The 72,089-nt window shown below is 46.1% G+C and overlaps 1 protein-coding gene across 1 annotated transcript; it reads left to right on the top strand.

Moving 5' to 3' along the window:
* Positions 1–13,380: 13,380 nt before the first annotated feature.
* LOC138303626 (C-type lectin domain family 2 member L-like) lies at positions 13,381–70,675 on the top strand. Its single transcript, XM_069242923.1, has 5 exons — positions 13,381–13,874; positions 20,297–20,389; positions 24,886–25,040; positions 61,962–62,080; positions 66,288–70,675. The coding sequence occupies exons 1-5, from the start codon at positions 13,517–13,519 to the stop codon at positions 66,403–66,405; spliced, it is 843 nt and encodes a 280-aa protein (XP_069099024.1). The 5' UTR covers positions 13,381–13,516; the 3' UTR covers positions 66,406–70,675.
* The last annotated feature ends 1,414 nt before the right edge of the window (positions 70,676–72,089 follow it).

The following is a 72,089-nucleotide window of genomic DNA, read 5'->3' as shown; positions in this document are numbered from 1 at the left end:
ACTCAGGTCGCCTGGATCTGGATGACCAGCCTGGCCCATCAGGGACCTCTTGATAGTCGGTTACCCAAGCTCAGTCACAGACACCCACACAGCCTCCCTCATCTGGAAACACCACCACAACACTCACGCAGCGTACCCATACTTCTGTCCCCAGGACATGTCAATCAGCAGTGTGTCCACCTCTACAGGGACCCCAGGGCACACTTCATACCCAAGACAATCAAGGACGTGCGGTCAGTGTGAGTGGGCACATGGTTCAGGGGACAGAGGCACAGGAACAGGGAAACCGGGAGGAGTGCTGTGCACCATGGGGAGGACAGGCCCAGGGAACCGCCTCTCCAGGAGGCACTCACCGAGATTCAAGGAACCTACCAACATTCCCAGGTCATGTTGGGCCAGATCGTGAACAATGTGCAGGAGAACAGGTGGCTACAGGAGGGACAGTACCTGGGGATCAGGGAGGACTTGCAGGCCATCAACACCACCCTGGTCTCCATTGCAGGGTTGCTGGCAGACATTGCCAACATAATGAGTGAGGCAGTCTTACAACAGCTGGCCTGTGCCATTAGCCAGACATCTGAACTGCCTTCCACCTCCACTGCCGCAGTGGACAGGTGGCCCCGCCACAGGATCAACAGGCCACCAGCAGCCCTCCCCTGCAGAAGGTGAACCACCCCACAAATGTTCCCTGCGATCCAAGCAGAAGCCAGAGACAATTGCCAAGACCCCCTCTAGGAAATGAGACTCTCCTGATTGTCACCCTTGTGTCCCACTATGTCACACTGTACACCTTGAACTGCCATTGCCCTCCTTCCTATGTCCCCTTGGACAATGCATCTGTGCTACAAATAGACTGGAATAATACCCTGAACTTTCCTCCATCATCACCCCGTTCCAATGCACTTGCTCCTCATCTTCTTAGCACTTCAATAAACACCCTTGGAAATAATACAAGTATGGAGTATGTAACATTTTTTAAGTATGTATTTGTTTAACCAGGCTCAAACATTGCAATTCAACTGTACACTAATTGTTCACATAGAAAAGACCTGTAGTTTCATGCAGTGATCACATCAGGAGTGATAGTGGGGCACCAACGTCTGCAAAGTGAATTGCCAAAGGGTATAGTAAGTGGGCATAGAAGTAGGAAATAACAGCATGGCAGTGCCAAAGAAAATCTAAATAATGACAATGAAATGTGAAGTAACACTGTCTTACCTGTGTGTCATTGGAAGTATTGTCGTATCACTGCTGTTCTGTTGTCCTCATCCTCATCCTCTGCCTCCTCATCCTCACTGTCCACAGGGTCCACTGCTGCCACACGGGCATCTCCTGCCTCCTTCTCCTGCAGAAAAGGTACATGGCGTCTCAAGAAAGTTTGTGCAACATGCAGCATGCCACGATTATCTAGCAGACCTTCTTGGGTGAGTAGCACAGGGATCCACCTGTTAGATGGAGGCACCCGAACCTGGCCTTCAGGAGGCCAAAGGTTCTTTCGATTATCCTTCTTGTTCGACCATGTGCCTCATTGTAACGTTCTTCTGCCCTTGTCCTGACATTCCCACAGAGGTCAGTGGCCATGATAAGTTGGGGTAACCTGAGTCACCTACAAATATCGAGGGACAACATTTAGCCACACACTGTCCCATATGGCCCACACCATACCCATACACCAACATCTACTCGGAGGGAACCAGGGCTCACCTATTAGCCACACCATGTGCCTCTGTAGTTGGGCCATCACATTTGGGATGCTGCTATTCCTCAGGATAAAGGCCTAATGCACAGACCCAGGATACTTAGAATTGACATGGGAGATGTACTGGTCCGCCAAGCACACCAGCTGTACATTCATGGAGTGGAAACTCTTACGATTTCTGAACACCTGTTCATTCTGATGAGGGGACAAATGAAATATGAGTTCCATCGATCGCCCCAATTATGTTGGGGATATGTCCCATTGCATAGGCGTCAGCCTTCACTGAGGTCAAATCCTCCACTTGGGGGAAAACAAAGTAGCTGCACATGTATTTAATCAGGGCAGACAACACTCTGGTCAGCACAATTGAGAACATTGGCTGTAACATTCCGGCTGCCAAGCCCACTGTCACTTGGAAAGAACCAATTGCCATAAAATGGAGCACTGATAGAACTTGCACAAGAGGGGGGATCCCAGTGGGGTGACGGATAGCAGATATCAGGTCAGGCTCCAATTGGGCACACAGCTCTGTGATTGTGGCCCTGTCAAGTCTATAGGTGAGGATGATGTGCCTGTCCTCCATTGTTGCCAAGTCCACCTGGGGTCTGTACATGGGGGTATGTCTCCATCTCCTATTCATCCGCAGCGGTTGCAATCTATGGGGCAAAAGAGTGAGGAGCTGGTTACAAACAGAACATTGGAGCAACAACACTACAATGCATGATGTCAATTTGTAATGGGTAAGTGGGATTTATCCTGTATGTCCAAATTTCAACTGTGACACAGTTATTATCCAAGGCCTGCCCTCTCTCCCAAAATGGTGTCCACCTGTCCTGTGTGGAGGGACAGGTGGAAGTGAGGTAATTCAGCTGATTTTGTGTGCCGTGGCGGGAGGCGGTCGAGAACCGCTGTGCAACTCGTCATTGGTTAACATTGGCCCCTATGAGGTACAGTGGCCAATGGTGATCTAGGCCGGCGGTGACGGTATGCACCGCCGAGGACATGACTGCCATTTTCTATCTCATCCCTCACTTGATACCTGATGTTCAACAGGAGAGAACCTAAACTGTATGTGCTGCTGTGACCTGTGCCTGGAACCTACCATGGCCTGTGTGACTGGGGAAAGGGCCCCTGCCTTCGCCTCAGTGGAGTTGGAGCAACTGGTGGATGGGGTCCTACCCCAATACGGATTGCTGTATGGGCCTCCAGACCAACAGGTGAGTACACTGTGGGCACGATGCATGTGGCATGAATGCATGGAGTTGTGTGTGTGATGGCCTCATGTAAGGTGGGTGGGTGGATGTCCTCTTTGCGGTGTACCCGTTGTGTGCCAGGCTATGTGTGTGCCAATGGTGATGGAAACAGGTATGGTGGGCCATATGTGTAACCGGCTGGACTGTTTAATGGTGTTTTCCTGTCTGTATTGCCTCTGCAGGTCAGCACCCATCAAAATAAGGGTTCCATCGCCAAGGAGGTGCGGACCCTGGGAGTCTAAGGCAGGCGGAGTACCCACTGTTGGAAACGGTGGGAGGACCTGAGACGTTGTACATGGAAGACGGCGGAGGCCCAGCTGGGGATGGCCTCCCAATGAGAAAGGGGTACCCATCGAACCCTGACCACCCTAATAGCCCGCATACTGCCGGTGGCCTTTCCTGAGCTGGATGGGCACATGAGGGCATCACAGAAGCCACAAGGGGGTGAGTACAGTTCCCATCATTACAAGTTACGCATGGTAGGGTGGTATCCGGGTGAGGGATGTGTGTCACTGGGTGCCCCTAGCCCAGGCCTGACATTGCAGAGTAGGTTCCCTGGTGGACAGGGTTCTGAAGTGCTAATCTTGCAATCTAGCTCGTAGGCATTCACTACTGATCAGGGCTGCGTGGATCCCAGGTGTTCTGCATTTGGCAGTGTGTGTCCCTCCCCATGCCTTGGTGGCTATTAATATGACTGGCAATGCAATGCATAGTGCATAGGGCTGGTCCCTGGGTATGAGAGTGGTGTGTACGCCAAAAGAGATGTTGGTGCAGCCATAGACCAAGTGTATCCTTTGTCTCTTCCACCCCCCATTTTGTTTTGTCACCCTGTCCTTATGTGCATTAGCATCATCTAGTGGAGGAGCAGAGGCACCAGTAACGGAGGGAGCTGCATCCCACAGGACCCAGGAAGGCAGAGCCCACCGAGGATGAGGGCACCAGTGGGACAGAGGGCGGGGGGAGCACCACAGCAGAGACTGGAGGGGACAGTTCTGATACAGAAACCTCCTCCCATGGAAGCTCCCTGGTGGTGGAGGACACCTCTGTGACTGCCCCAGCTACAGGTACATCCGCCACCCTCGTACCAGCACCGCCCTCCCAGCTGCCCCTCATCAAGTTGCCCGTGCCCGCTCACCCAGGAGGGTGGGCATCTCCTTTGCCCCAGGCACCTCAGGCCCTGCCCCAGTGAGCCCTGCTGCCCTGAGTGAGGAGGCTATTGACCTCCTGAGATCCATCTCTGTAGGGCAGTCAACCATTGTGAATGCCATCCAGGGGCTGTCAGCCCAGATGCAACAGACTAATGCATTTCTGGAGAGCATTCACACTAGCTTGGCAGCCCAACAGAGATCAATCCAGGCTCTGGCCTCCTCTCTGATAGTAGCCATTGTCCCTGTTTCAACCCTCCCCCCTCCAACTACCTCTTCCCAATCCCATTTCCTTCAACCCCAACCTATCCCAAGCACACAGGCAGACAAGCATGCACACAAGACAACACACAAAAGTGGCACAGGCAAACACAAGCACCACACATCATCCCACAGGCACTCACACAAACACCATCCAGATGCAGACATACCAACATCCACAATTTCCACTGGGTCCCCCTCCTCCTCCTCCTTTACCTCCCTCCTAGTACCATCTACGATCACACCTGCATGCACTACATCCTCATCCACTACCAGCATCACCACCACACCTAGCAGAACACACACCTCACTGGCAGACACCTTAACAACAGCCATGAACACGTCCCCTGTGTCCTCTCCCACCGTGTCTGTCCCCCCTTCTAAAGTACACAAACACAAGCACTCAGACACCCAACAGCCATCCACCTCACACCAGCATCCAGCCCATGCACCTGCACCCAAACTCAGCAGACAGACACCTCCTACAACCAGTCCCTCTTCCACCACTCCCAAACCGTCTCCCTCTTCCTGCCCCAATGTCCCTAAGAAGCTTTTCCTCTCCACCATTGACCTCCCTACCCCTCCCACCCCCGTCCTTCACATCTGGCCAGGGTGTCAATGACCCATGCAAGAACCTCAGCCAACCAGTCCTCGGGCCCAGTAGTCTCCACACCCCCTCGTGTTGGGAAAAGAACCAGGGCACATGTCCAGAGGGTGAAGGAACCTGCACCAGGCAGCCTCAAGGAAAGGGTGCCTGCCCAAGCTGATGCCCGGAAGACCAGGGAGCCATCCCCAGCTGCTGCCAGGAAGGGCAAGGAGCTAGCCCCAGCTGCTGCCAGGAAGGGCAAGGAGCCAGTCCCAGCTGCTGCCAGGAAGGGCAAGGAGACGGCACCAGCTGCTGCCAGGAAGGGCAAGGAGCCAGCACCAGCAGGCGGGAAGGACAAGGGGCCTGGTGCAGGGACTCAGACGGAGACCCCACCACCAACCATGGTTGTGCAGCCGTCCGAGGCTGCAGGGGGTGGGCTGGAGCCTCCCCCCACAAGCAGCAGCAGCACAACCACCACCATTGAGCAGCTATCACCGCCGGCGGACGGTATGTAATCTTGCATCCATGGGCTGCTGTGCAGCCTGCCCCCTGCAAATCCATTGGGTATAACACCCACCTGAGAGACTGTGACCTTGCACTCCCCAGGATCAAGAGCACAGGGAACAATGCCCCCTCCAGAACCAGTGGGTAAGACACCCACTACCTCCAGCCTCCCCAGGATCGAGGGTGCAGGGCATGATGTCCCCTCCAGAAGCAGTGGCCAAGTCACCCACTTGAGAGACTGTGGCCTTGCACTCCCCAGGACCAAGCACAGGGCATGTTGCCCCCTCCTGAACCAGTGGTCTTGTTCCATCTGCCGGCTGAGGTACCCTGCCGTTCCCCGTCTCCCTGAGGTGCCTGCCTATTTTCAAAATAATGCCCCTGCAGTGTTCTCTCCGTGTTGATGCAGGTGAGAAGTGGGGCCTCGGACCTTGGCCTGTGGCCCTGTGGCCCATGCTCACTGAGGACTGGGCCGTGTCCCTTGAACTGTACACTTGTATATTCCAGTTACATTGCATTTTCTAATTTTTACTGTGTTGATCTTATTACACTCACTTTAGTAAATTAATGTTGTCCTTGCATTATTCATCCGGGATACAGGGTATATATGTTTTATTACAGCAGCTGATTGTGTGTATGGTGTTGGGGGTGAGGATGGGGGTGTTGCGTGTGTCACTCTCTTTTTCCTCCTCCCCTCCCCTGGGTGCTAGGCGGCTGTACTCACTGTCATCGTCTTCGCTGTTGTTGGTGTTCGTGGTGGAGCAGCATGTAGAAAATCATTGGGAAGACATGCAGCTCGGGCTCCATGGTGGCGTGGTTGTTCCCTGTGTCTCCAAAGGTGTTTCCGCCAAGCTTTTGAAGTCATTGGTACCGCCCCGGAAAAGGCGGTGGTTTCCTGTGTCTTTATACGGTGGGCGGAACATTGGCTTCTGCCTGGCTGTCCGCGGCTACCGCCGTGGTGGCTGTTGTTTCCGCCCTGATGGTCGGTGTGGTAAAGTGGCTGTCTATGGGAGATCTCACCGACATGGTCATAATTTGGCGGTCATTACTGCCGGTCTGTTGGCGATATTACCTCCACTTTATTACCGACTGCCAGGGTTGTGATGAGGGCCTTAATCTGTCTAGTGGCTAAAAGAAAATAAATGAATGAATCCTTGTTGTAATGTAACTGGTTCTCACGTAAAGCACTCCAATACAGTTGAGTCGAGCTCATGCCATATAAAACTGCAAAAAAATAAAAAATACAAAAGAACTTAGTATTTATAGAGACTAGCAGTAATTGGTTAAGTGAAGTGCCTTTTACCATACTCTCAGCAAACTGTATTTTGAGTGGCACTATATTTGTGAGATTATTTCCTGGGCCAGGTGACTACCTGCTTCCCACCAGTCCCTGATGAGGTCACTGGCAGATGGGAAAGAGAGCAGAGCTCCACTAAAAGCAAAAGAAGTTTTGAGCAGGAGGAGAGAGGACATAAATGTAGGAAGTGTGGGAGGTGCGGGGGATATATCCCCCCTTGATTTTGCAGTGGGAAGTACTACGAGGAGAAGGTGTGGGGGATGAAGGGGATATAAAAAGCTTCACAGTTTTTTTCAAATTGCTATCAATTCAGATTTTCATAATATTTTGTATTTTCCAATGCAACAAATACATATTCCATGAGGAGTTATGACATCAGTTTGCTGCCCAGTATACTTTCCTTCCCAATAAGGCACACCTTGCATTACTCCCACCCGCTGCTGTAGGGGTGGCATATAGGCATCTTCTACCACTCCACTGAGGATCCAAACAATGGGGGTGATTCTAACCCCGGCGGTCTTAGACCGCCGGGGCCAGGGTCGGCGGGAGCACCGCCGACAGACCGGCGGTGCCCCGCAGGGCATTCTGACCGCGGCGCTTTGGCCGCGGTCAGTGCAGGAAAACCGGCGGTCTCCCGCCGGTTTTCCGCTGCCCGTTGGAATCCTCCAAGGCGGCGCAGCTTGCTGCGCCGCCGAGGGGATTCCGACCCCCCCTACCGCCATCCAGTTCCCGGCGGTCCGCCCGCCGGGAACCGGATGGTGGTAGGGGGGGTCGCGGGGCCCCTGGGGGCCCCTGCAGTGCCCATGCCACTGGCATGGGCACTGCAGGGGCCCCCGTAAGAGGGCCCCTAAATGTATTTCACTGTCTGCTGCGCAGACAGTGAAATACGCGACGGGTGCAACTGCACCCGTCGCACAGCTTCCACTCCGCCGGCTCGATTCCGAGCCGGCTTCATCGTGGAAGCCTCTTTCCCGCTGGGCTGGCGGGCGGCCTGAAGGCGGCCGCCCGCCAGCCCAGCGGGAATGTCAGAATTACCGCCGCGGTCTTTCGACCGCGGAACGGTAACCTGACGGCGGGACTTTGGCGGGCGGCCTCCGCCGCCCGCCAAGGTCAGGATGAGGGCCAATATGCCTAATCATCTAAAAGCAAAACTAATTTGTTGACCATAACAAACATAACAAAACTGCCCCCTCTCCCTCTTCAGCAGTCATCACAGGTAACTACTGTGTAACACATTCCGTCTAATGTGTGGATAAAGCACATAAAAGGAAAATGACCTATGGTCTTGTACCGTCCTACCTAGTTTGCACTCCCATGTGTACCCTTTCCACCCCATTCAGTTCAGCCAACCTCCTGCATATGAGCATGGGCTGATCAAGATGTCCACATCACTAGTTGGCCATCGTCTCAAATCCCTCAATTACATTTGCACATTCAGGGGTGGTGAGGTGACTTCCATGACATGGCTATTCATCATTTCAGTCACCCCAGTGCCAGAACTATGAACTTCATTAGACATTTCGTGCTTGATTTATCATAGTTTTACAATGCCCTTGCAACACACAAGATGATGCAGAGTGATGCAAAACTTAGATTCAAATTTACCAAGCCATGTAAGGCCACTCTGCGTGGCCCTGTGTGACTTGATACATCTGGTGTAACACAAAGCAGCACAAGTCACTACCTTGTATTAAACTGCATGGTGGGGGTGTTGCAACGGTGAAGTGTGGATGTTTCTAAGCATCCACCCATGCATTCTGGCCCATCACTAGATTTACCAACACCAGTAGAATTCAGATTGTGTCAGAATTGTACACCTACCCAGCAGGGGTACAACAAGGAAAAATATCTTTACTTCTCCTTGTGTTTCCCTCTTTCTAGGTGAAAGGACACTTAGAGGGAGGAAATTGCCTCTGAGGATTGTTTTCATGCAGGAAGGTGGCCCTTGGCACAAGGATGCCTGCTTTGCGCAAGGCAGCATATTGTGCACCAGTGCAGGCAGGGAGCAGGAATGTGCTAAATATTGATAAATATGGAGCATTCCTGCCCTCTCCCTTTCATGCAGTGCAACAAGTTATCTTGCTGCGTTACAGGAAAGTATATTAAATCTGCCTCTTGAATTTTTTTAGACATGTATGTTGTACCTAAGAGTCATACCAAGGGATCTGGTTCCAGCATCTTTTCAATGATCTCTGCCAGATTATCTAGTGCTGCCTTCCAGAGGTGCTCAGTCATAAGGCATTGCCACACCATGTAGCAAAAACCTACATTCTCCACATGGCATTGCAGGCTCCTAGAGTTGGCACCTGCACACGTGTGCAATGCACCTTGGAGCCAAATAAGTTGGATGGAGATAACCGAATTGGGTGTATTTTAATCCGGCATTTCGAGGCCTGTTTTACCACATCCAAAGTAGGAGACCAGTGCTTATCTATAATTGTCTTGCCAACACAGCCTTCCCACTTTTCTGGAGTAGAACTGGGTTGGGGAATGTTGAGCTTCTCCCCAAACCATGAGTCAGTAGCAACCAAAAGGTGCCTTGTGTGTCTGGTTCCATTGATCCGGAGGCCCAACTGTCCCAATGAGAGTGCAAGAGCTGTCATGATTGCCTCGTGCCCTGAATATTGAGATCGCCCAGTGTCCGTATGCTGGCCTCCACTCACCGTTTCTGATCCTTCATTTCGCTAGCCACCTTAATCACAGTGGAGGGGCTGAGGCGTGTAGGAATGCACTTCCCTTCAGGTGGTCAAGGCATGCCCCACAGCATTTAGCTATTTTCCCCAACATGTGGCGGTGCTCATGTTCCTGCCCTTTCAGCTTCAATTATTGGAGTATTTCTGTCATCCCCAGCTTCCCAAACACCACCTTTCCTTCTAGGATTCTCGGGACCAGGAAGCCACCTCATCAGCCCTTGCAGCTGGACTGCCTCGTGGTATGATACACAGCTGGGGGCTCCCAGCCGACCACACTCAAGGGTGCTGTAAAGTGCAGGGCCACCCTTCGCCTCTCTCTGGATCCCATATCAGGATTGAGCGGATGCTGTTCAGATCCCTGAAGATACGATGAGGGGGTGCACCAGCAGTGCCTCATCCCTGCAACCACCTTCCCTAATTTGCGCTGTGTGTGTGTGTCAAGTTGTTTCAATTTGTGTGTGTGTCACCTTGTTCCAATTTCCCCGCCATCCAGCCTCCCAGTTACCCCACGGCCACGATGAGCAGGCGGCGTCCCTTACCATGCCGCCTTTGGCAGTGCTCTCTCCATCAGCCGGGCTCTGGGGAGGTCACTTTCCTTCTGCTCTGCTCCGCCGTCCACAAGCAGGTCCTCTTTTTGTCTCAGTCACTGCCGTCCCTCTGGGGACAGCTCTGTTGTACCACTGAATCCCCTCCTCTGCCCTGTGCGGGGGATCCACCAGGCCTTGCCGCTTAACTGTTCAAGCACCCGTCCTCCCAGCCCCCTCCCACTGATCAACCGGCAAGCCATGGACGTCAATTGGCAGTGATGCCAGGGGTAACGGAAGTGACATCACACGCCCTTTTACGTCCACTTTCACTCACCCACATATACTTACACATACACATAAATTCACACTTACATACACTCTCTCTAACATAAACACACTTTCATCCACAGGTACGCACACAACATACATTTAAAAGCATTTTTTACTCACCTCAGCAGACATGGAAGGGCATATTACAGCTAATTTGTATTACACTAATAGTGAATATTTTATTATTATTCACTATTAGTGTATTAAACAATTAACTGTAAACAAAGAGAGGGGAGCCTCAACTGACGTCCATTAGATGAGCTGCCACTGTGTTCCTGGCACTGAATGTGCCATCTATGAGACCAGGAGTCGCAGAGGCAGTGCCAGGGGTCGCAAAGGACACGCCAGGGGTCGCAGCTGACTTCCATGTGGATAGCTCGGTGTCGTTCTACTTGCGGCTCAGAAAGGGTTCATCAGCATGACGGCCCCTCCAGATTTGCTCTGCTGTGCAGTATTTACACTAATGAAACTTGAGGGGCGCCCAGCAAAGTACATGGAGGGGCTAAACGCCGGACTTACCCCAGTACTCTCAGGCCCGGGTGCTATGTTGAGGTCCCCACAAGAGCTCACCCTCCATGGGCTGCGGGGACCTTTGTTACACCACTGATTTACACTGGTTACTGTTGGGCATGGGGGATCACTGGGAGCTCAACTACAGTGTGATATACATAATCACCGCCTGGAACACACACCCCACTTCCGCGGTTAGCGCAGCCATTTCCTATGTCCCTCACCTCATACATCACCACAGGGACAGAAGGTAATTATTTTCCTGTTGTTTCGTAGACTCCCCTGCTCTGCTGCCATGTCTCATTGAAGCAGCGCAGCGGGATGTAAAGAGAGGCAAATCCACATCTGAGAAGACCCTGGACTGATGCCCACGCTGATGAGATTTCTCTATTGCTTCAGCATAAACTTTTAAAAAGGACAGGGGTTATTTAATGCAAACAAATTTGCAATATTTTCATTTGAATTATTACAGAATTTGGTAAAACTTTTACACTGTATCAACTTTCACAAAAATCCAGGTATTTTTTTTAGTTCCTTACTGTATAAAAGACTCTCTTTTATGGATCCTTGGGCCTCTCCCACCACCTTCACTTCTGTTTGTAGGCACATACATACACTTATCAATTCCTGGTTTTATAATTTGCTTTCAGGAAATTTCAGCACTGTTTTTACATCTCATAGATGCAAAACTACAAGTCCCAGAATGCAACCAGACTGAATGCAGAGGTGGGTGTGCCACTGAGACCGTAAGCCAGATGCCTGGCTCTAGCTGTGCTCCAGATGCTCTTGGAATCTCAAGCCCAAAACAAGCCCACCTTTCACAGAAGTGGCGTGGCCTCACAGCTCCAGCTGCCATCCATCTACATGAGGAACCGGGTTCAAATCTTGGCCTTGACTCTGCATCCTGTGAGTCTCACTCTGCTGAAAAATGACATGTTTTGCAGCCTGTGCCCTGTGAAGAGCTTGTATCACCATGGGCAAGGTTCACGCTATGAGTCTGATCTCAATCTCCAAGATTTCAGTGCATACCCACAGAGTGGTGAAAGGATTCGGGGGTACCCTCATGGCATAGCTTGGTCATTAATATTTTTTTGGGTTGTGGGTGAGCTTGGAATTTCCTAACAATCCTGCTGGCACATTATGGTAAAATCCATTATAAAGAAGCAGAGCATGAAGCGGTGTAAGGGGCCGTCGAAAGGGAGAGCCGTGCTGATTGTTAGTTTTAATTAAAAGACAATGGGCAAGATGTATCATTTATCTGAATAGCGATTACCTAATTGCAATTTTCTGTGACTCGCAATTGAGGAATCGCTATTTGACTGTATGAAACTCCAGGAATTTCATTTAGGGATTCCCAATGGCTCGCAAATCGACCTACCTAATTAATATTCATGTGGTAGGTCGCAATTTGTGACCTATTAGGAAACGCTAAAATCACAGGGATGGTGGCCTGCTGGGCTCTGCAGACCACCATGTTGTGATTGCTTTTAAATAAAGCAATCTTTTTTTCTAAAATGCAGCCCGTTTTCCTTAAAGCAAAATATGATGTGATTAAAATAGATAAATGAAAAGTCCGTGGGACCACTTCCTGCTCCTAAAAAATGTTTTTACATGCATTCAAAAGGGGGAAAGGTCCATTGGGACCCCGTCCCATTTGTGATTGGGAGACCACCTACTTGAAGTAGGTAAAATGCAAATGTTTTGCAGCCGTATTTCGGTCACAAAACATTCCTACATACCGCAGTGATCCGGTATTAGGGAGGGACGCCCTTGACGCGCCCCTTCCTAATACCGAATTAGCATGTAGTTGAAATTCCAATTTGTGATTCAGTAACAAGTTACCGAATCTCAGACTGGTATTCATACATACCAAAATGCTTTTTTGCAATCACAAATGGCCCAATCGGGCCGTTTATGACCGCAAAAATGCATGATACATCTGTCCAAATATGTTGTAAAATAATCAACACTTTTTAGAACTTCAAAACAGAGAGGGGAGAGAGAGTGCGTTGTGTGTGTTTTTGTTTGTGATTGCATGCAAAACTTCTAGGTGAATTCCAACAGCCACCTCACCATACCCAAATGAAAGCACCTGTACCTCAACCCGTGGCCGGGGTGGGGGAGGGTGATGTGCAGCACCACAAATTCCCTCCACCCTTAAAGCTAAGTTCCTCCACTCTAAAACTAATGCTAGAACATCACACGTCCACCCGTGCAGTATTGCAGAATGTAGGTACAAATGAGGCAGACTTGCCACTGTAACTACACGCATGCCTAGTTCTTTCACTGTCTCATCATTTCAGAACGGAAGGATTTTCAATATTATATACGACGCCGTTGCTGCTGCTAATTTATCTTATGCAACTAATTACCACTGACAAAGCCAATAGTTCTGGCTTGTTGTATGTGTAATGTTATTTGTTGTACTAAATATCTGGGCACAAGGACAGAAGCAGGAAATTACCAGTGGGGCGGCACATTGCGCTAAGCACAGATTTTTTATTTAGGAGTTTTTAAGCCACGCCCCAGTTTTTTCATCCCACTTAAACCCCTGCCTGGTTGCATCCAGGTGCCCTTTCTGGAGTTGTTCTTTTGGGCTGGGTTTGTTAGTTCGTTTTGGGCTACACAAGCGCTTCCTTCGGCAGAGTTGTCTAACAGGAGCCGCAGAGCGGGGCATCCGCCCTTTCCCCAAATAAATAATATTTCGCAAGGGAATGGGGAGCCCGGTGCGCGGAGACCAAGGTGCGCACACCCCTCCATGCGACCCCTTCCTCGGAGAGGACGGCTGTGGCCAGCAGGGCTTCCGGGGCAGAGCCAGGACGGCTCCTTCCTCCTGGTTCCGATCTAATGCCGGGGAGGCGGAGCGGCTTCTCTCGGAGCAGCCCGCGGGCGTCCGAGGGGCAGAGCAGCCCCACAGCCTCAGCCCCCCAAGGACCGGTGCTCCGGATCCATGGATGCCTCGGATCCCAGAGCGTGAAGAGCCCCCCGGCGGCGCTGTGCAGGATGCTGACACGGAGGGAGTTGGAGTCACAAAGGATGCGCAGCCTGGAGGCGGCGCGGAGCTCTGCACAGGTAGGAAGAAGGACGCCCGCTTTACAGGAGGTGACAATCAACCCTTTACCCATCTGTACAGGGGGCAGCAGCGGTCCAAGAGCGCTAAAATATGGAAGAAACTCTGATGCTGAGTACACTGGGGAGGGGGCGGCGGGACCAAAGGCACAGCAACAACCACAAATATATCCTGCAAGCAATTGTTGGGTCTTTCACCTCTAGGTAGACACGTAAAATAACACACACCAAATACATGTAAGTTAATCAGTAGGAAACGCACAGTGGCACAGTATGACTTCTCTGGTGATTAATGCAATCACTGCAGATGTCCGTGAATGGAACCAGAGGCCACAGGCTTGAATCCTGCTTGGTGCATTGGGGAATAGTGACTTGTATATTTTGTAGAGCTACGAGGTTCCAGCCTTTGACTGAAAGCGCTGTGAATAAGGAAGTCATGTTAACTTTGCATTACCTCTCAAAAGAACACGCTAGTGAGGAAAGTTCAATTAAAGCCAACGTGGACTTCCAAGCAGCTTTACGTTTGCAGAATAACAAACAGCACTCATTTACATTTCTTTAGGTAGGAAGCACTTTGGCAAGAAGGCTTGTTTCTTGTTGTGCTGTCTGTCCCTCCCTCAGCGTCACAGCGCAGGAAACTCCCTCCTTCACTGCAGCCGAGGCTTCTCAGCTTCTGTCCCGGAATGATTGTCTTTTAAGAAAATGTAAGGAACAGTTTTTCTTAAATTAAAAAAAGTATGGCACAGCACGTGCCACAGATTCACCCACATCAACCTCTGGGTGGGACACATAACTTGTCACGTGTAAGCAATGCTTAATCTGTAAACATAGAGTTGGGCACAAAGGGGTGTAAGTTAGTCGGTAAGATATGGGGTGGAGGGGTGAAATGACAAAGGTTTTGGGTGGACTGTGGACAGCCACTACTGATTTGCACTGAGTCAGCCTGTTCTATAGTGGCGCTTTGAGTAACGGATGGGCTGGCGTACTATATTGAGCCAATGGCAGTGGTTAGACTATTTACGAGCATCCGACCCATCACCTTTGGGTGCTTGATTGCCACAATTTGCCTGGAAACCTGAGACTGGCACAGCTGTTTAAGACTATAATAGCTACTGTGTGTAAGTTCCAAAAAGTAATACATTTGCACCAACTCTAGGAGTACTTCCGCAGTGCTCAATTTGTAAAAAAATAAAATAAATAATAAGTGCCGGGGCCCTCGTCGGGAGGACACTGCAGCTTGCACCATCCATTGCCCCCGCCAGCGCCGACGATGAAAGCTGCAACAGCACTACTAACAATCACACTCCAAAATGTAAGGCAATTCATACTATTCCAGGTCCCAAAGCTACAAGAGTGGCTTGGGTGGCAGTTATTAGTCATTGTTAATGTATATTAAATCAGTAAGTAGCTGTTGTTGTGCTCATCCCTAATTAAGCAGACGGCACCACCATGTGGCAAACTGTCATAAGTGACGGTGCTGTTGTTTAAGTGCAGAGCACCTGAAACCACAGCTCAAATTAAGCGCTGTCTATGAGTGCGGTTTTATTACTTTTTAGTAACCCGTCACTATATATATGTGTGTGCGTGTTTATGCTTATGATCAAAATAATGAACATCTTAGCGATCGGAGGATGATGGAAAAAAAAAAAAACAAATACATGTCACATCTGACTCAGGGTCCCCAAACACCTCAAATTCCCCCGCTGAAGCTACACCCCCTGTAAGCATGGCCTATTCACAGTGGAGTTTTTCATGTCTTTGCAGATGATGTAGGGATAAGTAATTGTACTACACTTATTATTAGCAGAGCCCTCACTACCACAGTGTGTATTTAGATGCCTTGCTGTGGGCTCGGCAAACAGGGAGCATGAAAATACAGACATTCAGTGCAAATGTATATGAAGCGTCTGCGTGCTCAGGACAAGTGGTAGGACTTGGAGCGATGGGTACCGTTACCATTGTCCGAGTTTTAATCGCGTCTGCAGTTCTGAAATGGTTAACTCCAATGTTGGGATGATGATAGCTAAACAAAACCTGCTCCAGTACATTAGCAAGAATCCTAAATTGACCCAGCACACATAGAGGAAAGGTTCCCCTAGCAACACAGTTTGGGATACAATGGTAGTGATAATTGTGGTGCCGTGGACCTCTCAAATTACTGTGCCCCAATGTCAGTGCACTGGTTGAACAAAGGATGTCAAATACCCTGGCTTGATTATTGGTCAGAAAGGGTGCCAGTAACACATTCTCCTGACTTAAATTCAGCTACAATTGTGGGCCAGTGGCCAATCACAACTTGGCTCGGGTGTCACTATCTGTGCTGCAATAATTTTAGCCGTGCCCTAAGTTTTCTATGTCATGTCCCTGAACTCTGTGCCCTGCATTCATTCACTCACATGACTCTCCTCATTCTGCTTACGCAAACTGCCATCTCTGTTATTCCCTTTCCTTGTTTGCTACAATCAAGCAGTGGTCTAGCTGCAGGCACTTCCTCTCTCTCCACAAATTTCTTATGCTGGAATCAGTCACTAACCTTCCAATACCATTCCACAGCCATGTAAAGCAATGATGAGAATGGCTGACCCTACATAATGCTCTACCATTGGCTTCCATGTCCTAGGTTAACCTGTTGGCAAGTCACTGAAAAGTTGCTGTAGGTTTTCTTGATCTTTACGTCTGAGTACGTACCAATCACTTGTGTTCACTGAGGGTCTCCCTCTTTATAAGGATAAAGACCCAAGAGCTTGGCTCTGAGGTGGAGGGGGCATGCATAGTGCACCCCTCTTTAACAGAGGGTTGCTACTGCCCCCGTGCCCAGGTTGTGGTAGACTAAGGGCTTTATGAAAGTCTGGCGGTTGGACCACATTACGAGGTTGGTGGGAAGACCTGGCAACCTACCGCCGTCCCCACCACGATCTCTGATCCCGACTGGATGATGGCGGTGCAGGTTGTAATTAGCCAGGGCGGCGCTGAACTTAGCCCCGCCCTGCTGATTACAACCTTCTTCTCCACCAGCCTTTTCATGGCAGTTCAGCTGCTATGAAAAGGCTGGTGGAGAACAAGTACAGGGGGCCACAGGGGGGCTCCAGCACTGCCCATTCCCCTCCTGCCCAGCACCCTCGTGCTGATGCCCCCTGCGTGCAGCAGCATTACTGCGGGCTCTGTTGTGAGCCGGTGGCAATGCTGCTGCAACCTTCTCACTGGGCTGATGAGCAGGAACCTTGGTTCCCCCCTGTCAGCTCAGAGAGAAAGTCATAATAGAGCCAGTGGTGAGACCGCCACCTCGATTACGGTCTCCTCACCAGGGTTTTGGCAGTCAGCAAAGTCGACCGCCAAACTTTTAATCAGGCCCTAAGAGTGGTGGCAGCCTCGCGGCTTGGAGAAGTCTGTCATTCAGTGAATAATAAAACGCCTTGTTGAAAAACTCACCATTTGAACCCTTGGTCCCTGCCCCAGGACTTGCGTAGTCTCAAGCTTTGTCCTTGCTTGTCCTGCACTAGTAGCAAGTAGCTAAGACAGATGACACAAAGAACGGAATCGCCGTCCCGTGAATAAAAGATTGGAGGAAAAGAAATTAGCACAAGTGACAGATTCTGCTAAGTTCGAAGAAGGAGAATATAGAAGGAAAAAAAAACGAGTTGAATTAGGAACTGACCGTTGGCTGAAAATAGGGTGAAAATAAAGAATGCCCCAAGAATAAGAACAAGTATTGGAAGGTTTTCCATTGTGAATGATGAAAGTAGTGGTGTTAGGAGGATATCATATTGTCCTGGAGAAGGTGGTTACAAGAATTTGAGATACCACTGAACCGTGTCAACGCCTGTCAACCTGCTGAACCCATTGGAACTGCCTCATAAAGATCTGGAATTATAATCTATGGGACAGACCATACCAAATTGTGGACAGCACAAAACAATAGAATACGGAAATATCTGTGTTGTGTCTCCCATGTTGATGTGTTACTTGTTTGATTCATTCTCCTTTGTGTAATTTTCACAGGATTTTATTTATGTGATTTTTATAGACATTATTATATTCCTCTTTAATATGTTTGTAGCTTTATGGGAATTATTATTAAACTATTTTTTATACTGAATTTCCTTTATCGAAACTGAGCATTTATGGTGTTTGTATGTAGATTGTTGGGTGAGTTTTGAATTAATGGTGTGTTGTCCTCAGGGTTTTTTTCTCCTATTACTAGTAGCAAGTAGCACCATCCCCGTGGGTGCCCAGCTATTAGAATCTAGATTGTGACCAGTGGATTCTGCAGTGGAGGAATGGATCAGTGACATAATATCAATCACAAAAATATTATGATACATACATTTTGTGACGAAATATTGATCACAAAAATATTGCTTTCCTTTAATTATAAAGGTAAGTACAAAAATATAGATGAAAATATTGTTTAACACTAATATTGTTAAAAGCATACAAAATATAGATTTTTTAAATATATATATAATTTAAATTAGTAAATCTTAAATATTTGAACATATCATAAATGTAAGGAACATCTAATAATGTATATAAATATATGTAAAATGTAAATGTAGCCGTATGATAAATAAAAAATGTAGATGGTTAATGAACGGAGAACAGGTGGAATTAGTTCATTCCTATTGGTACCTGGGAGTATGGTTTGATGAACGGGGGTGTTTTACCCAACACAGGGAGGAATTAAAAAGGAAAGGTCTAACACTGCACATAGCGCTCTCAACCCTAAAAAGAACCTTGAACGGCCCTAATATCTTGCCTTTATTAAAGGTGATATCAGCCAAACTGGCATCTAGTTTAACTTATGGCAGTATAATTATAATAAAAGTATAGCACAATTAATATATTAAGTAATCAATTAAATAATTATTAATACATGTCTAATTAATTATTACTTAAATAACTTCCCGCCCTATTCCTCTACAAACACAACAACCTTCAACTAATGTATAACATAAAAATGTAATTATTAAACAATTTACATAATTATAAATCAATGTAATATTTTAATAAACAATTAATAATTAATTATTAATTATCACTTTAACTTCCCACCATACACCCCTACAAGCCCAACAAACCGCATCTAAGTATAACTTAAAATATATTAATTACACATTTTACAGAATTATTTATCAATTAAATAATTAATATTAATTAATTGTACATCTTTACCTTACCACCCTGTACCTCTGCAAACCTCACAACTGACTACAAAACTATCAATGACTATTAACAATATAATTAAAAAATGATAAATAACTTAAAATGGCCAACTGTATTTCAAAATATTAACTAGGAGTATACAAACAATATATAACATACACATTTAAAATACAAAAAACACATAAATATAATTAAAAACAATATTGTTCACAGCTATATTATTGACGATATTAACAACAGTGATATTATTGAAAACAATGGGGGTTATTACAACTTTGGAGGAGGTGTTAATCCATCCCAAATGTGACGGATATACCACTAGCCGTATTACGAGTTCCATAGGATATAATGGACTCCTAATACGGCTGGTGGTATATCCGTCACTTTACCGTCACTTTTGGGACGAATTAACACCTCCTCCAAAGTTGTAATAACCCCCAATATTACTTACTTAAAAAATCAACATTTTTGTGAAAGATATTTCCTCATCACAATATTTATGTGTCACAATATTAAAAACTCAATATTTATGTAGCTCAATATTTATAATCCTATATTTTGTCCAAGCACCACAAGGCTGCATCCCCATTTGTGTCATCTGAAGGTATCAGGGTTCCCGGCCCCCTGGCCAGTCACTTCCCTCCCATTCGTACCCCAGTGGCTTCTGGACTAGTGGGACTCAGGGCCTGAAGAAACTCTTTTAGGGTTTTAAGTCTGCTCCCTTTACATTTTGTAGTGCATTACACATATCGGGGGGTTATGACTAGTGGTATGGCACTTGCAGCTCTGCATATGTAATAGTTTTTTAAAAAAAGGGAAGTCTGTTAGTTGAGAAATGCTGACACTGCTCAGAAACAGTCCACACTACCAGTTACTGTCGGTTCCTTCCCTACCAAACTGAGATTTCCAGACATAAAGCTGCTCTCCATCACTGGCCAAGTCATAGATTTGTTGAGGTCCAGCTGCCTAGTCCGCACGCTTGTGCACTTACAGACAGCCCTCTACCCTTCATAGTGTCATGGCTTCCCTCCGTGATGTCTTCCCATATTTGTTCTCAGATGTTGTCTTTTCCCTGCTGTATTCCACCCCCAAATGCTCTGCCTGACAAACATTTTGTTAAATCTGCTAGCACAATTTAAAATTCACCCATCGCTATTTATGACTATGTTTATTAAACCAATGCTATGCAAGACAGTCATTTTGGAACCACACAACTTATTACAAATCAATATATCAAATACCCTTTTGTCTTTTTCTTCCAGCCCTGTGGGAAAAGAAGATGCCTATGTGGTCAGTTGCAACTTTGGTGCTCATTGGTGTTTCTGTAATTGTATCAGTTCTTGGAAAAAAATATGGTAAAGTATTCCCATGTTTTTATTATTTTAAATGTTGTCAGCCTTACCTTATCCTGGTTGCATACATAGCATACCAACATAGATGAGAAGCAACATTTCATGCACTATGAGTGGATGGACTCCTTGCAGGCTTACCTCTTGTAAAAGAAGGAAGTACTGTAAATGATAAACAGTAAATACTGCCTGATATAAGATAAACACCATTCCAAAGGAGTAGAACAATGTCCATCAGTAGAAAACATTTCACTGTATTACTTAAAGTTATTCAAATTAAAGCTTAAAGTGAATTCATTGCCACTGGTGATCATTGCATTTCCATCTACTTTTCTTATTGGATGCATTGAGACTTCATAAGACCAAGCACATTTGATACCATGGACAGATATATTTGCATAGCATAAGGTAATGCTTACCCTTGCTGTCATTCACTTGATCCATTACACTGCTTCCTAGTTACCTTTTGTCCTAACTCCTCTACCTTGCATGGTCACTCCTGACAACTGTTTTCCAAAAGCTCCCATCTGGCATTCCTGCATTTCATCTTTCATGTACAACTTCCCTCACTTTTGTTGCTCCCTTTTAAGCTATGGTGAAATGAAGCAGTAGCTGCTTGCATCTAACTATTGCACATTGCCTAAAACACACAAGAACTAATGCACAACACACACACATTCATATAGACCTATACAAAAGGAATCTAGTACAGCCATCTCCAGCCTTAGGGCCTCACTTTGAGTTTGGCAGATGGGAAAGCCTCTCCGCCAAATTCCGGACCTGGTGGATCCCGCCTTCGTGGTGACCTCGCCGCCTGAGTTATTACGAGTTTCCCGCTAGGTCAGTGGGAAACAGGCTACAGCATTGTCTATGACTCGCAATCGAGCTGGTGGCATTGCTGTAGCCAGCAGGGTGCTGGGCAGTGGGGACCCTGCACTGCCCATGCCAAGTGCATGGCCATGCTGGGGCCCCCCTGTGGGCCCCTGCACCTTGTTTCCAGCAGCCTTTTCAGAGTCAAGGCCGTAATCCTCAGGGCAGCATTTCATGCAGTGCTGCCCTGGTGGATTATGATCTCCGCCACTGCAAAGCCGCTAGGATCATGGATCCTGGCAGTTCCCTGATGGTCTGACTGCCAGGGTTGTAATGTGGGGCTCGGATGGATGAAGCAGCGGCAGTACTGACCCAGGATCAGTTCATGATTAATTTGTTCTGAGGAACAACAGTGTACCACACACAATGGATCAACTACAAGGGGACAGATGATGGCTCATAGGTGAGTGTGTATGACACTGGTTCTGTACCTAGCTAACAGCCAGGGTGTCTGCAAGTAATGGCAGTCTGTTACAGTCCTGTTTCAAAACACTTTTGCAGGTGATTCTAGCTATCCCAACATGCATTGGCTCCTGACACTTGTGAGAAATCCTAGGACAGATACGGAGAAGAATTACAATGGATGCCCATGGCTGTACTAGATGGGGGATAGAGTGCACTATAGGTCTCCTGAAGGCTAGATTCCATTACCTCCATCTCTCTCGGGGTTCCCTGGGCTATGGCCCTGAGAAGGTGTGTAGAATAGTGGTGGCCTGCTGCATGCTGCACAATGTGGCTGTGAGGAATGCTATCCCCCTAATGGAGGAGGAGGGTGCTGTATATCCAGACCTGCTTCATCGTGAGTTTGGACATCTGTAGACTGCTATACTCGTAATGAGGCCCTTTGTCATGCTTGGGTGAGCCCAAGTAAAGCTTTGCCCAATGGCTACCTGTCAAGTTTTGGGACTCACCAGCATCATATGGCTGATGTTTAAATTTTCCCTTTTGATTGAAGCACACATTTGATCCTAATCTTTGCTTGTTTATGGTTATATAGTTCAAGCACTGAGGCATTTCCTCTTTATTCCTCCCAGCTAAGAGCTCATCCTTTTCTAATTGCGCTTTGAGCATGCGTGCCATCCAAATTTCACTCGCTGGAGCCACCCATGATACATCCTTTCTAGAGCTGGGGATACAGGACCAGAGAGGAGCCCAGTCCGAGGCTGCTTCACTAAACATTAATCTTCACCAAAAGTAGTCAAGTGGCATTGTTTGGGAGCGACGGACAGACCACCCCAGCCACCAGTGCATTGTCCACCAACTCCAGACCATCCATAATGCAGAAGCAGGACTCGTCCTGGATCTACCCAAAAGAACCCACATCACCTGCTACCTACCACAAGGACCTACACTGTCTGCCTGTACACAAGAGAGGCAAGTTAAGGTCCTCACCATCCCCTTGAAAGCCCTCCACAACATCAGACCCAAACTCATTAACCACAGAGTGCCCTTCCACCTGCCCGCTAGAGAGCTCTGATCAAGCAACTCGCCTGCACTCAAATCCCGAGAATATACTTCACCCGAAGGAGAGGCCGTGCTTTCTCCTACCTCGCCGCCAAGAACTGGAACACCCTACCCACCGACCTGCGTACCACGCATACCCTCATCGAATTTAGGAGAATACTCCAGACATGGATCTTTGAGGAATAGCCAACCAGCTCACACAGCCTCTAATCCCAGCACCTGGATACCCCCTGAGGTGATAAGGCACACTATATAAATCGATTTGGATTTGGATTTTCATAACTGGGCACTTGGTATATGGTCTTTGTTCCATGATCTATCATTAAGCTACATACAACCATTGCCTGGCTGCCAAACTACTTCCCACTCCATGAGGTAGGCTTCTCAGCGGAAGGCCTATGCAGGATAGGGCTCTGCACAGGGAGCAAAGCCAGCGTTCTATGCTTTCCCAGCAGCACTGATGGGATTCATAGCTTTTAATGATACTAGATGATATTAGATTTGTCTTGTGGATTACTGGGAAGATGTTTTTGGATGGAAGAAGTAGATTTGCTGGTGGCAATCAAAAGTGGTCTTCTGTTTTGGAGATATATGTTTGAAATTCTGAAGTATTGATCTTGGGTAGATGGAAAGCTAATAGCAGGTTTTAATAAGGTAGAGCATAGGGCAATGTATAAGAGTTAGTTTTTTTAATTCCATGTTCAGTAGTCGCTATTGTGTGGCTAATGAATCTTGCATTATCACACATTTGAGAGGTGTAAGAGAGGTGGTTTCGCTTTTAATCCTTCATATAACATGTTTTTAATTCTAATATGAGCCATTTGGAGTTGTGACGGAAGTGTAAGACACAGGTGCGTAGGCCAGGAAGGTAGGATGCCAGTATTTCTAGGACTAGTGTTTGATTCAGAGTTAGTATGTTGTGAGCAGATCCACAAATTGGCAGAGCTCCCAGGCAAAAATCTCTTGGTTTGTGTCAGTCAGGGGCGATCTATAATTATAGCATCATTTCATTATTAGGTCCAGGAGAGTGCATCTCAAAGTGTTTGACAGAGCTTCAAGTCCACGTATAAAAGTTAGACAAGTTGGCATTTGTAGCATTATAATTGGTAAAGCTCTTAAATGTTGATGTTTTTCAAATGCTGTTATCTTGTTGGATCCTTTATTCTGTCCACAGATTACTAATTGTCTGGAATAAACCAAGGTTGAAGTGCGTGGAGGGCCGAGGAACATAAAACAGAGTAAAGGTCTGGGCTGAAGAAATACCCATGAATGTCACTAAACAGACTAAAATGAGTTTCTAACAGAATACGTTTAAAATACAATATGAAGTTTCTCTTAAGCTAGAAACGAAATGTAAAGCAAGTTCTCATTCACCTGAAGTCACAATGCTTCCTAAAATTAAGACACACTGAAAAATGTCTTCTACTGGACAAGACACACAATAGCAAAAAGAGGAACAGAAAGATGATATGAGGAGATGGCGGCTCGTTTTTCTCTCTGCCGAAGGATACACAGAGAGTGCTCTGGATGTTTTTCTTTCTTGATCTGAGCAGAGGGGCAAAGTTGGCATCTGCAGACACCTTACCCTCAGTTGTCCCAGCAATGTCTCCAATGGCGCAAACCCCATTCTCCTAAATTGGTTTGAGTTTCAGAATCATGCCTTTTTCTGGCCCAAACTAGTGACTAACGTTCTAGTCATTGGGCCAGTACTTATATTTGAGGAGTAGAACATCTCTCTTAAAAGAAATAAGGGGAAGACTGGATGGAGGGCAAAATGCTCTGACTGAGCCACATTCTGTAGATATACGTAGCAAAGATTCAAGAGAATCCCTTACTGTATATGAATAATGTATCCATTTTAGATTCAATGCATGTTAAAGTAGCTCATACTTTTATGAAGAAAAAAGTGAATAGTTACTTTTTGAGGATGTTCTGTTCTTGAAACCTATTGCATGCTTCTCTAGAAGTCACAATTGTTCTTTGAACTTGTACGGACAGATGTATGAAATACATACCTTAAACTCCTGAGTTTTGTTCAAAGCAAGTCAGGAGAATCAGTGTAATGAAGATGCCTCCTACCTGGTTTGCTCAGAGAGATGAACAAACAAGAAGCGTCCATTTACAGGCATAAACAAGTTACTAATCATGCACATATCTCTCTCATGCAGCAACCACAATGGCTCCATGTCCTGAAGATGGCTGGATCTGGAGTAAAGGGAAATGTTACTATTTCTCTCAGGACACAACTGACTGGAAATCAAGTCAGGAGTTTTGTTCTTCCAAACGTTCTTCGCTCGCCATCTTGAACGATCCAGTGGTGCTGGTAAGAATGCTAAATGTAACCTAAACAATACACACACTTGTCAGGTTCTTGAATGGCAAAAAAGTCAAAAAGTCATAACATTTTGCATTTTGAAAAGTGCAAATGGGAACCTGTATTGAAGAGTGTGCAGTTTTCTGTGTGGGATAATAAGGATAAATATCTCTTGAATAGAGCATCCACAAGCAGAAAGACAATTTCAGCTGCCCAACTACTGGGACTGTTTTAGGGACAGCAGGAGGTATTTGTGAACTAGTGGTAGCCCATTGGGTGAATAACATATGGAAATGAACTATGAAGGTCCCGAATCGTTGCCAGTTTCTAAAGCTGACAAAATACCCAATTTTTACTAGTGCTTCAACTATATTGGTCGTATGATCCTGATAGTCATGGAGCTGAATCCTGGATATTGTCTCAGCTGTTTGTTGAGATCCTATAAATAGTACTAAAAACTTGTGTGATAATAAAGACTGTTGTCAGGACCTAGGGACAATTTAGTTTGTGGAGTGCTTAAAGCAAATGGATCATCACCTTTCAGTTTAATTGAATTTCTTCTTTCGTAACTTGTAAGACGGAATATTGTTCTTGGGCAGTGAGTATCAGATGTATGATATTGGAATGGATATTTTGCCATGCAATCCTTTTCCAATTAAATACATTTGGAAACAATAAAACTATTTTTGCAAACATGCCTTTAGCGCACCCTTACAATGTACAACTTTTCCACACAATGTGTTTTTCAACCTACACGTCAAAAAATGCCTTTAGCAGAAAAATATATGTCTAGTAGCAAATTACAATTCAAACTTCAGAAACTAACAACAATATGCTTTTTACCTTCCTAATTAATAGATTCATTCTACACATCAATTATACAATCTGACTATTTTACTCAAAAAGTAGGGACTACTTCTAAATTATTTTGAAAAAACCTGATTGGCAAGTAAACAGATCAGGTCGCAGAAGAAAAACATGTTTTCCAATCTAGTGGTCGAACTGTAACTCGACCTGTTTGAAGGGAGGTGTGAAGTTAAAGCCCTTGCAGGTTAGCATTACTCTTTCAATTTAGTGCAATTAGCAAAACTCATCCTAACCTATATCATGTATAAATCACAAAAGGTTAGAGTCAATTTTACCATAATTATAATGTTAATCATTTCAAAACTTGTAATAAAAATATCAGGCACCTATAATATTAATATAAATACCCTAGTGTTAATTTTAAAATATAAATACCCTACAATTAACACACTCTCCACCCTTCTCTCCCATAACCCTCACATTCTGCACCTATAGAAAAAAATAACATTTTCTAAGTTTAATATTAATTTTTTGAAGTACAGAAAATACTACTAAGTAAGTAAAATTGATATTGCCAAAACATTAAAATATTCCCATCATTAATAAATTAAACAATATTTCGATTATATAAAGGCTAACTCCTTTGAAGGGTAAGCCCACCCAGTCATTATGCTATATTATTTAATTATTTAATGCTTTCGTTTTGGGTGGGGTGTAAACCGCCGATCCTCCTTTTTAATATTAATACTACATTAATTTATTTGAGATTAAAAACAAATAAACATACTTACCATTCTAAATATGTGGTAAAGGCATATGTGTGGTAAAGACTGTCGTAAAGGTATTGCATGAGAAAGACTGAGGCCTGATTACGAGTTTGGTGGTCCGAAGACTGCCATGTTGGCGGTTAGACCGCCAACAGGCTGGCGGAGAGGACTGCCATATTATGACTTTGGTGGGGATGCATACAGAGTCTCGCCAAAGCACCAACGGCACTGCTGTGTGCTCAGACCACTGCAGACGAATGAAGGCACCAGCAGCCTGTTGGAGACAAAGTTTCCATCTGACCTATTACGAGGTTGCACCCCGTCATTATTTCCGCCGCGATCCGACCACCATGGGAACCTAGCCAATGAACTGTATAAAAGGAGACACTCACCTCCAGGAAGCCATACTCGCCCGGAGCCACCATGGAACCTCAACTAGACGCCATCCCGCTGCTCCTGCTTGCCGAAAGACAATGGAATTTTCACTGACAAGGATGACAGCAACTGTAAGTACACACACTCACCTGTTACTGTTGTATATTGTACAGTTACATAAAACACCATAGGGAGGGGGCTGCGAGGGCAACACTCACATGTAACAGTACACTGACATGCACACTTACATACAACAGATACCCACACATACACAGCACATATACTGCAGCCAGCACACACATACACACCGCACGTCAAGAACACACACTTACGCAACACAGCACAGGCCCAGTCTCACACAGTACCATACAACATAACAACACGTCACAACAACACAACAACCGCCCAATCATAAACACATTGTCAAGCACTCACAATTGACACTGGCCAGGGACCCATCACACACACAACACAATGTACAACCAACAGGGAACGAAAACCAACAATCATACAACTTAGCACTTGACCCACACATCACACACACACAAGGCACATCGTACTTATCATATTATGCACACTCACACAGTCAACGCACACAAAGCCACAAACCACAACAAAAAACACGTCAACACAAACACCACTCAATATCATGACAACAACATGCCTGCAACATACACATGCCCATCACACAACACACACTCTATACCTGGGGGACATAAACACTGCACATACCCTCACATACTGCCCGCACAATACAGGAAGCACAAGCACCACACACACACAAATACTCACACACAACGAATGTCAACCAGGAACAACTCGAACCTAGGAAAGGATAAGGAGGACAAAGATATAACCAGAAATTCCAGCAGCTGGTTGGTCTGTACATATATTTTAACAAAATGAATATTAAAGTGCAAGGCCATTGGCCAGTCCAACATAAAAAAAAGTTGTGCACCACAGGCACTATGTGGTGCCCTTACCTGGCTCCCGACTGCCATGTAACCTCCGCAGGTAGGGGCATCAAGGGGGCAGGCAGGCACCTCAGGGATGATCTGGGGGCGGGGTAGGGCATGGCTTAGGCTTGGGAGGGGGTGTTTGGTTTAGGCTGGGGGAGGGTTGAGCCTTCTTTGGGAAGGGTCGACTTCTTGGCGGGGGGAGGTGCATGGGTACTTTCAGAGCGGTAGTGGATGCCTCGAGGAGGGAAATGGATCATTTAGGGGTGTCATGGGGCAAGAAGTAGGGAAAAGGTCAAACTCCAGGAGGAAGGCTTTTTTTTGCACACACGGGGACGTCATAACAAAAGGGTTTGGGTGTGGAGGGAGAGGGAGTGGTTGTATGAGGTGCTGCTATGGATGTCTTGGATGCATGTTTGTGGGAGGTATGCTTGTGGGTGTCTGTTGAGTGAGAGGGTGTTTGTGTGTCTTGGGCTGAAGGGGGGTGCGGGGTATGTGGCTGTTGGCATGCTGACTGCAGATATGGTGGATGTGCTGCATGTAGGTGTGTCAGTGGTTGTGGTGTCTGCTGATGTGCTGACTGGGGTGGGTGTCTGCTGGGGTGCTGTCTGTGGGTAGGATGAGTGCGGAGGGTGGGTCTGTGAATGTTGGTGTGGTGTCTGGAGGTGTGTCAGGTGTGGTGTCTGTGATGCTTGGGGTGGTGGGGGTGTCAGGGCAGGCTGTGACTGTTGCTCTGTGTGCAGGTGTATGTTGCTTGTGTGTGTGCCATTGGTGTATCCTGTGGTGCTTTGGTTTGTCTGCGCTACCCTTAGATTTTGAAGTGGATGCATGCCTGTCTGTTTGTGCTTTTTGGCTGGGTCAGGGAAGGTGGGATTGGGATTGGGACGAGGAAGGTGGAGGGGGTGGAGACAAAGGGTGACTGCCGTCAGTGTGGAGGCCAGAGCCTGAAATGATCTCTGTAGGCCAGTCAGTGCACAATGAATGCCCTCCAGGAACGCATTACTCTGTTGTATCTGAGTTGCCAGTCCCTGAATGGCATTCACAATAGTCGACTGACCCTCAAAGATAGACTTCAGGAGGTCAGTAGCCTCCTCATTGAGAGCAGCAGGTCTAACAGAGGCTGGGGCAGAAATGCCTGCAGAAAAGGAGACGCCCACCCTCTTGGGTGGGGAGCTACAGGGAGGACGATGATAGAAAGGAGGGTGGCGGACAGAGATGGTGCTGCAGTGGGTCCGCCAGGGAGTGTCCACTGGATGAGGATTCAGAAGATGATGAACTGGATCCAGTCTCCCCTGTGGCACTCCCCTTGCTATCTGGGCCACTGGGTCCCCCGGTGTTGGTGTTCTCATGACTGGCGGTCCCGTGGCCAGCAGCTTCCCCACTCAGCTGAGCCTTGTCTCCTTCGCCTTCCGATACTGATTCTGGAAAACAGAAAGTGAGGTAGGGTCATCACGTTCTTTACATACCACTTACATCACACTGTACACCTCAGTAACATCGCATCTAGTTGTACTATACCCTCAGGTAGTACCAGTTTAGTGCCAACATCATGTCACAACAAGATACATTGTACACCTCTCAATAAAAACCTTGTACACACCAGCTAAGCTACCTATATCACACCTACAATACCATGATATCAGTAGAGCTATCACAGCAACCAGTCCATGACAAGGTGACTATGTCTCATGATACAGGGTCCCTATCCACAGCAACATAGTCAACCAACAACCAAGCTATGGGAAATAGTGGTAACATTGAAATCCACATATCACATACACAAACTCAACACATACTAACAATTGAGCCTGATGTCATGTACAAGGTAAGGGACCTTATTGTATACTAAACACAAGACAGCATGCTGCATACAAGCCATACCCACTTCATGTCACTGAGTTCACAACCTTCATAATGGAAATTTGCAAACATGCAACTACTCTAAACAAAGTATAGCACTCATGTAACTGTCTAATGAGCTCAGGGCATTGACCCACAGACAACCAAAGGTAGTATATCTACGTTTTCAAGTCAATGGATCACTGTCATGTGCATGAAGGTGACATAAAGTTCAACGTATCATGTTATTATTCCATCAATAGCCCATGACTGAGTGGCAACATCACTATCCACACATCAGACATGACTAGCCTTACATCTGTTTGGGACTCAGAGACCCAACCACATCTGAGGCTACCATGACAGGTACATACACCATGATGCAAGCCAAATCCCTGACTACACATACAATCCCACTTACATGTGTATGTGAACTACCACACCTGCACCACATTGGTTTCAGTGCAAACAATAGGTTTCTATGCAACAAGGACTCAAAACGCATCCATGACAATGTGCATTCATGACAGACCCTTTCAATGTACACATGATGTTGGCAAGAACCAGTTCAGATTGTAACTGTGGATAAGATGTCTTGGACTGTTTATCATGCCTACAACACTATGGCTAAGAAAATAGCTGTGTAGCCACTTCCCACCTCCAGAACATGAACATGGTACAAACATTCATAGCTCTGACATCAATGTATGTGATAGTATAGGAGTCTAGCAATACCTCCATGGTCCGCAACTGTAGGAAAGTACCATCTTGCCTGGCATGTTACCCCCATATTTCACTGTATATATGTTGTTTTAGTTGTATGTGTCACTGGGACCCTGCCAGCCAGGGCCCCAGTGCTCATAAGTGTGCCCTGTATGTGTTCCCTGTGTGATGACTAACTGTCTCACTGAGGCTCTGCTAACCAGAACCTCAGTGGTTATGCTCTTTCTTTACTTTCTAAATTGTCACTAACAGGCTAGTGACCAATTTCACCAATTCACATAGGCATACTGGAACACCCTTATAATTCCCTAGTATATGGTACTGAGGTACCAAGGGTATTGGGGTTCCAGGAGATCCCTATGGGCTGCAGCATTTCTTTTGCCACCCATAGGGAGCTCTGACAATTCTTACACAGGCCTGCCACTGCAGCCTGAGTGAAATAACGTCCACGTTATTTCACAGCTATTTACCACTGCACTTAAGTAACTTATAAGTCACCTATATGTCTAACCTTTACCTGGTAAAGGTTGGGTGCTAAGTTACTTAGTGTGTGGGCAACCTGGCACTAGCCAAGGTGCCCCCACATCGTTCAGGGCAAATTCCCCGGACTTTGTGAGTGCGGGGACACCATTAAACATGTGCACTATACATAGGTCACTACCTATGTATAGCGTCACAATGGTAACTCTAAACATGGCCATGTAACATGTCTAAGATCATGGAATTGCCACCCCAATGCCATCCTGGCATTGGGGAGACAATTCCATGATCCCCCGAGTCTCTAGCACAGACCCAGGTACTGCCAAACTGTCTTTCCCGGGGTTTCACTGCAGCTGCTGCAGCTGCCAACCCCTCAGACAGGTTTCTGCCCTCCTGGGGTCCAGCCAGGCTTGGCCCAGGAAGGCAGAAGAAAGGACTTCCTCAGAGAGAGGGTGTTACACCCTCTCCCTTTGGAAAAAGGTGTCAGGGCTGGGGAGGAGTAGCCTCCCCCAGCCTCTGGAAATGCTTTGATGGGCACAGATGGTGCCCATCTCTGCATAAGCCAGTCTACACCGGTTCAGGGATCCCCCAGCCCTGCGCTGGCGCGAAACTGGACAAAGGAAAGGGGAGTGACCACTCCCCTGACCTGCACCCTCCCAGGGGAGGTGCCCAGAGCTCCTCCAGTGTGCTCCAGACCTCTGTCATCTTGGAAACAGAGGTGCTGCCGGCACACTGGACTGCTCTGAGGGGCCAGTGCCAGCAGGTCATGTCAGAGACTCCTCCTGATAGGCTCTTACCTGTGTTGCTAGCCTATCCTCCTTCCTAGGTAGGCAAACCTCCTTTTCTGGCTATTTAGGGTCTCTGCTTTGGGGAATTCTTTATATAACGAATGCAAGAGCTCATCAGAGTTCCTCTGCATCTCTCTCTTCACCTTCTGCCAAGGAATCGACCGCTGACTGCTCAGGACGCCTGCAAAACCGCAACAAAGTAGCAAAGACGACTAGTGCAACCTTGTTTCACTGATTCTGCCGCCTTCTCAACTGTTTTCCTGGTGGTGCATGCTGTGGGGGTAGTCTGCCTCCTCTCTGCACTAGAAGCTCCGAAGAAATCTCCTGTGGGTCGACGGAATCTTCCCCCTGCAACCGCAGGCACCAAAAGAACTGCACCACCGGTCCTCTGAGTCCCCTCTCAGCACGACGAGCGTGGTCCCTGGAACTCAGCAACTCTGTCCAAGTGACTCCCACAGTCCAGTGACTCTTCAGTCCAAGTTTGGTGGAGGTAAGTCCTTGCCTCCCCACACTAGACTGCATTGCTGGGTACCGCGTGATTTGCAGCTGCTCCGGCTCCTGTGCACTCTTCCAGGATTTCCTTTGTGCACAGCCAAGGAAACTCTAACCTGCAGTGCACAACCTCCTGAGTTGTCCTCCGGCGTCATGGGATCTCCTTTTGTGACTTCGGGTGAGCTCCGGTTCACTCCTCTTCGTAGTGCCTGTTTCGGCACTTCTGCGGGTGCTACCTGCTTCTGTGAGGGCTCCCTATCTTGCTGGGCGCCCCCTCTGTCTCCTTACGCAAGTGGTGACATCCTGGGCCACAGCAGCATCCAAAAACCCTAACCACAACCCTTGCAGCTAGCAAGGCTTGTTTGCGGTCTTTCGGCATGGGAACACCTCTGCAAGCTTCTTCACGATGGGGGACAACCATCCTCCAAAGGGGAAGTTACTAGTCCTCTTCGTTCTTGCAGAATCCACAGCTTCTACCATCCGGTGGCAGCTTCTTTGCACCTTCAGCTGGCATTTCCTGGGCATCTGCCCAATCTTGACTTTGTCGCGACTCTTGGACTTGGTCCCCTTGTTCCACAGGTACTCTCGTCCGGAAATCCACCTTTGTTGCCTTGCTGGTGTTGGTCTTCCTTGCAGAATTCCCCTATCACGACTTCTGTGCTCTCTGGGGAATATAGTAGCACTTTACACCTACTTTTCAGGATCTTGGGGTGGGCTATTTTTCTAACCCTCACTGTTTTCTCACAGTCCCAGCGACCCTCTACAAGCTCACATAGGTTTGGGGTCCATTCGTGGTTCGCATTCCACTTCTAGAGTATATGGTTTGTGTTGCCCCCATACCTATGTGCTCCTATTGCAATCTACTGTAATTCTACATTGCTTGCATTATTTCCTTTTGCTATTACTGCATATTTTTGGTATTGTGTACATATATCTTGTGTATATTTGGCATCCTCATACTGAGGGTACTCACTGAGATTCTTTGGCATATTGTCATAAAAATAAAGTACCTTTATTTTTAGTATATCTGTGTATTGTGTTTTCTTATGATATTGTGCATCTGACACCAGTGGTATAATAGGAGCTTTGCATGTCTCCTAGTTCAGCCTAAGCTGCTCAGCTATAGCTACCTTCTATCAGCCTAAGCTGCTACAAACACCTCTTCTACACTAATAAAGGATAACTGGAGCTGCTACAGAGTGTAAGTACCTCTTGGTACCCCTTACACGCCAGGCCAGCCTTCTACAGCAACATGTAGGATGTCCACTCAGATGATACATTACAGAGGCCAATTTACATCACTCACCTAACAAGGGGGTTCACCTTGTAACAGGTCAGAATAAGTTTTGCATGTATGGCATGTGAAATGTCAGATGGACATCACAGACTCACATGATGCTGTCACTCATCAGAAATCTTTTGGAAAGTAGACATGGCTTCAAAATGTCAGACCTTATGTTGTACATAGACATGGTTCAAGGGACATAGTAATGGACAGAGAGCAAGGACCTGGACAACTTACGATCATGATATAGGGAGTAGAGTCCTGCAGGTGGAAAGCAAGAACCAGCAGGGTATGAAAAGCTGTATAGTGGTACACAGATGACAGTCACAAGTGCATCATCATATGCTTTTGTACAGAGGAGACAACATAGGAAAGTAATTTTGTCCCCACACAAATGAATATGTGCACACCTGTGTACCAATTCTGGGGACTGTACATCTATGTGTTCCTTGGAGATCTTTTACCCTTTGCACTTACCACATTGTCACATCTTAGAGTCTTTCACATCATACACTAACCTGGTAAAGGGATGAAAACGTGTTCACGTCTATACTTACCCCCTTGCGGCTGCTGTGCTGCCCTCAAACACCCATCCAACTCTGGGTAAGACACCGCCAATAAGCGGGCCATTGGGGGGGTCAAGATCTGACGGGTGCCCCATCCTCCTTGGGAGGACATCCCCAGGTGGGCCTCTGCCGTCTTTCGGGCCGAGCATCTCAGGTCCTCCCACCGCTTCCTACAGTGGGTGCTCTGCCACCTGTGGACCCCCAGGGTCCGCAATTTCTCGGCGATGGCACTCTAAATCCCATTTTTTTTTTTATGAGCGTTGACCTGCATGGATAACACAGACAAGATGAGAATGTCATGTTCACATACACAATACCAAAACAAGCATGCTGTAAATCCAAGTTAGTGCAACTAGCTCTACTCAGACAGCCTTCAACATCCCCTTCAATGAGGGATGATGATCTCCAGTCAGGTCATGTGTGATGTTGAGATAGGCATAGAACATACATATCCAGCACCAGGTCCCACCTTGAAACATGTGACCAGACCATAGGCATATTTCTAAACATGATAAATCTTTCCAAATAATGTGCACACCACCTTCAATGATCATGTATTACAGTCTGCAGTTGGGTCAGGGTACATACTTCACGCACGTTCTAGTATGTCTCAGACTCAAAGTCTATCTGTACACACATGCACATGCCCATCTACCCTCATATCTTACCACAATTCTTGTTTAGAACACATTTCTTGGACATCATCATACACTAGAGCTGTCCATACAGGGATAGGACCTCCTCCACAAGCTTCTCCAACTCCTCCGGGGAGAAGGCAGGGGCCCTATCACCTGTAGGACGTGGCATGATTGATCCCAGTGGCAGTACACAACAGCTCAAGTCATGGAGGTCTTGCTGGCAGCAGTGTCAGGAGTCAAGTGAGAGATAAGTATGAGATGGTGGTCATGTCCACCACGTACAAGACCGTTACTTAGGAGAGACTGACTTAGGTGAGTGACAAGCCTACAGATACCTGGCCATGGTATGTGGAAGGTTCCATGACTGGAGGCATTTGTACTGACCTCTGTCTGTTTCATGGGTTATGGTCATTTGGGTGCTATGGGATGGGTATGTGAGAAGGCTTTAGCTGATAATACATTGTACCAATATGTTTGCTGATTGGGATAGTGAAAGACAGACATGTCCCTAACTTCAGAAGTCTGTGGGGTGGTAGTGATTGACACCTATGCTGACACACTGAAGTTAGCAGCAGCACTTCACTGTGTGATCATTGGCATTCTCCCAACCTATATGTGGGAAAGTTCAATACAATTGATTTGAGCTATGTCTATCATTGTTATGCAATGCAAAATCTAGCCTGGTTATACAGTACATGTGTGATGAAACATAACAGCGGTTTTATATTTAAGAGAAACATTTTTGTGGAAGAGGTGTTATAGATGACAGTTAAATATGGTTGATAAATTACTCTCACACATTATATGTGGCTAAGTGGAATTAATTGAAAAATGCACAGCAAAATGAACGAATTGAATAAAACATAACACAAAGTAAACAGTGAAGGTTTCAGTCATGGTGGATTAAATAATCAGGGTAGTTGCTACAACATTTGGAAATGCAAGTCCAGTGTCCTTGTACCATTGGAAAAACAGATAGGTTTCAGAACAGTCAACAGGGTGTATCTGTGCCACACAAGGGGGAACAATCAGTAGATGTTCACTTCCTGGCAGTGATGTTGGTCTTGGCATCTGCTCCTCCTGGATGTTTGGGGGGCATCCACGTTTGTGGGGGGAAGGGTGGTGCTCTTTAGCTACAGAGGCTGGGGTGTCTGAGGCATAACCTTTCTCTGGCAGGGCCTCCATTCCACTAGCAGCCACAGATGTAGAAGGGGCTGATGTTTTATTGCTAGTGGAAGGGGCCAGATGTTGGGTACAAAACCTACTCAGGGTGGTATGCATGCCTCTCAGCATCCCTGCAGTAGAAACCAAGTGAGCGTTTTGGGCCTGTCACTGCTGCATGACTTCCTGGTGGTTGTCCCTCTGCAGCTGACTTATCTCCCCGATCATGGAATGTACCTGCCCCATCATGCATTGGGATTGTTGGTAAGCTCCCAAAACTTGGTAGACGTTGTTCTGGCCAGTTGTGTCCCTAGTAGCCTCCGGCCCACGCCATCCCTCCCATGCACCCTATCCCACATGCCTGTGCCCCTGACACAGTTTGCCCACTCCCACTGGTGCCAGGTCCATCATTGTCTGGGTTTACAACAGGAGACTCGGGTAACTGTGCTGAAGGGCACACAATGGAATACACTGACCTTGGGACATAGGTTTGGGGGCAAATGGTTGCCTGTGATATTGATGCAACAGGGCTGGGAGGAGACGATGAAGGCAGGGTGAGGCTCAGAGTTATTGACTGACCAAGTGTCCCAGATGGGCCAGATTTGTCCTCAATGTCCACACATCTAGGGGTGTTTTCCTCACTGGGGCCTTCATCCAGAGGGGTAGTGTCAGTCTATTGTGTCCTTTCCATGGTGACAACGGCTAGGTTACCTGTAGGAGAAGTGAAACACACAGTTGCTGAAAGTAATGCAACAAGTGATATCAAAGTTTGACGGCTAGACATGCTATGTGGCATGCACACAAAGCCTTTACATGATCACCTGATATGACAATGACACCTGCTTCCAAATCTGGGATAGACCTATATGGGACACGGATGTTTCAAACTGCATACACCTTGCTCCAAGATATTGGAGTATCTTGGTGGTTAGATGATTGTTCACTGACTCATATCTTGTCTGATTAAAGACATGACAATGTAAAGTTATCTTCTAGTTAGGTGTATAGCATCATTGAGTCAACTAACAGCTGCACAATGTACTATGGTAACAGAGCTGGCCATCAGTATAGGAGTTATAGGCCCTACCTGGGCCTCTGTATGGGTGTACTGCAAGTACATCCAGCTTCCTATATAGTTGACCCCCTCAGGTGACTACATGACATTTGGTTGGGGATGTAAACGCCAGTTTAGTAGGGAACACAGCTGTAGCTCTGTGTTGCTTGTAATAATACTGGCAGATGGCCTTAGCATTGATGTCATTGCCATTGACTGTACAATAGTGGAGCATTCACGTGGGTTGAATTGATTGTTAGTTTCACATACAAGGCTATTTAACTTGTAGTACCTGTTCTGGTTTTCTTACAAGTGGAACAGTGCACGCTGGGAGTTTTAGTGTAGTCAGTCCATGTACTACCCATGCCATACACAGGCAGTGTGCACCTAGGTGAGTTTAGTTGACATGTGGTGTGATAGAGTGGGGTATTTGGACACCGGGGTGGTGAGTAGGTTGGCTGTTAAGGTGGCAAAAGGTGATCAGTGAGCATGCAAGACAAAACATTTTGTTGACATTATTGGTTTAGTGACTTCCAGACTCCACTCCCCCAGGTATGCCTGTCAGGCCCTTAGGATGCAGGACGTCCAAGACCTTCTCCTCCCATGATGTGAAAGTTGGGGGAGTAGGTGGGGCCCCCGCCGCCAGTCTTAAGGACAGCCAGCTGGTGCCTGGCGGCCATGGAATGCACCTTCCCCCTGAGGTCATTCCACCTCTTCCTGATGTACTTCCTGGTGTGTGGATAGGTGCCTACAGCATTCACCCTGCTGAGTATTCTTTGCCAAATCTCCAATTTCCTGGTGATAGATGTTTGATGGACTTGTGCTCCAAATAAGTGTGGCTCTACTCTGATGGTTTCATCCACTATGACCCTCAATTCATCATCTGTGAAATGGGGATGTTTTCTTGGGGACATGGTAGTGGTGGACGAGACGGTGAGGAAGAAAAAAGAAAAATCAATTGGTGATGGGGTGTGGGTGCTGTGATGTGAGTGGATGACGGTTGGTGTCGAATGGGTGGGGTGCTAATTTGTGTGTTCGGTGTGTTGTGCAGGTGTGGGATGAGTGCTATGTAAAATGTGTAGATATGCCTATTCTATGCTTTGTAATATATACTTGTATGGACTCTATCTGGCTGTGAGTGGCGTTTTTGTTGCAAAGGATTGTGGGGTGCGATTTATAGTGCAGTGTGTAGGTTTGTCGGGTGTGTGGATGTGTGTCAGGTGTGGGGTTTTCAAACTATGCAATGTGGTGTGGTGTATTACTGATGTAACTGCCAACCACCATGGTTCACACCGCCATTGGTTTTCCACCAGGGAAGAACCGCTGCCGTGATTTGTGGTTCATAATAGGATCTGAAGTTTTTTGATGGGCTGGTGGTGGGACTGCCTCTTTCCCACCCTCCAGTGTGCTGGCGGTTTCAGAAATTTGGCTGGAGTTTGGTGCGCTTCACTGTGTGAAACTTAATAGGGTGGTCGGATTGCTGCCAACATGGCGGTCTTGCCAAAAGACTACCAATCTCGTAATGAGACCTCGAGTTTCTTGTGAGTACCTGTGTCAAGTGATAAGCACAATCCTTATCAGTGTGAACCCCGAAAGTCAATAAATAAAGCTGTGCTTAACTCCCTGGTAGCCTTTGCACAGAGCAGACAGCCTTAACTTAGAGGCTATGTGTAAAGTATTTATGCTGCACCCAAACAGTAGTAAATCAAAACACAGCACAAGAAAAATCTCAAACCAATTTAGAAAAATATAGACTATTTTAATAAATAAAGTAACAATAAAACAGAAATCCAATAAGTGGATCAAAAGTTATTTTTTAGGTTTAAATATTTAATGTCACCAAAAAGCATTAACCAGAAAGCATTATGTGGTAATCACGTACGTACCTGGACACAAATTATGGCTGACTGCAATGGCACTCGGGTCTGATACAGAAACCAGGTTTGCCCCAGTTGGAACTTTTACCTTTTGACTTAGTCCCTGAAATGGAAGTCAAAAATCTTCAACGGGGCACGGCAGCAGGCTGTTGCTGAAGAGGAGTCCATGATGTCAGATAGCCAGTGGATGAGGTCCCAGTGAAGCCCCTGGCATTTGGTAGAAAAGCCAAGAGTGTAGGAAGTTGGAATTTCGTGCCCCGGGAAGGTCACTTGCAGGCTAGATGTTTTTGGCACCTTTGCCTTGCAAAGCTTTCTACGTTTGGACTTACTCACTTTTTTGAAGCTCTGATTTCTCCAACACGACAAGGCTGAATACTGTAGCTAACAGGACTGCATAAGGCCGTGCACCATCTCTGTGAGGTCCCACTAAAAAGGATGTGCTACTGCCGAAAAAATGAGAGCCATAGCTGTGTCAATTATTAGCCCAGCTGTAACGTACATTGGGCAGATCGGCTTGGCAGGTTTGTCCCTGTTGTCAATCATTCTTCAGAGCCGAAAGGTTTCTAAGTCCCAGATTTCAGTATCTGGTAGCAAGGCTACTCTTTGATACCAGCCAAGGGTCCAGGACCTAGGAGGGAGTCACATCTAGGAGATCAGGTATGATTTCAGAGGAAGCCAGCAGCAGAACCCAGGCAGGTCCAGGTGTGCTAGGCAGTTCCATAAAAAACTTTTTTTAGCTTCTTTTGTCCCTGCAGCTTGAACAGGAGGTGAGCCAGCTGACCCTTGGAGTTACTTCTTTGTCCTGTGTACAAAGGGGAGCCGTCAAGCCCCTTAGGGCTCTTCACAGGTCCAAACAACAAGTCCAGTCCTCTTCTGTTCTTTCACAGGTCGAGAAAGTGTTCTCCAGAGGATAATGTGAGTGCCACATTTATGGCTGGCACCAACCAGCCGGTGGGGGCAAATACTGGCCACTCCCCAATAGTTCCCCGGGGTGACCACATGCAGTATTTTGTTTGTGCCCTACTGCAAACAATGCCACATCACCCCTCTCTAAACATGGAAGAATCTTTCTTCTCCTGCGCAGTACTTCTGCCTCCTCCCAAAGGTGTGGCCATGGAAATGAGGAGCTCCTCCTCTGAGCAACTCTAACGAGTTCTGGGGATGATCCCCCTTCTACTGGGTTTTGTGCCACCCTGACTAGGGGGACAAAAGAAGGAAGCTGGCTCAGGTGTTAGGTACATCTGCCTGAGACAGGGTTGGCCTCTCTGAAGTTAATCAAGTTCCTAGGTACAGCCCACATGCCTTCCTGTCAAGGGAAGGACAACACAACCCAACACCCAAATCCTTTTGTCTCTGTCCTGGGTGCTGTTCACATCGTACCACTGGGGCCATTTAGCTGTTGGATGACAGTTGCTGTTCAAGCAAATCTGCCTCCAGAGGCTTGAGTAGCAAAAAGTTAACTTTCCGTAAGTACCTTTTCTTTAATAATTATTACAAGTCTGACTTTACCATTACATTGGATTTGAAATTCCTATTAAAAAGAGTCTTTGAATTATGTTTCTACTTGCTTTCAATCCTGAACAGGGCAGTAAAACCTAATATAGGGGTACTTTATAAATATTTAAAAAGAAGATTTTGACCAGTCAAAAAGGGATTATTTTGACAGGTCGAATTTGCAGTTTAAAATTGTTTAAAGGGGGAGCACATTTACTTTACATCTGGCTACCGAGGGCTGCACAGGGTCCTACAGCCAGCAAAAACAGTCAAAGTGAAAAGATGGAGCACCAGGCAAAGATGGTAATTTCAACTTCAGTCTAGGCTTAAATCGTCTACATGATATTTCTTTATTGTCATATACATAGCTTGTGTCTCAGTTGATGATGGAAATGTCAAACAGCAAATTTTCTTTTGTGATTGCTTTTCCCAAAAGCATAATTCCCTGCACAGAGTTAAAGTGTGAATTGGCTAGATGTTCATCGAGTTCCATGGAAGTATCTTAGAGGGATGCCAGGCCATTCGTCAGACCCTGAAATTAAAAGATTTACAAAGATAGACACTGTCAGTACACCCCTGATGGGAGCCCTCTGGAGTGGGCCAAGAGGGTCCTATGGACCCCCCCAGACAACCCCTGCAGGTGGGTGCAGTCACTCACTGCACCCGTTTACAAGGGATCATTCTCCCCTCTTTAAAATGCAGGCGTGTTGCGGCCTGCACAGTTAAGCCGGAGCAGCTGCTTCAAATCTGTGCCTTATTTCACTTGAATGCAATGCCCCCAGGCAGTGAGTGTTCACAGCTGACCTGGGGGCAGCACATTCATTTTTAAATGGCTCACTTTCCTTGTTTGGGCAGGGCACACCTTTTGAAAGGTGCGCCCTCTCACAAACAAAGAAAATGCACTGTATTCATAATAAGGCCCCAGAATAGTTTCCAAGGGGAAGCAGCCTTTACAGTGCTGCCTTTATAACACAGTGCCTTTAACGTGCATGCTTTCCCCACGCAGGTAAGTCTTTGTTCCTTTACTTGTTTTCCCCATTCATTTTTCCATAGGAAATTTAGACACAGCTAAACCTCAAACAGCTGAATGGATTTAGACCAAAGCTTGCAGAAAGTTAGACCCTGATCCAGAAAGTGCAGATTTGTGATTCAGAGTAAATTCATTCAGTAGATTATGAGCAATTTATGCTCAAAAACTTTGTATATACCACACTGCGGATCTCATACTGAGATCTGATTGACAGCCACCACATCAACAATGATGTCACAGCTGCTATATTAGGACTCTGGACTCAGTCCCCAGTGTAATGTTCCCTCCACCGGGCAGGTGAACAAAGCTGCTCTCGCCTGGTAGGAGGGCAAAACTTTTCTCTGCCTGCATTCTCAGGCAGGGAAATGCTAAATTGCTCCCATCCGGTGGGAGCAAAAGAAAACTGCTCCAGCAGGGGTGGAGCAGTGCCGGCTCCCATTTCACATGCAGTGGGTGCAAACATGGAGGCGGCAGGGCTGCAGACACACTAGGCCTCCCCCGCAGACCCAAATGAGGGAGCAGCTGTGGCATGTCCCAGGTGGGCACTGGGGCATACCACTTAAAAAAGGATACTCCTGGCTCTTGCAGGAGCAAAGAGCTAGCAGAGCTATGGGGACCCTGGAGCTTCACCCGCAGCCACTATTTTAAAAAAAGCAGTTGGTGTCTGGGGTGGAAATTGGGTCCTCAAAAGAATGTTTAAAAAAATGCCACAAAAAGTGAAAAATAAATGAGCGGCCACAGTCGCTCATTTATTATTCAATGCTCCTTCAAGGAGTGCCCCATAATGCCCTGTGAGGGCTATTTACATATTGTTTTTGTTTTTGGTGATGTCTCTAAAAGGGGCACTACCAATATTTTTTTTAATGTTGTGGCAGACTCAGGAAAGTTCTCCAGCCACCTAGCAACATTAGAAAAAGGAACAGTAAGACTCCTGGATCATTGAAACTGAGACCCCGGGGAACTTGCTATATTGGTTTTAAAACATTTCTCCGACTACAGCATTTGCTCTACTGGTGGGAGCGCAACACCTTCTAGTGGCTTACTCTATGGCTGTATTTTATGTGGCCTGAAGAGGTATAAAAAAGATTTAAGGTCCTTTTGTGGTTGCTTTTATGATTGATTTTTAGAAATTCACTTAAAAAAAGATTAAAGTGACATTACAGTTGGTTATAATATTAATATCTTACGTTGCATTAAAATACCTTTTCAATTCACTGAAAAAGCAAAGGTTAAAGGGACACTATAGATAGGCGAACATGTCAGTGTAAACATACCGTTTAAACAAAGAAAACCACTGAAATTCACCACTTACAGCTGTAGTTATCTCAGGTAACCTCAAGTAGTGCCCTAAGGTAACTATAACTTGCACCCTTGCCATGCATTGCTAATTACCTTACATACTACTTCACTCATGACATCTTCTATATCATCATTGTTAACATCACTGCAGCACCGGAAATTACAACATCGGTTACAACACTGTGCATGGAAGGGGTGGGTAGTGGTTAAGATTGGTAAGGGTAATTTTAGAATTTAGGGGTGGCTAGTGGTAAAGGATGTTAAAGTTATGGGATGGGTAATGATAAGGTTCTGAGTAAATTAAAAAAAAAGTTGGGTTTACCACCCAAAAAAGATATAATTAAATGAATAAACGAAAGATTACAGGGACGTTCTGTTTAGGAAATTGTTTAAAATGGGGTCTTTGGTTGGCAGTCAGGTTGCCCCCTGTCCAAGCAAGGACCCTCTCTCTGGTCAGGGTAAGTCACACACAATCCAAATTATCCTGTGCCCACCCTCTGGTAGCTTGGCACTGAGCAGTCAGGCTTAACTTAGAAGGCAATGTGTAAAGTATTTGTGAAATAAATCATGCAATAACACAGTGTAAACACCAAAGAAATACACCACACAGGTTTAGAAAACTATAGAATATTTATCTGATTAAATGCAGGTCAAAATGATCAAGATTTGATAAGTTCACATTGAGATATCACTTTACAAAATGATAAAAAGAGTCGTTCTTAAAAAGCAACAAGTGTCTCTTGTAAGCACAAAGTACCTGGTTTGCATTCAAATTCTCCACAAGGGACCGCAGAGGAGGAGATGCGTGAAAAATAGGAAGGTGTGCGTCGGATTCTCCGGGCACACACAGATGATGCGTTGATAATTTTCCATGCAGGGAAGGCTTTGCGTCAATATCTGGCTCGCTGACTTGGATGCTCTTCGGGTTGCAGGTTATTGGGACGACCCGGGGATGATGCAGTGAAATCCTGGGCATGCAGGACGAAGTCACAGGTGCTGCGTCGATCAGGTGGGCAATGCAGCAAAATTTCTGGCACACATCAGGCGATGCATCGATTCTTCTCAGGAAGTCGGGCTGCGTCCTTCCGGCTCGGCTATGCGTCGATCCAGTGGGCCATGCGTCGAAGTTCCGGTCGCAACGCTGGCTGTGCGTTGATCTCCACTCAGGGAGTCAGGCTGCGTTGTTCCAGTTCGGCATGCAGTGATTTTCTCACCGCGATGCAGACTGTGCATCGATTTTTGCCGCACAAGGAGTTCTTTGCAAAAGTGAAGTCTTTTTGGCCCTGAGACTTCAAGAAACAGGAGGCAAGCTCAATCCAAGCCCTTGGAGAGCATTTCTTCAGCAGAGTCAGAGGGCAGCAGGGCAACAGCAGGGCAGCAGTCCTTTGCAGAAAAGCAGCCAGGCAGATCCTCTTGACAGGTTACAGGTTCAGGTCCAGAAGTGTCTTGAGTTGGTAGGGTCAGAGGCCCTGTTTAAATATCCAAATGGGCCTTTGAAGTGGGGGGGGCTTCAAAGAGTCGCTTAGAAGTGCACAAGGTCCCCTTTCAGTCCCATCCTGTCTGCCAAGGTCCCAGTAGGGGGTGTGGCAGTCCATTGTTGGAGGGCAGGCCTCTGTCCTTTGACATGTGAGTGTCAGGCCCTCCGCCCTCCCAGCCCAGGAAGACCCATTCAGTATGCAGATGTATGCAGGTGTGACTGAGCATCCTGTGTTTGGGGTTGTCTGAGTGAAATGCACAAGGGAGCTGTCAACTAATCCAGCCAGACGTGGATTGTAAGGCACAGAGGATTTAAGTGGAGAGAAATGCTTACTTTCTAAAAGTGGCATTTCTTAAACAGTAATATTAAATCCAACTTCACCAGTCAGCAGTATTTTGTATTACCATTCTGGCCATACTAAATATGACCTTGTTACTCCTTTTAGATCAGAATCTATCACTCAAGCAAGTATGCCCTAATAGGTAGCCCTAATGTTAGCATATGAAAAGAGCAGGCCTCACAGCAGTGTAAAATGAATTCAGGACTTTAACACTACCAGGACATATAAACTACACAGGTACATATCCTGCCTTTTACCTACATAGCCCTGCCCTATGGAATACCTAGGCATACCATAGGGGTGACGTATGTGTAGAAGAAGGGGAGTTTAAGGTTTGGCATGTACTTTTAAATGCCAAGTTGAAGTGGCAGTGAAACTGCACACACAGGCCTTGCAATGGCAGGCCTGAGGCATGGATAAGGAGCTACTTATGTGGGTGGCACAATGAGTGCTGCAGGCCCACTAGTAGCATTTAATCTGCAGGCCCTGGACACATGTAGTGCACTTTACTGGGGTCTTACAAGTAGATTAAATAAGCCAATTGTGTATGAACCAATGTCACCATGTTTTAAGGGAGAGAGCATATGCACTTTAGCACTGGTTTTCAGTGATAAAGTGCGCAGAGCCCTAAAACAAGCAGAAACAGTGTCCAAAAAGTGGAGGGAGGCAGGCAAAAAGTTATGGGTGACCACCCTAAGGCTATCAGGTCTAACATGTGTCCCCCCCCCACCCAGCTGAAAGTGGGGAGAGCTACCCAACCTCCCGGGAGCTCTCATCGATAAGGCGGAAGTATCTGGAGAGACCATCAGCGTTGGCATGGTCAATCCCCGGGCGATGCTCCACCATAAAGTCCATCCCCTGTAGGGGAATGGACCACCTCAAGAGTTCAGGATTTTTGCCCCTCATCTGCATGAGCCATCTGAGGGGCCTGTGGTCTGTCTGAACCCATAAGTGAGTCCCAAACAGGTATGGTCTCAGCTTCTTCAGTGCCCAGACCACAGCAAATGCTTCTTTCTCAATAGCACTCCACCTCTGTTCCTGTGGTAATAGTCTTCTGCTAATAAAGACTACTGGTTGGACTAGGCCCTCCTCCTTCAGCTGTGCTAGGACCGCCCCTATGCCATGCTCTGAAGCGTCTGTCTGCATGATGAATTCTCTGGAGTAGACAGGTGCCTCGAGCACGGGGGCCGTGCATATGGCTTTCTTCAGTGAATCAAAGGCTTTCTGACATGCCTCTGTCCAATTCACCAACCTAGGTTGTTTCTTGGATGTCAGTTCTATTAAGGGGGCTACTATGGTGCCATATCCCTTTACGAATCTGCGGTAATATCCTGTGAGGTCTAAGAAGGCTCTAACCTCTGTTTGAGTTCTAGGTGGTTGCCAGGCCTTGATAGTTTAAATCGTGGCTTGGAGGGGCTGCACCTTGCCACCACCTACTAGGTGTCCCAAGTACACCACGGAACCCTTCCCAATCTAGCACTTACTGGCCTTGATGGCCAGGTCTGCCTGTTTCAGAGCCTGAAGCCCCTCCTTGAGGTGGAGCAGGTGTTCCTTCCAGCTGGAACTATAGACGGCAATGTCACTAAGGAACTTGGCAGCGTCTAGCCTGTCTACAAGCTCATCAGCTCGAAGGATGGGGTGAGCATCTGTCTTTGTGACAGAGTTCAGACCCCAGTAGTCCACGCAGAACCTAAGTTCTGGCTTGGCACCAGGAGCAGCAGCCTTGCAAACCAACACCACTGGGCTTGACCAGGGACTACTGGACTTCTCTATCACCCCATGAGCCAGCATCTTAGCAACTTCACCCTTGATGCTGGATCTCACTTTGTCTGACATCCTGTAAGTTTAGTTCTTCACAGGTAGACTGTCTCCTGTGTCAATATCATGGACACACAAGTGTGTGAGCCCAGGAGTTGTGGGAGAACAGGGAAGAGAACTGCTCCAACTCGTAGCAGTCTCCCCTCTGATCTAGAGTCAGGGAGTCAGAGAGATCAACACTCTCCACTGACCCATCACCTTCCTTGGAAGAGAGGAGGTCGGGGAGAGACTCGCTCTCCTCTTCCATGCCCTCATCTGTCACAAGAAGCATACTGACATCAGACCACTCAAAATAAGCCTTCAGTCGGTTGTGGTGGAGTACCCTTAGATGGTGTCTAGGGGTCTTGAGGTCCACTAGGTAAGTAGCCTCCCCCTTTCGCTCCTTGTCTTCCAATGGGCCAGTCCAGCGGTCCTGGAGAGCTCTAGGTGCTACTGGCTCCATCACCCATACTTTGTCTCCAGGTGAGAATTCTACCAGAGTGGCCTTCCGGTCATACCACTCCTTCATCACCTCTTGACTGGCCTCGAGGTTGCTCTTGGCCTGTTTCCAGAAACGCTGTGTCTGGTTGCGGAAGGCCAGCATGTAACTGACCACATCCTGGGGAGGTTTCTTGGGAGCTTTCTCCCATCCCTCCTTGACTATGCTTAGTGGTCCCCTGACAGCGTAACCATAGAGAAGTTAAAAGGGGCTGAACCCCACCCCTTTCTGGGGCACTTCCCCATAAGCAAAGAGAAGGCACGGCAAGAGGACGTCCCACTTACGCCTCATGGCCTCAGGTAGGCCAGCGATCATGCCTTTCAGAGTCTTATAGAATCTCTCAACAAGCCCATTGGTTTGAGGATGGTAAGGGGTGGTACACCGGTAGGTTACCCCATACTCATCCCACATAGACTTCACGTATGCTGACATGAAGTTTGTGCTTCTGTCAGACACTACCTCCTTTGGGAACCCCACATGGGTAAATATCCCTATCAGAGCTCTGGTCAACACCAGTGCAGTCACTGTCCTTAGATGGATTGCCTCTGGATAGCGGGTGGCATGGTCCACCACCAGGATAAACCTGTTGCCTAGGGTGGTTTTGGGGTCCAAGGGACCAATGATGTCAATGACCACCCTTTCAAAGGGGGTGCCAACGACGGGAAGTGGGATCACTAGCCCTGTTTTTTCCACTAGCCTGGCAGGCCCTACAGAAATTATCTAGGGCTACCCGCATTCTAGGCCAATGGAAGTGGTTGACAAGCCTGGCAAAGGTCTTGTTTTGCCCCAAATGTCCTGCCAGGGGGATCTCGTGAGCCAAGCCCAGTAGGAAGGCCCAGCAACACTGGGGGACCACCACCACACCTTAGGTTCACTGTAGAGGAGATCATTCTCCCAATATATGTGGTGATCACCAGAAGCTTCACCTGCTGCTTGGGCTGAGGCCTGTTGCCTCAGACCCTCAAGACTGGGGCACTCATTCTGCACCTTGCAGAAATCCTCCCTGGTTGGCCCACCTTCCACTTGCCAGCCAGGAAGCTCAGGCAGGTTACCCAGGGCAGTAATATCCTCCCCAGTTGGCTCAGGGGCCTCCTCGTCTGGGACCCCGTCCTGCACCGCGGGAATATCTGGAGCTGGTTTCCCGCGCTCCTTGCCCATCCTCTGTGCAGCTGTCTGGGCCATTGTTCCAGGCTCCAGAAGCCCTTGACTCCCTTCCCAGGCAGACGTGGACCGTGTGATCATGCAGACCCATTCAGGCATACCTAACATCTCCAGGTGAGATCTGAGTTCTACCTCCTTCCAGGTAGTGTGCTCAAGATCATTGCCTAACAGACCATCTACATGCATGTCAGGACTCACAGCTACTTTTAGAGTACCAGAGACCCTCCCCCTCCTACTCAAAAGGAACCTGAGCTACCGGTAGGTGGCTCTCGCGATTGTCAGCAACTGTGACCTAGTGGAATGTATTAGGGATGACTTGCTCTGCTGACACCAGCAGACCCCTGACACTAGTCATACTGGCTTCTGTGTCAAGCGGAGCCTCCACCCTTTGCCCATCAATGGTGACCCACTGTTTATACTTGGAAGTATTGGCAGGCATGTGGGCTTCTGGCACCATTTCCTTATCTCCCAGGGATACTAGGGACACTTCTGTCTTCTCCCCCAAAGCTAACTGGGACAATCTTAGCCCCGAGCGCTACACTAGCCAACCCAGGTGTCTGCCCTCCAGTGGGGGGCTGTGCCCTCTTGGGTCACTGGGGGTCGCCCTTATAGTGCCCTAACTTGAAGCACTCTAAGCACTTGGAGATAAACTTCCCTTTCTTCTTATCAAAGTACCCTGGCTTTCTGTCAGATTCAGGTGGGGACGGGTTATCACTCCCCCAGGAATTATTTTGGGGGCCTTTTTAGAACTCCTTATTTTTAAGTCCCCCCTCTTTCTTCTGGCAGAAACCCTGACCACCTTTGTGGGTGTCCCACCGAGGTACCTTCTTAGACACTCTGGTGCTAACCCAGAGGTCCACCTCCTCAGCAAGCTTTCTAGGATCAGTCAGCTTACTGTCAACTAGGTGCTGGTGTAACTCTTTAAAGCAAACACTGAACATATGCTCTTTCTGGATCAAATTATATAACCCCACATAGTCATCTACTTTACTGCCCAGCACCCATCAATTCAGTGCCTTACTGGAGAGATCCAAAAAGTCTACCCATTTCTGTGTGGAGAGTTTGGTGCTGTCCCTGAACCTCTGACGGTATCTCTCAGGTGTCAGACCAAACTTCGCAAGTAGAGCAGCTTTCATGGGTGCGTATGTGTTTTGATCCTTAGGATCCAATGCAAGGAGTGTGTCCCTCCCCACTACTGGTACATACCACCACAAAGCTGCTCCCCCATTGCTTCTCAGAGACCCCATGAGCCCTTAGTGCAACTTCATAAGCAGCTACCACTTATCAGTGTCATCCCCCACCGCATAGCTTGGCACTACGTTTTTGGGTATACGAACCTTCCTTTCCCCAGCAGGTCCTGCATGTATGCTGCCACCATCACTGCCAGACTCATACTGTCTCGCCTAAATATCCAGCTCCTTGAGACTAAGTTCATGAGCCAGAAGATTCTTCTTCTCAGCCAAAGTTCTTTCAGCCTCAGCTTGTTTAGCTTCTCTCTCTCTGCTTAGCTCTCCTCTGCCTCCATGTTTAACTTTGCCTTTTGTAGCTGAAATTCTCTCTCCTCTCTCCTTTCCTCTGCGGTCAGGCCACTGCTAGAGACACTGCTCCCTGGTTTAGCAGGAGGCACAATTCCAGAGGTAACATTCCCCACTACTGGCAAGAAATCCTCTGAAGGGCCATCTTCTTGCTCCTCCTTCTCAACATTCTCTTCTGAATGGGCTTCTTCCCAGGCCCTCAGTGCCACTCCTGCTTTCTGGAGACACCCCGGGTAGGCACTCCTATCCCCTTCAGCTTGTTAACAGTGTATGTCTCCAGCTTGGCTATGTCAAAATCTTCAGATACTACTTGAGACCCAGCCTGAGACATGTTGAATGAGGATTTAGTTATAATGTCAGGTAGAAAAATGAAATTGCAGAAAAAGATAAAAAATCAAGTTGATCTTCAACTGTGGGTAGGTAGTGTACACGTGGCTGTTGTATGTCACTGCACAAATATAAGTCCTATCCTCACCGCTAATCAATGTTAGAAATGGGGTTGGTTGGCATTCAGGTTATCCCCTGTCCAAGCAAGAACCCTCTCTCTAGTCAGGGTAAGTCACACACAATCCAAATTCTTCCATGCCAACCCTCTAGTAGCTTGGCACTGAGAAGTCAGGCTTAACTTAGAAGGCAATGTGTAAAGTATTTGTTCAATAAATCATGCAATAACACAGTGTAAACACCACAAAAATACACCACACAGGTTTAGAAAAATATAGAATATTTATCTGATTAAATGCAGTTCAAAACGATCACGATTTGATAAGTACACATTGAGATATCACTTTAGAAAATTATAAAAAGAGTCTTTAGTTCTTAAAAAGCAACAAGTGTCTCTTGCAAGCACAAAGTACCTGGTTTGCATTCAAATTCTACGCAAGGGACCACAGAGGAGGAGATGCGTGGAAAACGGGGAGGTGTGCGTCAGATTCTCCGGACGCACACAGACGATGCGTCGATAATTTACCCCACAGGAAAGGCTTTGCGTCAATTTCCAGCGCTCTGACTTGGATCCTCTTTGGGTTGCGGGGTATTCGGACACCCCGGGGACGATGCGGTGAAATCCTGGGCGTGCAGGACAAAGTCACAGACGCTGCATCGATCCGGTGGGCGATGCAGGGAAATTTCTATCGCACGGCACGTGGTACGTTGATTCTTCTCATGAGGTCGGGCTAGGTCGTTTCGGATAGGCGTCGATCCAGTGGGCCGTGCGTCGAATTTCCGGTCGCAACTCTGACGCTGCATCAATCTCTGGTCGCAACTCTGGAGCTGCGTCGATCTCTGGTCACAACACTGGCACTGCGTCGATCTGCGGTCGCAACGCTGGTGCTGCGGCGATCTCCGGTCGCAACGCTGGCGCTGCGTCGATCTCTGGTCGCAACGCTGGCGCTGCGTCGATCTCCACTCGCAACGCTGGTGCTCCGTCGATCTCCACTCGGGGAGTCGGGCTGCGTCGTTCCGGTCGGCGTGCGATGATTTTCTCACCGCTATGCAGGCTGTGCGTCGTTTCTTGCAGGCTGTACGTCGATTTTCGCCACACAAGGAGTTCTTTGCAAAAGTGAATTCTTTTTGGCCCTGAGACTTCAAGAAACAGGAGACAAGCTCAATCCAAGCCCTTGGAGAGCACTTCTTCAGCAGAGTCAGAGGGCAGCATGGCAGCAAGGCAGCAGTCCTTTGCAGAAAAGCAGTCAGGTGAGTCCTTTGGACAGCCAGGCAGGTTACAGGTTCAGGTCCAGAAGTGTCTGACTTGGTAGGGTCAGAGGCCCTATTTAAATACCCAAATGTGCCTTTGAAGTGGGGGGAGACTTCAAAGAGTGGCGTAGAAGTGCACAAGGTCCCCTTTCAGTTCCATCCTGTCTGCCAGGGTCCCAGTTCGGGTTGTGGCAGTCCATTGTGTGAGGGCAGGCCCCTGTCCTTTGACATGTGAGTGTCAGGCCCTCCACCCTCCCAACCCAGGAAGACACATTCAGTATGCAGATGTATGCAGGTGTGACTGAGCATCCTGTGTTTGGGGTTGTCTAAGTGAAATGCACAAGGGACCTGTCAACTAACCCAGCCAGACATGGATTGTAAAGGCACAGAAGGATTTAAGTGGAGAGAAATGCTCACTTTCTAAAAGTGACATTTCTTAAACAGAAATATTAAATCCAACTTCACCAGTCAGCAGGATTTTGTATTGCCATTCTGGCCATGCTAAATATGACCTTGTTAATCCTTTCAGATCAGAATCTGCAACTCAAACAGTCTGTGAGGGTAGCCCTAATGTTAGCCTATGAAAGGAGCAGGCCTCACAGGTGTGTAAAATTAATTTAGGAGTTTTACACTACAAGGACATATAAACTACACAGGTACATGTCCTGCATTTTACCTACATAGCACCCTCCCCTATGGGATACTGGGGCATACCTTAGGGGTGACTTATGTGTAGAAAAAGGGGAATTTAAAGCTTGGCAAGTACTTTTAAATGCCAAGTCAAAGTGGCTGTGAAACTGCACACACAGGCCTTGCAGTGGCAGGCCTGATGCATGGTTAAGAGGCTACTTATGTGGGTGGCACAATCAGTGCTGCAGGCCCACTAGTAGCATTTAATTTACACACCCAGGGCACATGTGGTACATTTTACTAGGGACTTATAAGTAAATTAAATATGCCAATTGGGTATGAACTAATGTTACCATGTTTAAGGGAGAGAGGATCTGCCCTGTAGCACTGGTTAGCAGTGGTAAAGTACGCAGGGAGCCACAAAATTGAATCCTGGTTGGAGCAGTGGAGAATAGTGATTTGAGTATGTTTAGTACTAATAGGCCTCAGTCTGTGATGGAAAGCACTGTGACTATTTAAATAATTATTTTAAACTTTCACACAATATAAAATAGGGTGTCTCAAAATGTGCAAAAAGATTTAAGATAAAAAAAGCACTTTCAAAAAATAAAACTTACTAATACCCAAACTGTAAGTGGTGTATTTACTTCTGTGTCATCAGGAACCTTCGAGTGGTTCCATCGATTAAAGCGAGTTCCGGCTTCTGATCAACGTTTACATTTGCAGATTAACCACTTGTGCATGTTTACAATTCTTTCAGGCAAGCAGACACCCCTGCAAGAAGTCTTGTTCAGTTGTCTGCTCATCCTCGGTTTCACAGCACTTACATTGCAGGTAAAGCATTTCAATCACAGAATTAACCGTCCCAGGACGGTAATCTTTTAACAAGAATTAGGAGACTTATTTGAATATCTAAGTGGGTCTGTGAGTTTGTGTTCGAGTGCCTCAGTTGGTCTGTGAGTGGGTGCATGATTATCTGAGCGGGTCTGTGAATGGGTGCATAAACCTACAAGTGGGTCTGTGTGTGGGTGTGTCAGACTCAGAGGGTGTAGGTGACTGCATGAGTCTTTGCTTGGGTCTGTGTGTGGGTGTCAGAGAGTGTGATTATGATTGTGTCTGTGAACAAGTGCATTAATTAGTGTGTGATTGAGTGTGTGTGTGTTTTTTAGTTTTTTTGCCAGTATTCATGAATGTGTCACAAGGTTACACGGGGGCCGCACTGAGCATTGCAACGCATTTGTGAATATCACACGTGTACACATAGGGCATCCTACAAGCACCCCTACATGGCTCCCCGGGGGTCAACGTATCTCTACCCTGACCCCATGTACCACTTTTGATGTTTAGTTTCAGCCCCCAGGACTGTGCTCTTTTGCTTAAAATGGTGTTTGCAACTTTCTGCTCAGGTTCAGGCCAGCAAATAACAACATTCCTGTTGGTGCCCGCATTAGCGATTTGTCGCAAAATAGTCATGAAGTATTTTCACACCTAGATATTAAAATGTGTTTTTCCTTGACTATCTCAAAAACTACTAAATGGACTTACACCAAATAACAAAAATGGTATCACTAAATAGCAAAAAGACGCTTTCTGGCCCAAGAGCTACCTTTTTGTCATATTTGATGTAATTCCGTCCAGTGGTTTGGGCTATAGTAGTTTCTAAAAACTCTATTTGAATTAACTGAGGAAACACACTTTCTCTGACTCTGCCCTTTTTCTCGGCTTACACTTGACGGATAACCCCAAAACTTTTCATGCACAAGACCCAACTTGACTCTTTTTTGGGGGAAAATGTCATTAAGATTCATCAAACAGCATCAAAGATATAGCCAAGTAAAACAAATGCTTTTCTTGTGGAAGCTAGTTCCTAAATATAACTACCTACTGGAAAAAGCCAGTAGGTAGTTATAATTTGGACCTAGTTTGTATTGAAAAAAACGTTTTTTGACTAATCTATATCTTTAGCACCATTTGACGAACCTTCACAAAGGTTTCCAAAAAAAGTGTGCCGGAGAATCTTGTTGTGCATTGAAAGTGTTCTTGGTGATCCATCAAACGTGGGCCAAGAAAAAGGGGTGGTCCAAAACAGTGCATTTCCTATTTTAATTCCTGTAGGGATTTTAGAAAAAACTACAGCCTGAACTGCTGGAGGGAATTACATCAAAGTTAGCAGAAAGGTAGCTCTTGGTCTGGAAAGAGTGCTTTTTGTTACTTGGTGTAAATCGGTTCTGTAGTTTTTGAAATATTAAAAGAAAAACACATTTTTATATCTGGAGGCGCGAATGCTTTGTGAATACTCCTGATCTTGTGCAGAGCAGTTGGCAGCCATTTTGAGACTTACCTTCAGCCGAGTCTCAAACAAAAAAACTAAACAAAAAAAAAGAGCAGGGAGTAGGGTACTGTTACTCTTCCCCCCGTAGTCTTGGTGCGGGGGTCCCCCAGGGACCCCCTCCCAACAAGGCTTAAAAGTATTTTTTTTTTTAAATCACAGTGAAAATCGCAGCGGATCTGCAAATTTCACCATAATTTAAAAAAGAAAAAAACAAGCACAGTCTCCTATGCTTCCTTTTAATATTGCCACAAGTGGTCAAGGTCCTGGGGGCATATATTTGAAGGAGGAAGGCGCAAGGGGCCCCCCTCCTAGACCCTACTAAAGCCCCGGGGACTGCCACCTCCATGGGGCTATGAGTATAAAGTATGCGGTGGCCGCACATACATGCACACACTTAAAGGAACATTATAATTAGGTGAATGTCAGTGATATTAACTTTTTTTACTTAAAAAAACACACAGATATCTACCAGTTATAGTTAGAAGAGCTAACTATAACTTGTCCTCCCCCAGGCATGTCCTCATATTACATCGCTCATGACATGTTCTATGACATCCTTTATGACATCACTGATGACCTCATTGATGACCTAATTCAAGCTTCTTTTGTACACATTACTCTTTAAACTAGAATGGCATTAGACACCTAAATTGTATGTAGAAATTGTCATGCTGAGACGACTCTGCTAATAACTCACATCTGCTTACAAATCTTAGTATCTACTATGTCAAATCTTTGCCTTGTTGGAAAGTTTTCCACAGAATCAACAACTTGTGTGAAATATACTGGACACAAGTTATCATCTGTTACCTGCACACAAAGTTATTCTTCAGTATAAATATTAGTAATGTGTTTATTACTACTACACGCATATGATGCATTAGAAGCTCATGTGTTTTGTAAACACTTACACCCATTAGCTGGACACAGGCTGCACAAAATTAGGTAGAAAAGTGTAAACTATAAAACAAGCTAGCACACTCAATGGTAGATATCGTCAGTGATGTAATTAATTATGTCATCATAGATGTCAACAGTGATATCATAAATGATGTCATAGAACATTCCATGAGAGATGTAATATATGAGTTCATAAGCAGTGCATAGCGGGGGCGCAAGTGACATATATAACTGCTTAGGATAACTGGTGAATTATGTGCTTTCTTTACTTCAAAATATTAATGTTGTCACTGACATATTCACTAGATTATAACTTTACTTTAATCTGTATTGTTTTCAGTGAATTCCTAAGTTTTGTAAACAAAAATAGCTCTTGTCATCACACCTAACTATAATGTTACTTTAACCATTGTTTTTTTCAGTGAATTTCTAGGGTTTTCTTCAGCCGTGCACAGCAGGGGGTTGGCAGCAGGGCCTGGCTAGGCCCTATGACCAACCCGCTGGGAGGCATCCAACCACCTACCCCCCTCCACCCCACCCCACCCCACCCGGCATCCAATTCCACGCTGTGCACGGCCTTTCATTGTATGCGATATGGGCTTGTAGCCAGGCCCTGCGTCCAACTCTCCACAGGAAGCCACCCTGGCGCAGTCAACTCCACGCTCCTCACAGCCTTTGGCCCTGTTGTGCTGCAAGACCCTGCTTCCAAGTCCCCGCAGTCAGCCAACCCCACGCTGAGCACAGTCTTTGGCTGCAGGCAGCGGGGGAGTTGGCCACAGGGCTTGGCCTGCCACCAGACACTGTGACTAAACCCCCAGCTGTCTGCCAACCCCCACACTGCACACAGCCGTTAGCGTGTGCAGCGTACAGTTGGTGTTTGGGCCCGGGGACCCCATCCACCAGGGCCAGAACATATAAACTAAGGGGAGGGGGCATGCAGCCCCCTCCCCAACCGTTAATTGGCTGCAGGAACCCCTTTGCCCGGAGGCAGTTCCAATAAAAACAGGAGTGGGCTATGCAGCCTCCCACTTCAAGCCTTCTGGAGACCTTGGGACCCCATCCGCCGAAGCCAAAATCCAAGTGGAGTGGGCTGTGGCACCCACCTCCCTTAACCTTTTTAGGCCCCAGGTATCTTATCGCCTAGGACTAAACCATTAAAAAAAGGGAGGGGAGAATATGGCTCCCTCCTTGAGGCTTCATAGGCCCCAGGGACCCCATTTGCAGAGGCCGAAGCCAATTAAGAAGGGGTCTGGGGTGTGCGGGCCCACTCCCCAAATCTTTTTGGGGCCATGGGGACCCCATCCCAATCGCGACTTCCAAAGTCATGCTAGAGAGTGTGACAGACTGCTAGGCACAAAAGAATCCACTAATCAGAATGTAGTTACAGCGGAAATTCATCAGGAGATAAATAGCACTAGGCAGGTACTAGAGACATGCATTGGTGAGATGAGATCAGTTATGATCCTACAACAACAAGGTGTAAAGAATTCAGGGGAGCGAGTCAGAGGCTGAAAGCTGCATATCAGAAATACAGGAGTTAATCCATGCCCTAAAGTTGGAAGTGGGTAGGGTTTCTGAGACAACCAAAATCCTCTATGAATGAGTTGAAGATGTAGAGGGCCCAGTGTGGCAAGAAAGATTATACCTAGAGGAGTTTCCAAAAGCCGTACAAAGAATCTCACCTGAAAGAGTCCTCCAACAATTGTTCATTCCTTGGTGTCCGAGTCAGACCACTTAATATGCTTTCCTCTAGAGTGGGCAAAGAGGGCACCAATGCAGAAGCCCCCCTGTCTCCCGGCCCCCACCCAAACCCATATAGTAAACCACAAGGATAAGAACACAGACAACTAACCTGTATACATGACAAAAAAACTTCTGGTCTTTCCGGACTACACCAAATTGGTCCAACAACAATGAAAGTCCTTTGCCGTAGTCAAACAGAAACTGAAAGATATAAACATAGAATAAACGAAGTTAGACTATTGACTCCTCAATGCGGCAATACTTAGAGACCTCTGGCAATTGAAAGTCTTCTGATTTGACTCTCTAGAACCCCTTCTGACAGGTGTCAGAGAAGAAGGCATTAGGGAAGACTTGCTTGGTGAGTGGAGAGCCATCATATTAGGACACTCAGAACCTGCCCCCAAAGCACACAGGAGGAAACATCACCGGAGATCTAGATCAAGGCGTGGCGGGGCTGCAACTGACCTGCATCCTAACTTTGAGTCAGACTCCCCAGAGGAGAATATAGAAGGGAAGCTGAACCAGCCAGGCCGTACTTAAAACATGTCAACAACAAAGCTGGTGCTCAGGCTGATATTAGAAAGCTGGAGTCCTAAACCCACTGGGGTTGCAGCCGGGGAGGGAGAGGGGAAGGAGATGGAACTATAGCTTTAGCTAAGGCAATTAAAGTCAGTAGACTATGTCGCAAGTAGACAAACCTATAAGGTAGAGATTTCCTTTTTCATACCAAGAGGAAATACTAGGACATGAGAGAATCTTCTCCGGATGTTTAGAATAGCTAGTTTAGCTATGTTGGGCATAGGAGAGGACGATGTTGATGCGTGGCTCAGTAGGGGCGCTCAGCCGTATTCCCTGGCTCGCCACATGCATCACTTGACAGATGCTTCAGGATCTATAAGTGAGGTGTGAATTGTGGGGCCCTTGAAGAGTTAAAGTTCAGTAGGCACAACATAACAAGTCATAGACATACAAAAAAAGTACAAATCCAAGAATGGGTGACACCTTGCAGAGCTTGATACAGACAGGAACTTGGAATGTAAATGTGCTGCTCAATAAAATTAGGCATGATGCAATACTTGCAAAGCAAAACATTATGAAGGTGATGGCTTTTTCCTGCAAGAAAACTATTTGATAAGCTCCAAATGTCACTTTCTTGAATGCTAGGTTTTATCTACAAAGTTAGATGCTGGATTCACCACAAGTTCACGTGTGGTAGTAATTTTGCTGAAAGATCGGCTGCCATTCACAATATCACATACATGACGAGCTGATGGAGTAGATATATTGCTGCTGTTACTGTGCTACAGCGAGGTGACTGCAACATCCAGAATCCTCTACTTAGCCCAGGGGGAGGGGCTCTGACACCATAATTGAGGTCTTTAGCACTGGGTGACACGAGGGATGCATGCAGGATGTGCCTGGGCAAGTGCCCGGGCAAATACCGTGCCAAGAGCAGGCCTGTCTTCACCCGCATAAGGCTGGGCTGGGCCATTTCTCCTGGGCCAAGGAATTAAAGCCCCATTAAGTGAGCTTCTAAATTCCCTGTTGATATTTCTCATATGAGGGGATCTTAACTGGTTGGTGAATCAAGGTGCTCATTTCCTCCGCATGCTTAAGGGGTCAGGAATTAGGCTTCAGCTTTATAGACCACATCAAGCTTGCACCACTTCTTCTGTGGATTTCTGCCTGGGGGACACATGCACTGTTTTTAATTGGGAGATCATTACTGATTGCTTGGCCTGTGACACAATCCCATGTATGAGCTACATTAGGAGTACTGCTGGAGCCCTAGGGGTTATATTTGTCCCCACATTGGTGACTAAGAGGGAGATTGGCCTTGTTAAGAAGGAGTTTCAGAGAATTGCATCTGCTGCTAGAGAAGTGAAGGAACTGGGACCTTTAATGAGAGCCTACGTCATACAAACGAGGGAGGAGATTGAACCCGATCTCGCTCAGGTTAAAAATGTTGACTCCTGGCCAGGATCCAGCTGTGATCTTTCAGACAAAACCTTGGTTTTCCTCCAGGGCAATAGGATGTGAAAACAATTTTAGCATGTCCGCCTGATCGAACCTCCCTGCAGCCGCTCATGCACTTTACCCTCTTTTGTAAATATTGTGAACCTTTTAGACAGAGATATTTGTTACAGTGATTAAGTATTTCCAACAATGCGGACCAGCCTTTTATTATCTTTGTAAGTCATTTGATCTTGTTGTATGTTCCTCTGTAGGGGCCTTTTTAAAAGATGCTTTGCGATAGTGGTAATCTGTGAATTTTTTTACTTATTTTAATATCTCATTTTTACAAAAGGAAATTGATGTGTTAGAGTGTACATTGTCCTCCTCGCTGCTTTGTACTTTTCTATTTCTTTATTCTCTGTGACCTTTGTTTTAATCTTCACAGATAATGTTTTGATGAATTCAGCTGCCGCGTTTATAAAGCTAATTACAGTTAGCTGTAACCTGGAAGGAGCGTCATTCTCTTCGAGATACCCAGATTATGTGACTGATACTGCTAAACAAATGGGGTAGTACCCAGATTATACGCATCAGAATCTGGAAACGTAGGTCCAGAGCTGTGATCCACCAGATGGGAGCAGGTTAGAGATGCGAGGGTCCTCTGCAGCTATTTCCAGCTGCGACCCCTCTTCACCTGGCTCTCAGCGGCGGCACAGAGATCAATCTGCGCATTAATGAGCCGGGGTGCTAACTAGCTGCACTTCCACAGTCTCACCACTAGGCCTAACTATACCTTTCATAAGTAATAATATGGCAGAGCACTGGAGTAACCCGAACTAAAGGGATGTAGGAGTCAATCTACTTCATTTACTGATCCAGTTAGATATGTTTGAATCAAAGGCAGTTTTTGGGTCAATAACCTATAATCACCTTTATTCTTGAGATGAGTGAGCGCACAGAAGCCTTCCAGGTATCACATTGTTACCTCTATGCCACAACAGATTGCACACAGAAACCTTACTGGACGTAAGTATTAGAGCCCCGTAGATACGGGGTGGCACACTTTCCTGGCACTGGCTCTCATCATGCAGGAGGGTGCCCACACAGAGGGTGGCACAGAACCAGGCTGCTTTAATTCTGGTTCTTGGGACACTTGTATCTATCTGAGATTAGATTTCTACTGCAATCAAATAAACCTGAGGACAGCAACATCCCCCTGAGCTCTTCGACATCAGAACAGTCACATTTGATTCGTGACAGAGCGGTGTGGTGCGTGTGTTCATTTCTGGCCCTTCCCCCTTGGCACCGCTCCTGAGCATGTTTTGATGCTGGGATCCTTTCCAAAATGGCCAATAATGGGAACACAGGTATTTATATCCACATGAAAGACGGCGAGTCCAGTAGAATTGACTGTACACAGTCCCTGTTCGTAGAGACTGGGCTTGAAAACATGTTTTTGTCTTGGAATTCAAAAAATGTTCTTATCTCACAATCATTGAGTTTTTTGCTGGTAGCACGTGGACATGGGCTAGATCTCTGTACTGTGTGGCAGACCTGCTTTTCAGATTTAGGCTCTCATTGCTTTTGCAAATAGTTTCTTGGCACAGCACAGAAATTAGATTTCAAGATGGTGTGTTTGACCTTCCATAATGTTACAGCAAAGACATAAAAACTGAGTTTAAGATACATACCACTACTTACCAGGATGAACTCCCTCCTGAGTTTCAAGAGACAGCTCAAGGATCTCCTCCTCAGACAGCATCTCCACTAGCGGGCCATCAATCCCCCAACGAGACCGGATCCATACTCCCAGGTCTCCCTGTACCTCTCCTTTGTTATCTCTCCTCCTTCTTGCTCAACCAGTGATTTGATTTGTTTTGATTCAGCTGTTTGTCTATTATACTCGATGGATGATATGAACATGCTATACCCTCGGGTCTTGTCAGCGCTGTAGAAAACTCAGAAATAAATACATACAGTATCAAGGTTTAGTTGTTAAGAATAATTTAAAAAGTGATGTAAGCAGGGGCCTTGCCCTGCTGCTTTGAGCAGAAGAAAAATAATATGATAATAATGGGTCGTTATTATTATTTTACTTTTAGCTGAGGCAACAGGATAGGGCGGGCAGGACCGGAGGGGGCAGGAGAGAGGAGTGGTTTGTGCACCTTATGTGCGCATGTCACTTTGGCCGGCCATGTTGGGTCGGCCAAACAGACATGCACACTTTGCATTTCTCCACCCGGCTGTATTTCATAGCCGGGGGAGAAAGTGGACAGAGTGCCACTCCTTCTGTGAGCGCTGAAATAGGGAGTTCACACCAATCTCAACGCTGCTGTCATGCTGGTGACAGCAGCTTGATGATTGGCTGAGGGAAATCTGGAAGCCTGTGTGCATCCGGACGAGGATGAGGACGTAGAAGACAAACACGTGTCCGACCTCAACAGGTAAGTGGTTTTTTGGGTTTAAAAAAAGAAAAAAAAACGAATGGTCCATCCCTGACCCGCCACCCCCGTTCAGTGGCAGTCACCACTGGGTTGTCAATATTTCCCATACAAGCACTGGGTAGGGTGTTATTCGAAGGCGGATACAAGCTGTTTAGGAATGGAAGTCTAAGCGACTGGCCCTGGGGTCCTGGTCATGGTCATGATACCTGAAAAAAGTGCTTGAAAAGGGGTTGCTAAATCTATAGTGCTTAATGTCAATGCTTCATAGCACTACCTAGCATATCATAGCACTTAGCATAGAATGAAGCTATGTCTGTGTCATAAAGATTTATTTTACGTTACCTGAAGCTGTTTTGTAACTGATATTTTATAGAAAGGATTGTGTATCTCATATATTGAACATGCATGCACAAAACTTCACGAAAACTTAAGAGTGATTTTGTGGTGTGGGCCACCTGTCCCCTTGGTACTGAATTTGAAAATCTTTGAAACCCACTATCAGTTCCAGACTGGCAACTAGGATATGTGCCCTGAGAATCTACGATATCATGTAAGGCAGGGAGATGCCAGTCAGGTGAGTCCTGCACCGTCTGAAAGGGTCTAACCTTGCTTCACGGGAGCATGCCTCGTCTGGGTGGGCCATTCCTTGGCAGGTGGTACCAGTGTCTGCATGAAGCTGTGCAGTTAGTCGTAATGTAATGCAAAAATGTTTCCACGTATTGTGAATTTTCCAAAAAGTTGAGATATTTATATGTGGTAAACATCACAATTCTTCATACTTTCCCTGCAGAAAACCATCTTTCGATTCAAAGACTCTAGTCAGGATTACTGGATTGGACTGAAGAAGATCACGGTGACAGGGCACCAAGAATGGCAGTGGGTGGATGGATCGTCCTTTGAAAATGAGGTGTAAGTGTATGATTTCATGGTGCATTGTTTCTCCTAAAGTAGGTTCCAGCCATCGCTATCGTTTTTTAAGACATTGTTGATCCAGTTTTACACAATTAGTCCCACACCCCCTATTTGTTCCCAGACAGTGGGGTGCAGTTATAACCAGGGCTAGACTGGGCATCCAAGCAGTCAAGGCAAATATTTTCTTACCAGCTCTATGTTGTACTGTGCCTGACCTACCTCTGTACGTTCCAAAGGTGCTACCAGACATCAAGTTGTAGTGAGCACTGCCTGCGTCTGTGCATTCACAAGGTGCTACTAGACATCAAGTTGTACTGAGCGCTGCCTGCATCTCTGCATTCACAAGATGCAACACCACACCCCATGTACCGAGAGCTGTCTACATCTGTGCATTCACAAAGGGCCTGCACTACCCCAAACAATTTGTTTGTAGCATGTGTGGCTTTAAATAGACATGCTGTGCATACTCTTGCCATCTAGTGCTGGGGTCGGACATGGCAAGTTATTTTTCTTCACAAGGTCTTGGTGACTTCACCTCTGGTGGTAGATACGCCTTTTACAAATATAAATACACTGTTCCCAAGAAAAAGAGAAGGACACAGGGCAACCCTTTTGCTAGAAGCGAATGCCCTCACACATCCTATCGGATGTCATGCTTCATCATCGGACATGCTCCTCGTCAGACCGGTGCTGCAGTGTCTGACAGGCACCCCTTTAAGGGGGCTCTTTGCAGGAGATCTTATCTGAATAGCTCTGTGCCGTGGTAAAAGATTTAGAGGACAATGCCCACCTAAAGGCACTACAAGGATAGGAGAGCAGAAAAAGGATAAAATTGGCCCAAAACCCAAACAGGACACCACAAATTTAATGATCAGGGGGGGGTAATGGCCAAAGTAAAAACACAGAAGAGAGAGTGAAGGTTGAGATAAAGCTCATTCACTCTCACAGTTAGAGTGGAGACAGTGGGTAGGAAACTATGTTAAACCCCTGTTGAAAGGGTCAACATGTTTAGTGTCTCAGAGGTCCATGTGGATCCAGCGACACTTCATCAGGACCAAAAATACTCAACACTTCTCCTATTGACTCAATCTACAGACCTCAGTATGTTGTAAACTGTCAATTCTAATAAACTCCGGTCACTTACTAAAATAAACTGCACGTCAGGCTAGTCTACTGCAAGGATCGACCTGTTGGAAGAGGACAAAACAAGGGACAGACATCTAAAATCCAATGCATGTCATGACATACTATGCACGCACAAAAAGGAGGTGGCACTCAGTGAACAAACAGTGTTGTCATGCTCAGTGGTAGTGTGGGGACAGTAGTATATTAGCTTACCGTCCCACATAATAGATCTGGCTCCATAGGTATTCACATGCCAGGTAGATACGCCTGGTCATTGACTCCATCATTGGATTTTTTTTTAGTCAGTTTAGACATTCTCCAGTGTTTTCCCGGTCTTGACAAGTAGGACAGTTACTTTTGCAGCCTCAAGCCTGCTGTCACAAGAAGAGTGACTGGGCCTTTCAGTCCTTGGGTCCTTTGGCCTAACCATGCTACAGACAACCCTCATAGACTAACAACACTCCACCAGAACAGACAGCGTTCAAGAGATTCTAAATATCATTGGGCCGACCTCCACTCTCTCTGCAAATTGTTTCTCTCACATTAGCACGGTAAGGGCCTCTGTGATTGCAGCTCACGTTTCATGGTAAAAAGACTGTACACCAGTGCAGAAACCAATGGTGGACACACAGCAGGATGAGCCAGTTATCTTCGGAGACATCAGACACTTTTGTTGAGGCTGACCCATTGGGAAGAAGGCCCGCTAAAAAATGGGAGAAGACGTTTGGTGAGACACCAGAGCTCCTGGTCTACCAGCCCAGGGCCAAATATAGTGGCTCTGATGTCTCGGAGCTAGGTGAGGAGCTTTTCCCAGAAGAGGAAATAAAGGCTCCTGAGGATAGTGCAGACACCTCATTTGGCACCAGACCGTGCGTAAGGACCACACCACATGTGAGTACTCTCTACGCTCAAGCCCTCAATATTCCTCACAAGTTTTTTGCCGAACGGGTGAGAACAATGGTGGATTCGTGTGTACAGAAGGCTGAGTGACCATGCAAGTCGAAAAGAATGATCTTAAAGTTAATCACATCTGCAAAGAAGTGCAGTCAGAAAGAAAGTGAAAAGTCTGTGATGAAGAGATGAAGTGTGAGATTTGTACATGGTGGAATTCATACAAATGTGGGGAGAGAATGTGTAAGTATCCAACAGACTGTGGAGAAAAGCGGTGTCACAGGAAAAAGAGATATGACTGAGACACTTCACATACCAGTACCCCACTCTCAGACCTTAGGTGTAATGCATTCAGGTTTCAGAACTGATCCATTTTCTGTCATAATTATTCACAACTAAATCATTGTTGTAACTAGTTTGTTTGATACTGTTTGCGCAGACTGGTAAAGTCAATAGGTCTGGCTTGTTTTAGGCATATGTTCTTGTTGGGTGATATATTTGGATGCAACAAAATAAATCTCAGACAGAAAACCTAATACTGTTCAGGTGGCATACTGCGTGAATGACAAGATTTCAGTTCACATGTTTTTAGGAACACCCTGAAGACCGTGGCCCCTTTTTTCATCTCACTTTAAATACTAAGGTCCATATTTAAGAAAAAGTGGTGCATCAGCTATAATGCACCACTTTTCTTGCCCCACTCCCCCACCGCACCTAACTACACCATGCTTGCACCATATTTATGATACAGCGCACCATCGTGGTCATTAGCACAATAGCGTCAACATCTTTGACGCTATTGTGGGACTTTGCTACACTGGTGTCAAAAATGTTGATGCCAGTGCAGCCAAGAGGCCCAAAGGTTACTATAGGAGTGTCATTGACACCTTGTCTGAGCAGGTTTTGAAAATGACACCAAAAATGGCACAGTAAAATCTGTTACATTTCACTGTGCCATTTTTCCAGGCCTCCTAGTGCCAGAATCCCCCCCTTGCATACACTATGCCTGGTGGAGGCATAGTGTGGCACAGGGGTTTACAAAGTGGCACAATGGATGCATTGCGCCACTTTGTAAATATTGCACAGCAGAAAAGACACTTCGGCGCAGCCTTGGTGTAAAAAAATGGCGCTGTGGCGGTGCTAAGGTAGCGCTAGGGGCTCTTAAATATGCCCATAAATATTCCTCTTCTGGGTGTCATTCACTCTGCGCAGTGATGAGACCCACTCTGAGGACAGATGGGTTTTGCATGCCAAGGCAGTTTTCTTAGCAGCTCTGTGGCTTGCAACATGCGCAAAGGATATTTGGATGCCCACCATCCGTGATCCATCAAATCATAGGAGGGAAGACGAGTGCATGTAGTACATGCTCCTCTTTAAGAGCCATCTTCTATCAGGAGTGCAGGGAGACAAGTAAAGGTAAGACAGAACGAGCAGGGACCTTGTGGTTTTAAGCCAGTTATAAAATGGGAGCTCCATAATTGCAAAATAACTGCACGGTCATAGCCCACTCTCGGGGTTGTCAAGTGTGCAATTGACTGGTAAACAACCTCCATCACAAATGCCACTTTCCCAGATAAGCGAAACTTGGGGAAATCAACGCCTCCTCAAGAAGTCCACAACCTACACAAATCAGCTGAGCAACTTCTGACCCATCTCCCTGCTACCCTAGCCAGCCAACGTGAATGTGAAAGCCATCAACAGGCAACTCACATCCCACCTAGAACTTCACCATCTTCTAGACAACAATCAGATAGGATTCAGAAAGAATCTCAGCACTGAAACAGCACCCATTGCGGCCACAGATTACATTTGAATCACCCTGGACCACGGAGAAACAGAGGCCCACGTCCTGCTCAACCTCAGCAGCCTTTGACACTGTCTCCCATAACACCCTCATCAGAAGACTCCACAAAATTGGCATACATGGTACCTGTTTATATCAGCTGTCAATCGATTCTCCAATTGGTGCTCAAAACTGTTAAACGTAATCCGGATTTTGTAAATATCTGTTGTAGGTTTTTACATTTTTAATTTGCTTTTTAATTTACAAACTGATTTATAATTTAGAAATCTTGGTGATGTGCTCCATTTCAAAATGATTAAGTACTGTATACATTGCTATGTGAATCTCTATATTAAATTTACAAACCGGTAATGAACATATCACCTCTTATGTCTATTTCTCCAGTGAACTCAGCCAAAGTGATGGCCCAGCCCTGGACTGCGTCTGCCTGAACTCCAAAAAAGCTTGGAACTTGGACTGTGCTTCTCAAAGACCTTGGATTTGTATAAAAGAAGCCAGCTGAGCTTGGAAGCTCCATCTCTAGGTTTTTTCATCATCTAATCTTCTGCCTCCCATAAATCTGATTAGCAATAAGTGTGGAATAAGTCACAGAGTGGCTGATAGAGTGCTCTAAAACCTTCAGGTGAAACTCCTAAAGCACCCTCTTGTTGAGGACGAGAATACAGTTCATAGTGTGTGCAGGTCATTCATATTCACATCCTAGACCATTGACATTTGGCGACTGACATTTCCTGTCCCATTGAGACTAATCTATTATATCTCTCCTGCATAGGCTTACGTGACACAGTATCTGCTGCCATAATGTTTTGGTGCATTTTTAACATGGTAACATTATTGCCTTCACCACACACACCATGTTACATCCAACATTCAGTAAAGAGCTCTTCAGCCATTGGATTTTTTAGATGAAACCCCTTTAGGAATTTACTCAATGGGCTATCTTTCTTGTTGGGGATCAGCTTCAATAACAGGAAGAAATAATTCCATGTTAGGTTTAATGTTTACATTTCGACCTTTAATATACCCGATTAGAGAACATGGCAGTAGCATTCCTTTTACTTATGTTTGCAGTTTTATATATGTCCAACTGTCTAACTTGGCCTAAGGGCATTAGAGCACTTTACATGAGAAGCAGCAGTTTTACATGAAATTCAGATGTTACCCAGTTTTTTCTCTTTAGGCATGGAGAGGTTAAGTAATGTTCCCGAAACCACATAATGTGCAACCAAGTATAAATGCACTCACTTTCTCCTGTGTTACCAATTAAGAGTCTGAAAAAGACTTTGAGTTCCTTCCAAACAATCTTCATAAACTGGCCATCATGTCGAACTCATTCAAAAACAAATGACTGTAATCTCTAGTGTACAGGGACCCGATTCAACTGTGAAGCAATTACAAACGATCTTTAACTGTACAGCAGGAGTTATTTTTTGAACTCAGGATAAGGGTGTCTATCTCAGACAGTGCAGAAGCTTGCATTAATTATCAACAAAAGAACACAGTTAATTCAGTACTTTGTCATATGCATTGCTTTTTCATGATCTGGAAGTCCCTCTTCAGGCAGCTGGTTTTTCATACTACGGGCATTTAAATCTTCTAAAAGTCTCTGGTATTTGTCATCCAAAGATTTTATAAATCTAGAATATGAGACAGATAACTACAATACTTGGCCTAAAGCTCTCAACACCATGTTATTGTGCTACAGTCTGTTCTCTAATTGCTGTTGCTCTGTATTACCATTAGTACCCTTTAGAGTGAAACTGCCTTGTAAGGTGGACATAGTATTTTATACGTTTAATATATATTCATTGATTCACTCAGAAGCAACTTTTGGCATTCTTAGCAGCCACGCAGCTGCTTACCTCCAGCTTCCAGTAAGCCACAGGTTTCCAGTGAGCACTGCAGATCTTCGTATCATGTTGCTGTCTGCTGCTGGAGTGTCACCACCTCATAACAGTAAGCTTTCCCCGACTGTGACTGCTCTGGTTACTAAGAATGGCCAACGTTGACCCTCTAACACTGCATTTCATTTCCATTAGAGGAGCAACATTTGGCATCCATCTCTTGTGCTTAGCCGCTTCCCGTCAGCTGCTAGCAAGCCGCTGATTTTCAGCAACCTTGGCAGTTCTAGTATTCCTGGTTCCATGCTGCTGCCGAGAAGGGAACCCCCAAAGGACCCACTTCCCCCCGCGTTTGACCCTGCTGTCTGCGATTGACTGCTTTGGTGGCTAAGGACACCCAAGGTATCCTTTCTAATGCTATGTTTAATTCTCATTAGCGGAGTAAACTGTGGCATCTGGAGGAACCATCTTTGGTGCTTGGCAATTCACTTCCTGCTGCACGAGAAGCACTAAGTTGAAGGTGGAAACTGCTGCAAGATCTATAGCACAAGCGTAAGCAACTGAAGAGAGAGCAAAAGGGAAAAAAGTGACTGCATGCTACTCCTTCTTACCCTACCCTACAGAAGCTACCCAAACAAGGAGGGATTGAAGGTTTTACTGTGTTGGGGAAACTGATGCAAACATCCTCTAAAACACTGAACCTAGATCAGTTTCCTACCTGTTCAAAGCCTTCTACATTGCCCCTTTCCCAAATGTCATAGTTCAAAAGTACGGAACTACAATAAACAAGTGTTAGGGGATAGGTGTAGAAAAATGACTCTTTATTCATGATAACTCATATTTTCGGGCGAATGCTGCTGTTTTTTTCACTCTGTGCTCTGGACTCTGCTAACAAGGCCCCAGTGTTTGTGCTGCCATCTAAAACCATGTTGAATTGGTAAATGGCTTGCTGACATATTTACCTTACCTATAAATCTCTAGTATATGGTACAAAGCGTGCCCAGTGCCAATTAGTTAAATGTCATCTGTTGAATGCAATACCTAATAATGCGTCACTACCACAGTGTCAATGTAAAACATGGCTTCCGGACTTCCACAAAGCCTGCCTGTGGCAGTTCTGAAACTGCTGTTCGACGTGTCTGCTTCTGCCAGAGTGATCACCCAGTGCTTTTCAGGAGATTCTGAACCACTGGCTGTTTCAAAGTGTACTTCTCCTAAAATCCATAAAAAACTAGGACTTAGAATCTTTGTTGTTCCAAAGGCCTCCAGAGGTCTTGAACAGCTGGCCTAGTTGATTTGACAAAGCTGCATTCACGCTTTGGCAAAGAATCAAGTTGCTCCTGGTTAGAGCTTTTCCACAGCGTCAAATCAGTTTCAGCAGGAAGGGTATTCAGCACTGTGGAGCCTTGTTCAGCCACAGCTTGCCGTCTTGTCCTGTTTGGTGAATCTGAGCTCCAAAACAGTGACTAAGGGCCTGATTTAGAACTTGGCGGACAAGTTACTCCATCACAACTGTGATGGATATCCTGTCCACTGAAATATAATTCCCTTAAGATATAATGGGATTTAAATTTTTTGCAGACAGGATATCTGTTACCGTTGTGATGGAGTAACTCAACCGTCAAGTTCTAAATCACGCCCTAAGTTAGAACGAAGAAATCTTCACCTTGCAAAGGCACCAAAACCATTCAGCCAGTGAGGAACCATTCATTGGGCACAAATTTGGAATGTCTCCTGCTTGAAGCGTTCCTGTTGAGGATTTTTTACTTCCATTTAAAAGACTATGTGCTTGATTTAGAGTTTGGCAGAGGAGTTACTCTAGCACAACTGTGAAGGATATCCCATCCACCAAAATCTAAATCCAATTATTTCTAATGGGATTTAGATTTCGGAAGATGGAATATCTATCACTGTTGTGAGGGAGTTATCCCTCCGCCAAACTCTAAATCAGGCCCTAGGTCTGAAGGTAAATGTGAATAGGTCAAACCTGGTTTCTGTATCCTACATGGTCTCCATTGAGGTCAGACGTAAATTGGGTCTAGGCCCTGGTCAAGTGCAGTTTGATGACCGCAGCTGGCGCATATCACTTTTTGGTGCTATTTTTATTAAAAACCTTTAACATTCATATTTCTGGTTCCCCTTACTGGATTTGTATCATTTTGTTTTGAAGTTGTTCTTTAAATTGTTCCTTACTTTTATAAATTGGAGGGGGATTTTTATTGTGATGTGTTTTTGACCTTTTAGCTGTTGTAACTGTTTTGGTACTTCTAAATGTTTTACACATGTTCTTCCTAACAAGAACTGTGACATTATTACTTGTGGTTGACTAACACTCATGCCACCTAATAATGGACTTTATCGCCAGCACACATTGGGGGTTATTACAACTTTGGATGTGGTGTTAATCCGTCCCAAAAGTGCTGATAAAGTGACGGATATACCACCAGCCGTATTACGAGTCCATTATATCCTATGGAACTCGTAATACGGCTGGTGGTATATCCGTCACTTTACCGTCACTTTTGGGACGGATTAACACCTCCTCTAAAGTTGTAATAACCCCCATTATCTTCCAGATTTCCCTGGAAGTTTCTCCTTTACCATTCAGGTCAATGGACAGAAATTAGCTGAAAATCTTACATTTGGCAAAGACGTTTCCAAACTAGCATGAGTACACTCACAACACCTCAATGAGCTTTACCTTTCACTGCTAATAATTTTCCAGAGAATTACATTGTTCTCTGCTTCAATATGTTTGGTTTTATTGCTTTAAAAGCCCATATATATTCTTCAGCTTTATATTAGTATGTAACCATTCTTGGTAGATTTTATTTCTGTTTATGTCTTTGCCTTATAAGTGCATTCCATGACACACTTTTGTAAATGCAGAGATCACAATTTTTCATGAAATAAAAAGAATAATTCACCGTGCATTTTGTTGTGGTGGTATTTATTGTGCACAACACAAATAGTCTCCATCAGGGTTTTCCAAACTGTGAGCCATGGCCAACTGGTGGGTCGCCACCTGATTTTTGATTGGTCATGAATGTCGAAGCACTTAATAAAGATGCCTTAAAATTCTGTATTTATCTTGTCACATTTGCTGTGTTTCAAAGACAGAGGTCAAATGTCAGGCTGTGTATTTGAACAAATTGCTACTTTTTTATAACTTGGGTATTGGTGTTTGCAAACTCCTTTTGCAACTGGAAAAAGTAAAGTAAAGTGAATTATGTGACAATCTTGCTTGGGCCATGGTTCTAAAAAATTTGGGATCCATTGGTCTGCATTATTGGATGCCTCGCTATCCCCAATTGTTCAGTGTACAAATTGCAGTTCTTTCATGATTGTGCTGTAAACAACAACCACCTCCAGTGATGGGCTGAATAACTTCATAAAACCATCCACACAAATATATTTATACATAGACCGATCTATCTTGAGGTGCTTCAATCATACCATCATACATCCAACTCATAAAGAATTAACATTGGAACTTGCTGCATAAACCATCGTCTTTATCTACTGTCCTCTCTGAACAGCCAGTCCTGCAGAATTCGGGGTGTCAGGTCCATGTTATGGGAACAAATAGCCGCAAGTTCTTGTTTTTTAAATAACAACATCACTACGTTTTTGTAGTTGTAGTCTTTCTTTAAAACACAAAAGAAGAAAAAGATTGCTGCAATTAATTCCCAGGGTATCAATAGTTGTGTCCCACTTTGCAAAATCTGCTTCTTGTCCCTGCAATCCCATTTGGATGACTTCATGGTAAAGAGCTTTTCTGTTCACTATACAGACACCTCTTGCCACTAGCCTGGTGCACAGGACCACAGAAGAGATGTGAACAGACAGTAATCATGTGATTTGGTGCCCTGTGGAGGTGAGAATATATCTCTCTGTCGGAAGATCCTAGGTAGGGTAAACTTGGGTGTTTGTGGCGGATGAACCCATTGAAGTCAATGGAAGCATATTGCTTCTTAGCACAGTGTTAGAAATGGGGTTTTTGGTTGGCATTCAGGTTACCGCCTGTCCAAGCAAGGACCCTTACTCTAGTCAGGGTAAGTCACACACAATCCAAGTTATCCTGTGCACACCCCCTGGTAGCTTGGCACTGAGCAGTCAGGCTTAACTTAGAAGGCAATGTGTAAAGTATTTGTGCAATAAATCATACAATAACAATATAGCACCACAAAAATAAACCACACAGTGTTTGGAAAAATATATAATATTTATCTGGAAAAATGCAGGTCAAAACAATTAAAATGCAACAAGTATATGTTGAGATATCACTGAAAAGTGATATAAAGTGTCCTAAGTCTTTCAAGCACAAAGTACCTGGTTCGTGTGA

Source organism: Pleurodeles waltl, chromosome 7 (assembly GCF_031143425.1).
Source record: "Pleurodeles waltl isolate 20211129_DDA chromosome 7, aPleWal1.hap1.20221129, whole genome shotgun sequence".
Taxonomy (NCBI): Eukaryota; Metazoa; Chordata; class Amphibia; order Caudata; family Salamandridae; genus Pleurodeles; species Pleurodeles waltl.
Note: the sequence above shows the minus strand (reverse complement) of the source record. Positions and strands in the feature narration are given on the sequence as shown.

Coding starts and splice junctions, on each gene's coding strand:
- LOC138303626 (XM_069242923.1), top strand. CDS start 13,517: ATGGGGAGCCCGGTGCGCGGAGACCAAGGTGCGCACACCCCTCCATGC. Junction 13,875..20,296: donor CGGCGCGGAGCTCTGCACAG/GTAGGAAGAAGG, acceptor TTTTTCTTCCAG/CCCTGTGGGAAAAGAAGATG. Junction 62,081..66,287: donor TCGTCCTTTGAAAATGAGGT/GTAAGTGTATGA, acceptor CTATTTCTCCAG/TGAACTCAGCCAAAGTGATG.